Source organism: Pinus tabuliformis, chromosome 7, assembly GCF_031772625.1.
Source record: "Pinus tabuliformis cultivar Carrire ecotype Pingquan chromosome 7, CPIR1, whole genome shotgun sequence".
NCBI lineage: Eukaryota > Viridiplantae > Streptophyta > Pinopsida > Pinales > Pinaceae > Pinus > Pinus tabuliformis.
This window is the reverse complement of record NC_142293.1, coordinates 391,071,878-391,143,966: the sequence shown is the minus strand read 5'-3', so window position 1 is coordinate 391,143,966 and position 72,089 is coordinate 391,071,878. Positions and strand designations below refer to the sequence as shown.

Here is a 72,089-nt window from a genome sequence, read left to right as displayed (position 1 = left end):
GATTGGTTGTAATGAATATGGACTTATTCACATGATTCATCATAAAATTGATTTGTTGGAAGTCCAATTGTCGACAAATTAGACTCCTTGAATGATCATCTGATTAACGCAAACCTGCAAAAACTTGGCATTCACAAAACATAAATATATCCAAGCAAAAGTGATCAATTTCTACTTGGTTTTTTATGCAAAAATTAAACACCAATGAAACAGATTTAAATAAAATCAAATGTATAAGTTAGCCCAATTCCATGATTTTTTAGAAATCCATTTTCAAATATGAAATGAGTATAATTAATTCCCTTCTTATGTAATTTTTGTAAATAAAATTCAATTTTGTTGCAATTATGCAAATCCCAAACATAGTCGAAATTGTTTCATGATTTGCGTCGAGGATATCGAATTTCACATGTCGTCAATGATCTTGTATTTTCCAAAATTTGCATCATTTAAAAATTGCAAGATGTTAATACAGATGCGTCAAATAAAAATAAAAATAAAAATAAATTCAGAAAGAAAACTAATTGTTACTCCTTGTCGAAAGTTTCGCCGTGTCGTGATTTTCTGTGCTTTGCCCATATACCATAACATCACCAACCCACAACGTTACGTATGAACAAATATCAAATGCTTGAATGGAGCGCATATACAAAGTCAATGCATATGTATAAGACATATGAACCAAGTTACATTTAATATGTGAACCATTGTACGAAAGTGATTGTAAAGATAAATTTTCAACCGACAATAAAGTGACCATGAAAGAAGTTACCAATGGTATCATGTCATTGTCGGCCTTCAAAGACTTGTTAATGCACCAAAGAGAATGCATAAGCATATCATGTTAGAGAAAGTTTGCGCAATAGAAAAAGGAGTCAATTACAACAAAATTGGATTAGAAGATAATTCATCAACCCAATTGTGAAAAAGAAAAAAAATGCGTTGATGGCTCTGACAAATCAGAAGCACGGAGAAAAAAAATTGCGTTGCTGGAGCTGGCAGCTACTGCGTTGAAGGATGTGGCAGATCTGAAGGCTGATGCAAACACTGCGTTGATGAATTTTCTAGTTCTGGAACGTGTTGCAAAACTGAAACGAGTTGCAAAGAATGCGTGGAAGGCAGATCTGGAATGTGCTGCAAATCTGAAGCTTGCTGCAACAACTGCGTGGAAGGCAGATCTGGAAAATCTGGTAATTCTGGTCCACATGGAAGATCTTCAAAGGTTCTGCAATGGCCTCATTAGAAAGTACCACATCATCCTTGGCAACGTCTCCCTCTGTTGGAGGAGTTGCTTCACTAGTCTTCACCTCGTCACTATCCACGATGGGCGCTTTTCTTCACACTCATGTCAGCATCCTCCTTTGACCCATGCAATGCATTCTTCAAACTAACTAAGCATCATTGCAATGCAAATTTCAGAAATTTATTATCTTTCCATTCTTCATTGTAAGCGAAAGTTTTATTGTAGAAAGAGAAGGCTTCAACGTAAGCCCAAGCTTTTATATTCTGCAGATTTGAATGCAAGGCATTGTAACCCATTCATAAAACTTGTAACCCATTCGTAAAAACATTCTTCGGGGCAGATCGAATGGCGCGACTCCTCTCAAGTGAAGATGAACAGTCAGAATTTCGTTGGTAAAGTCGGCAAAGTCAAGTCCAGATGTAGTAGATGGCCTCAGCAACTCGCATATGCAGATGGCCTTTCTGTTTGGCTCTCCCACGTTTGCCCCTTCACGCAGTTTTCAAAAATGCAGTTGGAGACCCATTCTTTGTAGCTATAAAACAGGTTGCTCCAAACTCTCAATTAATACCAAACCCACTATTACAATGATGATTGCAAAATCTCGATTTTAGCATGAGGAATTGGCGCGATTTTTCCTATTTTACTAACAGAACCTTGATTTTCCTCATTGGTCACATCGACTTCATCTACATCACCGATTCTGAAGCTGGAGATTATTCATGCCCGAGATTTTCTTCATGATTGAGCCCACGATTTCCCTAAAAGAGGGGACCTTTCCAACTTCCATTGGCACTTTTAGATCAGAAGGAGCGTGGAAAATGCCTTCTTCTCATCGCTACACAAATAAAATGATGAATTATGCTTTCAATATTTTTTTCAAATGACATGGACAGGCGAGATCTTTTTGAGATGGTCATTGTTTCTGCCAAGAAGCCTGAGGTGTTTTTTTTTTTTAAATATCTCATCCCTTGTACAAGGTTGTCACAGAAGATGGATTGATGCACCCCTGTTTCAAGGTATGACCAGGTGTAGGCTACATGCAGGAGGCAGTGCAAACTTGTCCAAGATGGCCAAGTAACGAGGCATGCCTGGTGTCACCGAGTGGGTAGCTTACGAGGCAGAGCGGTTAATGGCATAAACTAGCATCCACTTCTTCATCGAAATGTTCATAATCCAGATCTAACAACAGTTTACCATCGGAGGGTCTCTAATCATGCCCAACAGTTTCTTGTGCCATCATAAGTTTTCTCAAAGAAAACTCTATTTGATTAAACTCTCCAGCAGCTCAGCCTTGTACATCTTCAGCATTCCACTATTCATCTTGCCCCCGTTCGGCACAGCGCTGATATCATCGATCATGGGCGAATGCTCCACCAAATGACCCTTCTTCACTTTCTTCTCAAAATCCACGTAGGAAAGATACTCATCAAAGAAATTATCAATAATGTCTTGATTGTGAATGGACTTAGCTTATATATATAAAACTACAAAAATTAAATCCTATACTTATTTTTAATTTTATGGTGTTTATTTTTATTTTTATTTTTATTTTTATTTTTAAATTAGCATCTTTAAAAATAAATTAATTTTTTTATTATTTTGTATGGTTATTTTTTTTAATTATTTTGTTTTTATGTTTTATAATAAGAGAAATCAAAAATCCTTTATTTAACAAATAAGTTGGAGATCATTTTTTTACAATCAATAGCAATTTTAGATCTTCTAGTCATTCTTTTTCAGATCTATGATTTTTATTGTAAAATTTCAAGGCTAACTTATTCAATTTTCTTTTCTGATCTTCCAGGTCGCAACAAGGCGCAAGAAGAGAGCATACTTGAGAATTTTGACAATTCTTTATACATTTGAAATTTTGAATTTGAAAAACATAGTAAGAATTGATCTCAAACCTCAAATTTTAGTGCTCTAAACTCCACTTGTTTTCCTTCTTCACAAATATCTCTTTGATTGTAGACCTTCCTGCCAATGGTTAGTGAATGAGGTAGCTCTTACTGCACCACCAAAATTTCCAAGAAATAAATGAAATCAAAATTTTAAATCAAAAACTTTAAAAAACTTTCCAAGCTTGGTTTTATTTTCCTATTCTATCCTACTCCCTTTTGAGAAAGAGATTTTTATTTTTATTTTCAAGTGTAGGAGTATTTCCAATGAAGCCATTTACGGATCAAAGCCTCTAGTATGCTCACATCCAAATTTGAAAAATATACATGAATGTTTACAAGGATATGAGATATCAATTGCACATTTGGATTAAATGTTAGGATTCGTTGAAGAATGGAAGAATGTTGTTGCCTAGTCACCTTTTGAAACCAATCTTCAATGTATTCCTCATTCTCTTGACTCTCCTCCAAATGCTTGAACATCATTCTAGATCTCCTATCCATAAATGGATTAGTTTGACACTTTTATAGTGACAAGATTTATTGAAATTTATGCATCCTATTTATCATGATTTATATATGCAGCTAAAAATGAGATTCAAGCTAACCCCTATGTATACTTCCCCATGTTACTAAGATCTTGCTGTCACCAAGTCATCCTTTCAACATGAGTTAGCTTTTCCAAAGAAAAATATTGGTATGAAATTAAATTCCTAATGCATAATCCCTTAGCACCATCCCCAGCAACGATGCCAAAATGTTGGGCAATTTAATTGCTTAAATTGCTTTCATTAAATTATCAACTCGGGAAAGTTGTAAGCTTGTGATGATGCCAACAAAATATATGCAGGAGTAGGCAACTAACTCTATGTCTAACTAAATGATTTATGATGCAATATAATATGCAAGGGAAGAGGCTTCTAATTGAGGAGGTCCTGGTTGTCCTTCCCTAAGGAACTATAGATTGAAAAGAAATCATTGACTACATAAAACTAGAAACTTGAAATAAAGACAAGAGAATGGATTCATTTCTTCTTTCTCGATGTGATCTTTCACTTCTTGCACCTTTTTCTTCTTGATATGTCCTTCTATCTTGAGAGTTTGAGGAGTGGTAATTCTTGCCAAGGCTTTACAAGATATGGTCTGATTCATTTCTTCTTTCTCTGGGGTGGTGTCCTGACGTATATCCTCTTCTTTTGATGTTTCTTGATCCTTTTCTTCCTCCTCTTCATATTCTATGTAAAATAATTTCTTCTCAGCACACCTATGACCTTTAGTGCATTTGCTATCACAATTGTAACAAAGCCCTTTTTCTCTTTTTTCTTCCAATTGTTGTGGTGTAACCCTTGTAGGTTGTGGAAGGCTGGGAGAAACAACACTTCCATCTTTATAGTTGTGAGGGGTATGCTTCCTGGTTTCCATAATTTTGCTTTCCATTATGTCACAAAGCCCTTTTACTCTTTCCAATTGTTGTGTTGTTGCTCTAAAGAAGGTGTTGCTCTTTATATCCTCATAATGTGCTATCATTTCCTCCATGAAAATTGACCACGTAACAAGTTTTTTACGAGAACAAAGCCCTTTGTACCATAAAAATTGATCTGGTTCTAAATATGAAGATGCAATACATACCTTTTGTAACAGTTGTACACCATGTATATCAAAATATTGCTCCATCTGAAGTATCCAATTTACCGGATCCTTGCCATCAAACTTCCTCATCTTGCTTTTTCTTGATTTTAGGAGCTCTACCTTGAAACAACTGTAACTCTGTACTTTTAGATCTTTAAGTTCTGCACTTGTGACCTGTAGTAGCCCTCTGTGTCCTCTTTCCAATGCCACAAGTCTGATCCAAATTGGATTCTCCAAGAAAAAGTTATGCACAATCTCCCGCAGTGACCTGATTATAGACTAGTTCAGTAGAGCGAACTTGTATGAAGTGCCACGTGTCAATGTTTCAACCTTTGACTGTGAAAAATATATAAACAGAAACTACAGTCCGTTCTCTTTTTGTACCTTCTTACGAAATTTCAATCCGATGCTCAGAAAGAAAGTTATGACGATTTTCCCCAGGTCACCTGTTTTGAGTGTAATTCAGGAGTCTGCAAAAAGACAAACTTCTGCAGATCATATCTCCGAAAATATCGCGCGAAAAGATCTGAAATTCGGACCCAAGGTTCAGCGCCAATTCTTCTCAAATGGGTTTTTTTTTTACGACTTCTGAAACGTCACAGAAAAAAAGTTATAGCGAAAATGCCACGATGACCTGTTTGGAGCAACGAAACCCTAGAATCCAAAGCTCTGATACCAAATGTTATGAAACCAACTCAAGAAAAGATAGAAAAGATAGATCAACACCTTAGAATTCAGCCTCTTCGAGGGGGCAACCTCCTTTACATTACATAAATGAACAATTCTTGGATGATACAAATGAAAATACCTCCTTTCTATATATAGGAGTCTAAGTGGTCCCAATACAATCAAAGCCTACATAACAATAATATTGTAGGGCACAACAGTAACAATGGTGGGCTTCTATGTGGCATAATAGTAACAATGTGGGCACTACATGGGTACATCAATATAATAAGTGGGTTATACTAATAACAATAAGGGGTTACACTAGTAGTATAGGGGCCTAACACTCTATGTCTAACTAAATGATTTATGATTCAATATAATATGCAAGGGAAGAGGCTTCTAATTGAGGAGGTCCTGGTTGTCCTTCCCTAAGGAACTATAGATTGAAAAGAAATCATTGACTACATAAAACTAGAAACTTGAAATAAAGACAAGAGAATGAATTTAATTGTTGTTCAGATTCAAATAGAGAGAGAGACTAACTTAGTCCCTTGATTGTCCCCTCATATACTGATCCAAACTAAACTAAGATTCATTCATAAGCATAAGAAATGAAATAACTTGAAACTTAAAAGCAAAAGAATGAATTTCAATGATCATGCAAATCAAATAGAGAGAGAGCCTAACTTAGACCCTTGGTTTTTCCCTCATATGCTGATAAGATTTTAATTTAAAACCCATTCATCAATCACAAACAAATCCTCAAAACATCTAGGCAATTAAATGAAATAAGATCTATGATGAAATAAAATGTTTCTTTGATCCTTTTAGATTGAGCTCAATTCTCTTAAGAACAAAGTGACAAATTATTCCATATACTACATTAAGACAACTTATATCTAGAACTATAGAATGGAAATTTATGTAAAAGGAAGCTTTATTCTATTCCATCATAAGTTGGATACATGCTCCAAGAGTCCTCCCCTTGGAATGGAGGAGGTGCTCCTATTTATACAAAAATTTAAGCAACTAACTCATTAATGGGGATCCACTAATCCCTCATATGGTTACAACCAATGTGAGACACATATTCCTTTATCCATGATTTTTCTCCATGAGATATGCTTGACCCCTATCCCAAATATCCTTCAAATCTTTAAGAGAATTCGAAGTTGAGTCTTGGAGGCCACATAAGAGTATCTTGGAACCTTCCAAATCACCTACACATGTCACCAAACTCATTCCACCTTTAGGTATAAGCAAATACATGTTATTTTTCTAACTTTTAATCATAAATTCACTTTAAATACTTGAAATTAATAACTTTGGAAAATTAAAATATAAACCCATATGGTAATGGAAATATAGGGTTATGTAATGATAATGTGATGAAATGAGGTGACAAAATGAGGATAAAGGTGAAAATGGAGTGAAAATGTATGCTAATTTGGCGGCCCAACAATCTGGAAACTCAAATATTCAAAATCTCCTCTATTATACTATTCTCAGCTCCGATACCATGTAGAAAATCCTGTAGATTCGCAAGCTAATGCAATTTGCTAAAGAAAGAGACAATAATCTACTTCTACTCTTTACAGCAGAAGCCCATCATTGAGCAAACAATAATTAATAGAGGAAGAGAATCAAAGGCACATAACACAATAAATATCCGGGGAAATCCACAGCTCAAAACCCCACTATCTATTTTGTATTAATCTAGAAAATCAAGATGAAATTACAATTCTTTTTCTCTCTAGAACAATCTAAGCACTTAGCAAATTCAATCTCCAATTCATAAGCAAGCTCAAGGCCAAAGCGTAGCCTCTTCACAAGCTCTCCAAGTCTCTATTTCAATGTGTAATTCCTATTGAGGATATCTTGTATTTAAAGGGAAATAAAGCCTCTAAAAACTGTGCAATCCCTCAAGGGTCAGTTCATGAATGCATGCACTGCCAGTGCAACTCAGAAAATCTAAAACAAATAGCACATTGTCCCTGCATTCTAGTCTCAACTAGGTCTTTCTCAGAATCGACAGGCATGAGTTTCTGATGAGTAAATATTCAGTTAACTAGAGTAGCACTAGTGGAGTTCATTAGTGACACCATTGGCTGTTAACTCAATATTAGTTCTCTCAATCAGTTTAAGAACTAATTTAACTTAACTGACTCATGAAACTGATTCTTATATTTTACAACTCACACTGGACTCCTACAAAGTAGGGACAACATACACATGATGACAAAAACACTTCCAACTTGAATTTTCAGAGTTAAGTAAGTTTAATAAACTTAATTAACTAATTTTAAGTTTCTATGAGAATAGAATTCAAACTTAATTCATAGTTTAATTCAAGGACAAATTAAACTGGAATTTCTTGTTTCCATTTCTCAACAGAGTTGTAGAAAGAACAAAATGAAAGGTGGGAGAATAAATGGAGTGTACACACACAAAGATAGTGAAAAACAGACTTTTTCTATCATATAAAATAACATAATGTTATAGAACACATGCTAGCTAGAATGGTGCTAAATTATCTTTGAAAGGGAGATATGTCAGCTATGCTCATTGGTGAGCCCTAACATTGCAACAATGATGGTGCAATTCCCAAGGCTACTAACTTAAATTATCATCTCGGGTTTTGCCACAACTCCCAAGGCTACCAACTCAAATTATCAACCTAGGGTTCATACAAACTTTAGAGGTGTCGACACTATATGTGCAGCATGAAATGTGTCCTTCCTCAGTTGATATAATGCAATGAAGTAAATATCATGAAATAAAAGCCTAAACTAATTGAAAAAATGGAAATGTTACTCTATTTGAAGAAATGGAAATGATGCTTGCTCAAATGTAAATGGTAACCCTAATTGCATAAATGTAAAGGCTATAATACTTGCAGAAATGTAAACATTAAGCTACTGGAAGAATGCAAATGTTGCATTGAAAGGAAACCTAGTCCATGGAATGGAAATAATAGTGCTTGAAATAGAAGCCCTAGCTTAAGAATAAAGAAAGCAAACTAATCCAACTTGCATGAAGGAAAGAACATGTAATCAATAACTGCATTCTAAAGAGGTTAGATCCATTGAAGGTTAGATCCATTGATAGAGTTCATTAGATACTTCATGTGGCAAACAAGAAAATCATTATTGTTCCAACCAAAGTGGTCTTAGAGCATTTATAGCTAAAATCTACTTCTACCATGAATTTGGATTGAATTTGGGAAAGGAAGATCTCAAAAACAATTTGCTACAAGATTGTTATAGGATGTTCTATACTACTACAAGATTGTGTATGAGGGAATTTTGAGGGTTCCAAAGGTTTCCAAATGGTGGAATAAAGAATCATGAGGTTTGGAAAGGATGTGTAAGACCTTGCCAAACCTAGAGCTCTCCAGGAGCCCATCTTGCACAAGGGGAAAAAGATAGACTAATGGTCTCTAGAAAAAATGTGATTTTTCTGTGCACAAACAATTTTGGAAAAATGAGTGAAAATGGAATGAAGGTGTTAAGGAAGAAGGTGTGAATGTAAGGGAGATGATGTCAATTTTCCCTACAATCCAACAAATTTCACCTGCAAAGAGAAAAGTTATGTCTTTCTGTTTGAAAAGACTGATTACTAATTTGAAGAAAACTAGGGCCATGAATGAAGTGCAGTTAGGTGACTAGGTTGCTCAAAGGATGAGAAACACTTTCAGTAGGAGGTATGATGGGCCTCCAAATTAGACAAAATTTAAGGTCCATCTAACCATCCTTCAACAAATTTAACTTCTCTCTTTGCATTTGATGACATATTTTTGTGCTATAATGTGTTCATTAGGTAATTTTAGAGATAATTGCATATTATGTGCCTAATATTATTTAGTTTTGTAGAATATGTAGATAATATTGAGTAAATTATGAATGAGATAATATAGGGACTCACTCCCTTCTATAGGATGGACCAAGATTCGATAGTAAATGAACATACTAGATCCACTTTTTGAGGGATTTTGGAGGGGAAAGCTACCTCCTTTCAAGGGTGATGTTTCCTCATCATTTTTTATAAGTACCAATTCGAATTAGCCTCTAGGGGCATGTATTTCTTAGTCTTCTTGTGGAGAAAACTTGTTATTTGGTAGCTTTACTTTCATTTTTCAATAGGGATGTACTTGGATTGATTCAAATAATGAAGTTTGGAAGTTTTAACTTCTAAAGCTTGGTTTCTTTCATAGGACACTCAATATAATTAGGCTTGGCCATCCTAGGAGCCTCAAAGCCCTGCTATACAATTTCTTTATCTTCTTTGGATGTTTTGTTCACTTGCATTTCTTATTCTTGCTTTTCCTATTTCTGCATTTAGTATTCATCCTTCATTTGTTGTAGATTAGAGTGGTTAAATGATTGAAGTAAGTTGTTTTGCAAGTTATTTATACATTTCCAAGCATGATGAGTCCTTTGAACTTTTAAAAGTCATATTCATCATTGGGGTACTTGGATTGGTTTATTAGTTCACAATTTTGGAATTTTTGGAAGAGTCTTGTAGCAAATAGTAGTATTTTCTATTAAATTTTAGCACATGTTAACGAATATATTTCAATTTTATTCCACTTGGATTGATTCCTAATAAAATTATTCTTAGTAACAAAATTTACCCCACAACATTTGCACTTGATTAGCATGGACATTTCAGTACCTAGATCATCTTACTAGTCCATTGCTATGAAATTTCTTATTTTTAGTAGTAATTTTATGTTGAATTTTAGCACATGTTAACGAAGCTATTTTTAGATGATTCTACTTATATTGAGTCATAATAAAATTCTTATTAATAACAAAATTCATCCCATAACATTTGCACTTGATCTAGTTAGGCATTTGGTAGGTTAACTAGCTCTTGGAGTCCAAATTTCTAGTTTTTAGAGTAGTAATTTTCTGTTATTTTTTAGCACATGTTAACAATGTATTTTTGAGTGGTTCCACTTGGATTGGAGTCCTAGGACATGCTAATTAATAAAAAATTTTACCACATCTCATTTTCATTTGATTTTCTTGAGAATTTGGCAAGTTAACTCAAGAGGCAGACCTCCTATAGCAATGATGTAAAAGTCTTGTAGCAATTCTATAGCAGTTTGTTTCCAAGATCTTCCTTACCCAGATTTGCTCCAAATTCATGGTAGAAGTATATTTATAGCATATTAATGCTCTAATACCACTTTGGTTGAGTTGACAATTGGTTAGGTTGTCATTTAGCTCTTACATTTCTTGTTGCTTGAATGTTGATTTTTGCAACTAGTCTAGATTTACTTTCCAACAAAAGTAGAATAGATTTGCTTATTGTTATTTACCTTTTTCAACTTAGGATTGGAGGCTTACCTAGATATTTTCTCATTTGAATTTGCTTCATTGCCTTCTTTCACTTGCATCAAAGGGAGTCAGACTAGGAAGAGAAAGGTGCTTAATCCATACAGTGCCAACCCCTCTTAAGTTTGTATGACCTCTGTGTTGATAATTTAAGCTAGTAGCCTTGGGAGTTACGCTAGACATCTTCCTCTTCCTAGTCTGAACCACTTTGATGCAAGTGAAAGAAGGTAATGAAACAACTTCAAATGAGAAAATATTTAGGTGAGACATTAATCCTAAGTTGCAAAAGGTAAATAAAAATAAATAAATCCATTTTATTTTTGCTGGAAAGTAAATCTAGACGAATTTCCTAAATCAACATCCAAGAGACAAAAAATATAAGAGCTAAATGGTGACCTAATAAATCCTCAACTCAACCAAAATGGTATCAGAGCATGCACAAGCTTTAAATCTACTTCTAACATGAATTTGGAGTGAATCTAGGTGAGGAAGATCTTGAAAACAAGCTACAAGATTGTTGTTTCTCAAGTTAACTTGTCAAATACTCAAGAAAATCAAATGCAAATGAGATGGGGTAATTTTTTTTATTAAGTAGGATGTCTTAGGACTCCAATTCAAGTTGAATCACTCAAAAATACCCTTGTTAACATGTGTTAAAAACTAGCAGAAAATTACTACTCTAAAAACTAAAAATTCCTAACTTCGAGAGCTAGTTAACCTACCAAATGGCTAACCATATCAAGTGAAAATGATATGGGGTAATTTTTTTATTAAGAAGAATTTTATTAGGACTCAATATAAGTGGAATCATCTAAAAAGATCTTTGTTAACATGTGCTAAAATTTAGCAGAAAATTACTACTAAAAACCATAAATTTCGTAGCAATGAACTAGTAAGTTGATCTAAGTACCCAAATGCCTAAGAAAATCAAGTAAAAGTACTATGGGGTAATTATTTTATTAAGAAAATTACTACTGTTTTGCTACAAGATTCTTCTAGAAATTCCAAAATTATGAACTAGTAAACCAATCTAAGTAGTTTAATGATGAGTATGACTTTTCAAAGTTGTTATAAGGATGAATCATGCATGTACTTGTATAAATGACCTGCAAAACAACTTACTTCAATCATTTAACCACTCTAACCTACAATAAATGAAGCATGAATAATAAATGCATAAAGAAGAAAAGCAAGTGAACAACACATTCAAAGAAGATAAATAAATTGTACAACAAAACTCTGAGGCTCTTGGGAATTCCAAAGCCTAAGGATACTCAGAGTCCTATGAATAAAACCATGCTTTAGAAGCTAAAAATGACACCAAACTTCATTATTTGAATCAATCCAAGTACATCCCTACTAAAAATGAAAGTAAAGTTGCTAAATAACAAGTTTTCTCCACAATAAGACTAAGAAATACATGCCCTAGAGGCTAATTCAAAATGGTAATCATAAAAACTTGATGAGGAAGCATCCTCCTTGTAAGGATGTAGCTTTCACCTCCAAAATCCCTCAAAAAGTGGATTTGGTTCCTAAAAATAGGAATCTTTATTAAATGACAAGGAGCACATTCATAGATTTTCTCAATCACTAGAGCTCCAGAATCTATTCAATAATTTCATAATATCATGTTCATTTATTATTCAATCAAGGTCCATCATGTAGAAAGGAGCAATTCCTTATATTATATCATTCATAATATACTCAATATTCTCTCCATATTCTGCAGAAATAAAGTATATTAGGCACATAATATGCAAGTATCTCCAAACCTTCCTAATGAACACATTATAGCTCAAAAACATGTCATCAAATGCAAAGAGAGAGGTTAAATGTACTAAACGATGGTCATATGAGCCTTAAATTATGTCTAATTTGGAGGCCCATCATTCATTCCAAAAAAGAAATAATATAAGACGTTGAAAGAACTACCTTTTAACATAAAACAAGAACCATAAAGGTCCAATAAACAAAGTTTATGAACTTAAGGTGGTTAGTTGATACATCAACTTCCCAATCATCCAACTTTTGCATCAAATCTTTGTTTTGGGTGAATAGTAATCCATTGTAAAGTTCTAACTAAGAACTAAAATATTACAAATGGCGTGAATGTGTCAATAATAAACTAGCCCCTTAATTAAAAAATGTTTAGGGCCACACAATGACCCCAAAAGTTTAAAAACCCAAAAGATCATAACAAAGCTACCAAGATGGAGGTCCATGTCTATTTAGTGGAAGAGGTGGATGGCCACTCATATCCACCTAGCACTTATGTGATTTTACACATTCATAGGGTTAGGTTAGTCTTGGATTCTATGTGATCCTCCTATTGACATATTAAATCACATTCATAGAGTTAGGTTAGTCTTGGATTTTTTGTGATCCTCCTATTCACATATTTTGCAAAGATTTGTGGAATGACATATAGCATTATCAAAATACACTTATTTATGATTGTCGTTTGGCATTCTTATATAAACTTATTGTATGTGAACAATGCCTAATGACATCTCTAAAATAATTATAGGTGTCAAAAAACATTAATGGTTTGGAGGAATATTCTACCTACATTGGGATCTATGGTGGCACATATGTACCTCACATATTTCTAGCCTGTGTCAAATAGGTTGATCATTCAAGAATTTATATACTAAACAACCATTTGATAAAGCAACAAAATAGTTATTCCCAACCTCTCCTTTATACAATCATGTGTGAGCTAGAAAATTCCACTTGGGCTAGTATGGAAGGAGGAAATATTGAAGCATACCATTTTGATTCAAGAAAATTCTAAGTGCATTACCCCTAGGAAATATTCCAAGTCACAAATTAGAGGTGATGCTATCATTTCCTTGACATTAAGAAAATGAGGCTAGAAAACGGGAGGAGTGTGTGGTCTAAAATGCGGATGCAAATAAGAGTTTAATTTAATGTCAACCCGGGAAGGTAAACTTAGAAGTGCTTATCTAAAATATATAGATCTAGAAAGATTCCTAATTTGTCCAAGATCTTAAAGTCCCCTTACAGGAACATATTCATTAAGATCTCTTTCAATAACTAATCAAGCCTAGATCTAATAATTGTTTGAGATCTATGATTCTCTTACAAGAACATATTCTACAAGATCTCTTCCAAAATTAGACCATCTAATTAGAACTTAAAAGCGGAAATGAAGTAAACCTAGATCTAATCATTGTATGAGATCTTATGGTTCTTTTACAAAAACACTTTCAAATAAGATCCTCCCAATATTAGAACATTTAATAAAACTTGAAAGCTGAAATCAAACAAAAACATAATGTAAATTATAAACAAATAAGCATGCAAGTGAGGCCATGGGGGCCCTCCATAACTCCACCAGCACACCACTTCAATGGAGACTCAGATGTAGAAGCAAAATTGAAGTATGATCCTTTATTTCAAAATCTTCATTACAAACCAACTCTAAGATTACAACTCTAAGCTTCTAAGATTACATACTCCAAAATTCTAAGATTACAAACACTTCCAGATTGCAAATGGAGGAGATTGTACTCCTATTTATACAATGGGATGAGTAACAAACTCATAATGATCATCCACTAATCTCTCTTTAGTTCCATAAATCTCGCAACCATTTTTAACTACTTTCCCATTATTACAAAATATGATCCCTTTGAATCCTCCACAAATCTCTCACATATCTTGGATAAGATATGCCAACCAAATCCTCCATGATCTTCTCCTTAGGAATTGGATAAGATATGCCAACCAAATCCTCCATGATTTTCTCCTTAGGAATAGGATAAGATATGCCAACCAAATTCTCCATGATTTTCTCCTTAGGAATAGGCTTGCATAATTACCTCCTTAATATAGTGGAGGAGATATGGATAAGTCTCTTGGAATTAATTCTTCACATATTTCCTACACATCACAAAAATCACATATTCTTGAGATATATAAAAATATGTATATTTTCTAATATTTAATCATAAATTCACTTGTAATACAAAAATGAATAAAATGGAAAATAAGAAGGTGAAACCCAAATGTATTTATGAAAATGATATGATAAAAGGTTAATGGGATGATGAAATGTAAGGAATAGTGAAGAAAAAGGAGGATGAAAATATGACATTTCTGAGTCCCAATATCCTCCCCAACTGAACTTGTTGCATGTCCTCATGCAACCATGCATGGGTTTCTTTAAGAACATTTGGCATCTTGAACAACTTTGGCTTTATATGATGATGTCTTTAATAATGAATGTTTCCAGGATATGTGAAAGACATGAGTAACAACTTACATTTTCTTGTGGTTGGTTCTTGTGTGACAACCATGAATACAAATAATGTTGGTTCTTGTGTTAACAACATTCATATCAGCCCCATGTTAATTAATATTATCAATATCAATTAATTTTAATATATGGATTATTATTATCATTATTAACTCTTTAAAACTTTAATATTTATACAATGTAATAATATTAATTATTATTAATATTAATTGATTAATAATTTAATATTAATACAATTTATTAATACATTAATTATTATTAATATTATTGAAAATTTAAAATAAATAAATAAATAAAATAAAAAATTAATTAATTAATTAATTAATAAACAAATATTTCTCTTCAAATCTAAAATTCTTAAAACATAGCCGACATTCATCTCATCCTACAATCCACTTTCCTCACAACTATTTATTTACCTCAATTAAGCTCTTCTTCTACCAGCATTCAAGAAAGTCCTGATGATGAATCCCAGTTGGGAATTGAAACGTTGACGAAAAATAGTTTTTACTGCGTTGACGAAAAATAGTTTTTACTGTGGATTCTTCGGTAACTATGTCTAAACATTCATTTCGTTTTCTGTTCTCTTTTCTGCAATAATAATGTAAACACTCACTGGAAATCATAAGCTATCTATGTGCATAAGAAAGCCCTTTTGTAATATTAATGAAACATGCCAATATTGCGTATGAAGCAAAGTGCAACAAAGTATCATTGGAAAATAAATGTTGGTGAATGGTAAATGAGAAAAAATGGAGTGATAGTGGTGAAGAAATGGAATCATGGAAGTGAATATGTAGTGTGGTGAAGAAATGGAATCATGGAAGTGAATATAGTTCTCCCCTCCCCTCAACTGAATTGGTTGCATGTCCTCATGCAACTTGACATGGCTCATGAAAGGAAATGTAGCATGGTGAGGGAATTTTCCAAAATATTCAAGTTAGCATATAAGGAATTGCATGATTAAAGATTAGAAAACAACATACCTCTACTTACCCAAGAATGATGAACTATGCAAGAGGAATGTAGCTGCTACTGCTGTTGTTGGATCAGGAAAATGTGACTGATGTTTTGTTACTGGATCCTGGGAAATGAAGGAATCTGAACTGCTGATGCTAAATCATGGAAAATATAAATGCTGAAAGTGGAACTGTGGTACTCTCATAGATCAGAATTCATGTTGCTGTAACTGCTGAGGGAGTTGTGAAAAAGTGTATAGTCTTCACTTGCTACTAAAATTCTTGGTACAATTCTAATCATGCGAAAGAATGTGTCAATGTCGAGCATGAATAGAAATCATTGGATTACCGGCCATTGATATATGTCGTTAACCAATGCGAGACAACTCACCATTGATGTCAATGAGTGCCAAGGTACCCGAGTACATCTTGCGAAGCGCGAATGGATGTGTTGAGGTTGAGCCACTTGCAAGGTCTGAAGATCAAGGGACATTGATGTATTCCCATGATCGTCAGCGAGAGAACTTGCCATTAAGGCATGCAAGCCTCTAGGTACTCAAAAGGAACTCTAGTCTATTTCCCAGATACAGTGCTGATGTTGATGGGGCAAGACTTGTTAAAAGGTGGGCCTTAAGGAATCCCACATCAATCAACGCGAGTTTGTACAAAAAGATTTGGTAGGACTATAAATGGAAAGAACTCACGGACAAGCAGTGTGGATCAGCATGGCGAGGAAAACAAGGCAATGTAATCATGGAAAGGGAATGAGTTTATTTAAAAGGAAAACTAGAAGGCAAAAATAAACTGAAAAGGATAAGGGAATGTATGCGATTCAGAAAAACAGGCATGCATGAAGTTGTGAAAGATAAGGTAATGGAAGATGGCTGCAACATAGGGATGGTCTAGGCGTTTGGAAGGAAAAAGGGAGTAATCATGACGCAAAAGGATCGTTGTGTAGTGGAAAATGTCATGATATGTGCAGTGAAGAATTAGCTCCTTCGAGCATCCAAAAATGGATGTAAGGAAATGCATGGTGTATGAAGATGAACTCTTGCTGTGAAAAATGGATATGGAAATGTCATGCTTTATGGATTTACAATTGGTGGAATTCAAAATTTGCTTCCAAAAAGGGAGGTGCAAGGTAGTGGTTGTGGAGTTGGATTTGTCTTTAGAATTTTCATGAATTGTAGTCTTTGGAAGACCAATTGTCGTCACAATGTAATCTCCTTATGATCACTTGATTATCCTGTAACCTGTAAAAAAAACTTAGCAGAAAGAAAACATAAGTGTGTACAAGAAGAAATGGCCATTTCCTTCATGATTCTTACGAAAAAAATTCATACCAAATAAAACATATTAAGGACAATCAAAGTGTTGAAATTGACTTAATCATGATATTAAAATCAATCCATTCTTAAAATAACCATGAAAAGTAATACTCCCTGTTTGGGTCAGATGAAATATGATCGACAAAAATATTGGCATTAGAAAGATCTGTTGTGGTCTGCATATTAGTATGTGATATAAAAGAATTCAACAGAAATATGTTATGCCAACTTGAAGCTATTGAAACAAGATAATCATCATTTATAGAATCCTCCAAATGTTTGATAAATCGATCCTCAAAATTTGTTTCCAAGTGTTCCATTTTTTTTTAATTTTAAAACCTGCATGAATATTGTGAAATTTTTTTATTTTTAATTTATTTATTTTTTAATAATAATATATATATATATATGTATATATATATATATATATATGTATATATATATGTATATATATATATATATATATATATATATATATATATATATATATATATATATATATAGATATAGATATAGATATAGATATAGATATATATATAGATATAGATATATATGTGGGAATTTTTTATTTTTTATTTTTTTATTATTTTTAAAAAACTAAAATTTAAAAAGACTAAGTTTTATCTAAAATTTTTTAAGATGATTTTTCACTCATTCACAAAATTCTTTATTGTTATATCGCAGATCAATTTTCCAGCAAAAGTATTTTTATTTGAAATAAATCAATAGATTTTCTGATCTTCCTGATCGCATGAAGCGCGGGAAGAGAGCATACTAATCTCTTGATTTTTTTATTTATGCATGCTAGCGTGGATGGATAAAACACAATTAAGATCTGCGACAAAACCTTGCATTATCTACACTCTTTCTGCAATGTCACGGGGGCATTTAGACTCTCGGAAGACAAAGGTTTCCGATAATCAAGCTCTTGGCTCATCCGTGATACAGAAACAAGACATAGAAATGCAAAGATGTGCCACTGAATTTATTCATGATGATTTATTTTTTGAAAACAAAACTAAAAACTTCTAATGATAACGACTTCTAATGACTTCTAATGAGATCTCATTTTTATTTTTCTAATCTATTCTATATTAACTTAAAAGATGTTTTATTTTCTAAGTAAAAGAATGCTTCCAATGAAGCCATCTACGGACTAAAAATTCGAACATGCTCACATCAAGATTTAAAAATTTTACATTATGTTTTGCAAGTATGTGAGAATCCTGTCTTAGAGTTGGCTCAAGGTTATTGTCCTTGCTCTCCAAGAAGTACCTGTTCAACATTGTCAAATTCATCATCCGTAGATGGATTAGTGAGAAATGGGGGGTTTAAAATAAAAACTAAATTTAAAATAACTACGTACAAAAATAAAAATGCTCCAAATTTTGAACTCCTTTACGAACCTGCTGTCACCAAGTTCCACAAATTAGTCCATAAAAACAAATGCATAAAAAAAATTACTAAATCCTTCTAGTTGCACTTCCCTGGCAACGACGCCAAAATGTGTGGTCTAAAATGCGGATGCAAATTAGAGTTTAATTTAATGTCAACCTGGGAAGGTAAACTTAGAAGTGCTTATCTAAAATATATAGATCTAGAAAGATTCCTAATTTGTCCAAGATCTTAAAGTCCCCTTACAGGAACATATTCATTAAGATCTCTTTCAATAACTAATCAAGCCTAGATCTAACAATTGTTTGAGATCTATGATTCTCTTACAAGAACATATTCTACAATATCTCTTCCAAAATTAGATCATCTAATTAGAACTTAAAATCGGAAATGAAGTAAACCTAGATCTAATCATTGTATGAGATCTTATGGTTCTTTTACAAAAACACTTCCAAATAAGATCCTTCCAATATTAGAACATTTAATAAAACTTGAAAGCTGAAATCAAACAAAAACATAATGTAAATTATAAACAAATAAGCATGCAAGTGAGGCCATTGGGGCCCTCCATAACTCCACCAGCACACCACTTCAATGGAGACTCAGATGTAGAAGCAAAATTGAAGTATGATCCTTTATTTCAAAATCTTCATTACAAACCAACTCTAAGATTACAACTCTAAGCTTCTAAGATTACATACTCCAAAATTCTAAGATTACAAAAACTTCCAGATTACAAATGGAGGAGATTGTACTCCTATTTATACAATGGGATGAGTAACAAACTCATAATGATCATCCACTAATCTCTCTTTAGTTCCATAAATCTCACAACCATTTTTAACTACTTTCCCATTATTACAAAATATGATCCCTGAATCCTCCACAAACATCTCACATATCTTGGATAAGATATGCCAACCAAATCCTCCATGATCTTCTCCTTAGGAATTGGATAAGATATGCCAACCAAATCCTCCATGATTTTCTCCTTAGGAATAGGATAAGATATGCCAACCAAATTCTCCATGATTTTCTCCTTAGGAATAGGCTTGCATAATTATCTCCTTAATATAGTGGAGGAGATATGGATAAGTCTCTTGGAATTAATTCTTCACATATTTCCTACACATCACAAAACTCACATATTCTTGAGATATATAAAAATATGTATATTTTCTAATATTTAATCATAAATTCACTTGTAATACAAAAATGAATAAAATGGAAAATAAGAAGGTGAAACCCAAATGTATTTATGAAAATGATATGATAAAAGGTTAATGGGATGATGAAATGTAAGGAATAGTGAAGAAAAAGGTGGATGAAAATATGACATTTCTGAGTCCCAACAAGGAGGAATAACCTTTGCATATTTGTTGAATAAATTACTGGTAATTGTAGAGAAGGAAAGAAAATAATAAGAAAAAGCTACAATGGTTTTTGTTGAAAGAAAATACCTTTAATAAAAAGGAAAAATGGTAAAAAATAAGAGTTGGAATCATTAGACAATATCAAGGAAAAAGCTAAATCTAAAAGGAAGGAGCAAGCATAGAAGAAACCCACTTTGAAAGAAAGAAGCAAAAGTCAAATTTAGATATGTTTTGGTAGACAAAAAGGAAGAAGAGGAGAGAAAATATAAATTTGATGCAAAAGCTAAGGAATGAACAAGAAAAGAAGCTAAGTCAAAACACAAATATCAATAAAAAAAATCATAGAGAAAACTAGGCATACTACAAAAGGAAAACATTTTCTAGTACTTTTGGTTCAATCATGGTTCTAAGAGGTCATAAAAATATTCCAACTGATGTGGTAGAAGTTGTTGACTTGATATATTTTCATTTGATTAAGAGAGAATGAAAATAATTAGATATAAACATAAAATGAGAAAAATCTAGTTGGATTCTAAAGTGATACTCAACCATGACATTATGGTGATGGATACAATAAAGGTGATGGATAGAATAAAGTTGCGTTTAACTTCCTCTACTTCTATTAGAATGATTATTACTTAAGCTAATGTAAATAAAGCCATAGAAATATAAAATAAAATGAATGAATATGAAAGAAAATCCACTAAAGCCATAGATGTAAAAAAAAATGAATGAATATGAAATAAAATTCACTTGGTGGGAAAATCAAGACAATTATTAAAACTTAAGACCATAAAATTTTGTTGATTATGCTTTTGGAATTCAAAAGTCCTAACATTTGCAAGCTTATGGTCACTATATTGTTGGTGTCATGACTCACATCTAAACTTGGAATCATGCATAGTAGGAATTTTTAAACTCGACAAGTTTAAAGATTAACAAAATTCTTCAATAAAAATCCTTTATAAAAATTAATGTTTTCACACTAAAAACATTTGAGTGAAATGGATTTTGAGATAAAATATTAGAAAAGATAACCAATAATGACCTTTTTAGAGTTTCTCATGAAGTAATAGATGATTCCTTGTTATGAAAAGCCATCCTTTGGGCCAAAGGAATTCTTCCCCCAATAACAAGTATCAAAAACCCCTTCAAGAAAACAAGCATGAGTAAGAGAAAAAAATATTGCAATCATTAGAAAAGATTATGGAAAAATTAAATCCCTTAAGGATAATAGAATAAAGCTAATAAGAAAAAATAATTAGAAAAGATGGAAGTAGAAGGCCAAGCTCAAGCATAATTGGTAGCAAAGAAGGAACAAGAGGATAGAAAAGTTAAAACTCAATGAATGAAAAAATCGGTTAAGATAAGAGTTGAAAAATAAAGAAAAAAGGATTAAATGAAATTAGATAAGAGGAGGAGGAGGAGGAGGAGGAGGAATTACTAAAAAAAATGAGAAAAACTAACTTAGATGCATAATCAACCAGAATAAAAATTAAACCACCAAGGATGAAGTTGCTAATTTGGACTTGTTTATGTTTGATAAAAAAAAAGCAAGCAATTACTAAAAAAAAATTGAGAAAATTTAACTTAGATGCATAATCAACTTGGATAAAAATTAAAACACGAAGCATTTTTCTAAAAGCGATGAATTAAAATTGAAAGAGAAAGAAGACAATAAAAAATGAAATTAAAATGAGAATTCATTCATCATGGTTGAAGCCATTGTAAAAATAAAGATTTACATTAAAAAAAGTGAAACCATTATAAATAAAACTATAGAAAAATCAACTTAGATGCATAAATGACTTGGATGAAAATTAAACCACCAAGCACTTTTAGAAAAAGATGAATTAAAATTGTAAAAAGCCATTTACTTGTATATCTTGTATATTTGTCTACAAAAAAATCCACTACCTACCCGGTGTTAGAAAAATCCATTACTCACCAAGGTTTGAGGGAACAAATTGATTTCTCCTCTAGTTCACTTTTCTGTAAAAGAAGATGAATTCAAATTGTAAAAGGCCTTGTATTTTAGTGTGTTGTTTATCAATATATTTTTTGATACTAAACAAGATGAATTCAAATTGATTTCTCCACTTTTCTAAACAAGATGAATTCAAATCGATTTCTCCTCTAGTTCACTTTTCTATAAAAAAAAAATAAAAATTCAAATTGTAAAAGGCCTTCTATTTTAGTATGTTTTTATACTTTTTGATAAAGTGTTACTAAAAAATCCACTATTCACCAAAGTTTTTTTACACTTTTCTAATCAAGATGAATTCAAATTGATTTTTCCACTTTTCTAAACAAACTGAATTTAAATTGATTTCTTTTCTAGTTCACTTTTCTATAAAAGAAGATGAATTCAAATTGATTTCTCCACTTTTCTAAACAAACTGAATTCAAATTGATTTCTCTTCTAGTTCACTTTTTTATAATAGAAGAATTCAAATTGTAAAAGGCCTTTTATTTCAGTATGTTGTTTATCCATATATTTTTTGATAAAGTGTTATTGAAATATCCACTATTCACTAAATTTTTTTTACACTTTTGTAAACAAGATGAATCCAAATTGATTTCTCTCTAGTTCCTTTTCTATAAAAGAAAATGAATTCAAATTGTAGAAGGCCACTATTCACCAAAAAAAAATTACACTTTTCTAAACAAGATAAATTCAAATTGATTTCTCCACTTTTCTAAACAAAATGAATTCAAATTGATTTCTCCTCTACTTCACTTTTCTATAAAAGAAGATGACTTCAAACTGTAAAAGGCCTTCTATTTCAGTATGTTGTTTATCAATATATTTTTTGATAAGATGAATTCAAATTGATTTCTCCTCTAGTTCCCTTTTCTATAAAAGAAAATGAATTCAAATTGTAAAAAACCTTCTATTTCACTATGTTGTTTATCAATATATTTTTTGATTTGATAAAGTGTTACTGAAAAATCCACTATTCAAGTTTTTTTTGGAAATAAAAATAATGATAAGATATTTCATAATGTGTTTATTCTATTAATTATTATTCTATTAATTTTGTTAATTCATCATTATTATTCTATTAATTTTGTTAATTCATCTTGATATCATTTTAAATTCTGAATAAAAAATTAGTTTCAGTACATTTTAATTGTAATAAAATTAAAATGAAAATGTAATAAAATATAGATAATACATGCAAATAACAAATTAATTACACATTGATTACACATATATTGATAATATGTCTGTCTAACAAATTAATAAAAAATATATTGATTACACATATGTTAACAAATTAATTATACATATATTGATTACACATATACTGATAATACATATGTTTAACAAATTAATTACATTACATTTTAACTAGCATTTGCACCTAATGTTGCAAAGGAAATGCCGTAAGGCATAGTGTGTGGAAGAATATTGAAATGTGAATGGGCTTTTTTGAAAGCAAGGGTCGATGATTTTGAGTTTTAATTTGAGGAAGCCATGCCGAAAACCTTATTTGGGGGTTAAAGTGGCTATGAAATGGAATAAAAGTAGTCATAAATATCCATTGAACTTGTTTAGACACCTTCGTATCTGGATAAAGATTGCATAGTTGAAGGTGAAGGTAAACGAATGAATTCACGCGAACAACAACTGGGTATCCATATCGATTTGGATAGGGTTATTTAAGAAATCATTATTCAAATGGGAAATTTAATTAATATCAAGATATATTTAAAACATGTATTATATTCATTAAAATAAATTGATTTTGTTAAAAAAATATGTTAAAACCCATTGATAATGAATTGGTTTTGAAGACATAAATGATCAAAATGGTATTTGATCTTGAAACATCCTTTTTCAAGTTTCAATTGGAAAATACAACTAGTGAATTGTAACAAAAGAGGTTAGAGAAGAAATATAATATTGTAAAGAACATTGTGGTTGTCATTCCATATTTGAAGTTGCATCAAAAATTGTTGGAGGATCAAAAATTGTTGGAGGCATCGAAGACTTGAAGAACCAGTAATGAACCTGCAAAATGTATATTTTGTTAGAATTTGTAATATGTAAATTAATTGTGGAAATTTATTAGTAATACTTTGCATGTGAGTTGTGTTAAAATGAATTTGGAATGAATGGAAATGAAGTTACCTTTGCCATGGGGATTTATATATTGTTAGTCGAAGATGCATGGTGAATGATGGCATACTGAACACCATTGGAGATTTATGCATAATTGGAGATGCATATTTCTTGCTTGCCATTCTGCTCGTATTTTTCGCATTTTGTCACGTTGATGAATGTGGTTTATGCGTTTCAGGGAAGATTTTATTTGTAGTAATAATTGTATAGTTGGACGGAGGCGATATAATGGTACTGTTGGATTTGGTACCAGAAGAAATTTGTTTTGTATATGTTGCAGTGTAAGTATTGATGCCTCAATTTCGTCCCAATAGTTATATAGTTGTGTTATTTCTGAGTCCATATGTCCTGTTGCAAAAGAAAGAAAATGTTAGAATGAAATGTATAGATAATATAAAGAAATTCTAATATTTGCATAATTATTAATAATGATTAAATTTGATTGTTGTTGAAAGATATGAAAGGTATGTTATGAAATAGAATGAGATAAATAAATAGAGGAAACCTTTTGGTGATGTTAAAGTATGGATTGGAGTAGATTATCTAGAGGTGGCATCAAACGGAGAATTTCTTCTGCATGTTTTCTGCAAGTAATGTTTTTGTTGTCCTTCATTTATTGTAACGATCGAAATTGAATGCCGGGCTAATCCGAAGATCTTGTAGAGAAGGTACTCTTGAAATTGTTATGAATGTGAGACCTTGATGTTTAGTTTTCCCAATGTCAATTGTTGCTTTTGGAAGTGTCATACCTTGAGATTTATGTATGGTTAAAGCCTAAGCCATCTTCAGTGGAATTTGTGTACGTCCATTTCTTTTTATTGCTGGAATAGGCAAGTGAGTGGGGTTTCTTTCATCCCAAGGAGGCCCGATGTATTTGGGAAAAGCTATGACAACAAATGTTGGAATTTGTGGTGGTGCAGTTGATTCTTTGTAAAAGATGGTTACAATTTCTCCGAGGGAACCATTAACAAGTCCGGCTGAAACCCAAATGTTGGAAGTTAACATAACTTTTTCACCATCGCATAGCAACACAATTCGCTCAAGTTGTTCGTCTTCTGAGGAAGTGTTGGAATATGTGTTGTCATCTTCAGCAATGGATCTTGCGATTGGAGTGTTTAGAGATTTTATCATTTGTTTATTATGGACCATTGTTTGAGAATTTGTTGGAAACAGATGCATGGAATCATGGAAGGAATGTATTTCATCTTCTGATAAAAAGGAATTTGTGCGCGACATGACTATGTTGTAGTCGTCGATTGTTGGATTTTCATCTCTAATGTTTTGGAGGATGTTCCTGAAAGTAACCTGGGTGATGTTCTCGCCTTGTTGACGAAATATTGTGTCTAATGTGATGACTATGTTGAAGGTGTTCCACAGTGCGCTTCCATGGTTCGTCCCTGCATATAGAGGTATGTCTTTAACGGGTGGTAATTGACCGAGATCACCAACCAATATAATGGAACAACCACTGAAAGGAGTGTTTCTTTGTTGTGGAAATGCCTCTCGAAGATGTTCATCAATATGGCTGAGAAGCTTTGGTCCAATGAAGCTCATTTCATCGATTAGTATGTACCTTATATGCCTGAGTTCTTCTTGGAATTTTGCAAGAGCATTACCTTCTAAGGGTGTAAGATCCTTTATAGGAAGGTGCAAAGCAGAATGGATTGTCGATGCTTGTATGTTGAAGGCAGCAACCCCTGTAGGGGCGAGGAGCATGATTGGTGAAGGTTTTGGGCTTGCAAGGGTTATGAGCATATCTTTGATGCAATTGATAAGGAGGGATTTTCCTGTACCAGCAGTGCCTTGTATTATCATTCTGAGAGCGGTTAAACAATCCTTCTTAGAAAAATGATCATAAATAATATTTAGAGCTTTTCTTTGCATTGGAGATAATGTAGTAAGGGTCGCTAGGATACGTTGATGTGTTTGAAGAATGCGTTGGATGGAGCGACTATTCTCAATGAATTGTATGACATTATTTTGTAGATCTAATGGGATAGTGGTATGATTCCAGTTATGGTTGTCATCAAAGCCACGAAGGCCAAGCATGTCAAGGTCATTTATGAGGAGCTCATTTGTAGGGTATAATTGGGAAAGTAATTCCTATTCGTTTATTTCCATGGTGTCTGGAGGATTGGTTTCATGTATAGTTGAGTTATCATTTGCGACATATTCAATATCAGGTAGTGGGCGGTGTTGATGCCAAGGTTTGTAGAATGGACGAAATGTTTGCCAATTTGTGATGAATTCTACAACAGTATCTCCTATATCTTGTACGATATGGCGAAAGGGTTTGTATAGCATAAGTTCAACTCTGCAAAAAGTCAGCATAGAAAGGTTCAGTTGTGGATGGTATGGAGGAGTAACGTGGTATGACCCAAATAATTGCTTTTGTAGGTCTTTGTTTCCATTTGTTTGTTTTGCGACGAGGATCATATGACCAGGATCTTGCTACTTCTATAAGTGATGTGGATTCTAGGGTAGAAGGGCACTAGATATATGTATCTATGATGTGTGGGGATGTAGTGGAGGTGGTGTTCATTTATGGAAGGCGCATAAGAATTTTTTGGTTTACGTTAAAGAAAAGAATGGTCGACTACATAATGTTAATGGTAATTTTTGTAGCATATGGCAGGTTTCTTGTGCTCCAATGTCACGATCAACAAGGGTTTCTGCATGAAATTTTTGAAATGCAGATGTTTTTGGGTCAGTAATGTTTGAAGCAAGGACAATTCTATGTAGCATGTGGTGGAAGCTTTCAGATTTTTATTTTTTATTTTTTTTATTATATATATATATATATATATATATATATATATATATATTTTTTTTTTTTTTTTTTTTAATTTTGTTTTATTTTTTTGCTTTGGATGCATATTTGGCGATATATTTTTGTACAACGGGGAGAGTACTGGTTGGCAATCAACATTTGCACGCCAAATAGATAGGATGGTAGGGTTATGGGTATTGAGTCGATCATCATTGCGAGCAGGGGTGTATGTTTTTTGGCCATTGGAGTCAATGAATAAGGCTAATTTTGGATGTAATTACCATGGTGCTTTATAACGACATTGGAATGAGGATCCATTCTTTCTTAGGCATGTGCTTTCGGTGCATTTTGTGTGATGTTCAACACAATTGATGAGTTGTTCATAATCATTGAAAGGATTGGTTCTGAAGATTTGTGGTGTGGACAATAGACAAGGGTCTTCGGGATTTGTCCAAGCAATTGGTTGGTTTGAAATCGAAGGAGTACAAGGGTTCCAAGCAGAAATATATTTGTCGAAGAACTGCCTAGTAATATCAACTGCTTCTGTGTCTTCCTAGTTGAGGCTTTCCATATCGGTTCATTTTCTATCCAAAGGAAACCATGGATGTGTGCAGATCCCCTATGTTGCCATTCATACCTGTCAAGTATGCATTTCTGTAAGATAATTTTGTAATAGGTGAGGTATGATGTTTAGAGTCTTTCGAAAAAAATGCGGTAGAATGCGTACCTGTACCAGTAGTCTTTTGTCTGCAAGTGTTTCTCTAAGATAACCTCATGAAATGTTGTGAATCTATGGTGCATATATAGTGATGTTAAATGTGGGTTAGAGATAATGTTATCATTTCTCCATTTTTGTTGTTTTGCAATATCAGAAGGTTGACATCCGGGCATGATTGCATGAAGATCAGGCCATTTTGTATCAGCTGCACTTAATGTGAAGAAGAACGTCGGGCAACCGAGTTGAGATATCATGTCTGTTAGTTCATTTTTAGCTTTGTGCCAAAATGATCTTGTTCCACGTAAAGAGCAACCGAATCGCATGACTTGCTTTGCCAATTGCTCATCTGGAAATTGTTCTAATCGGATGTTTAGATCTTGAATAGATATTGGAAAGTTATCTGCGATGTTCTTTTTCACAAAAATCGAGGTTGTTGCTTGACTGCGATGTCGCATCATGAGATTATATATGTAATAATGAAAGTGTGGGTGCTTTCCAAATCTGTTATCATAGTAATATATGAGATGAAGTGCATATTCATGTAACTGCATTGCTTTCATTCTTGGTTGATTTGGCATTGCAGCTCCTGTGGGGAAAAGGGTGGGGAAAGCCATAGAGAGTAGACCTTCTGTGTTGTATTCATTGATTGGGGATAAGCCAATTGTTGGCCATTCAATTGTAGTATCAGATTGGTGGTTGTAAGCATGTAAATAATGGCGGATTTCTTGGATTTCTGTATTTGTATTAGGAATAATGGGTACGAATGATGATGTTTGGTTTAGGGATGGGTTTGTGGAATCTTCGGTGGGCTCATGTGGTGGTTCAAGTGAAAGGTGGACAGTTGTTTCTGTAGTATTGGAATGGCGAAGGGAGGAGGAGACATTGGTGGGGATTGCTGGTAAGGATGCCAGTGCGTTGTTATCAATACAAGCATTCTTATAGTATGGGTCATTTGCCAATTTGTATTCTAATGCAGCGAGAACGCGATGTCTACTGAAAATGAAATCATAAGCCTTATGGTCATTACTATGATGAGTGACAATTAGAATGTCCAAGTTTTCAACACGTCGTGGCAACATGTTTGCGATTTTTGTAATGTCTTGAGGAAAACAAATTGTGTGGCCACTGTATTTATATTGGCCACCACATGCATGTGTTACTTGCAGTATAGGGTTAACCCTAGCAATGAGCATTTCTTTTATTTGTGAAAGAGATGTAAGGACAACTGGTTGAGGACCAGGGTCCATGTTGTTCGATAATGAGAAGCGATGACCCTTTGTTTCAGAGATGCATCTGGAGCAGCAATACATTTGGTTGGAATTGCGGATATGTATTCCAGGATATGATTCAAGACAAATGGAGCATGGGCATTTAGGTGGAAGTTTATCAATCTTTGCACGGAAATCTCGATGTGCTTCATTAGTATAAACGTTGTTGAAAGCATGTGTGAAGGAGGGGTTAGGGCAATGAGGTATGGATGTATTTGTTTGAGAGGTTTGCTGAGAAGATAAAGAGTTTGATAATTGCAAAGGAGGATTGTTTTTGGGGTGGGTCATTTCAGACGAAGAATGTTGGTTTTGCTTCTGTTTTTTGTGTTTTTTACATTCTTTGACGCCTTTTTTTGCCTGATAAATCTCACGGTGACGTGCATTTATTCATTCTTTATTTGTTGCATAGTATCTTTGAGCACGTTCATCATTACAAGAAGAAGGCATTCGCAAAAGTTATGGTACCTATAAGCAAGAGAGGGGAAAACAAGAATGTTATTTGAAGTGAACAACCATGTTATTGTATAAAAGCGAAAGAAGGGAAATAAATTTAAGTTTTGAATATTTTTATGTGAATTTTTTATTTGAATAATGTGTTTGAAAGAACATTTTAGTATTTTTCCTTTATACATTTAGATAGTTTCATGTGTAATGTAGCAAGTTACCTCATTTTTTAAAAGAAAAAAGATGATAAGAATGTGAATTTGTCTACTCACATAATGCTAGATACAATGGAGGATGAATACTTATTTCAATGCTAAATAAAAAAAATTTGTGAGAAGGCATGCAAGAGTATATGGTGTAAAATTGTATTTATAAAATATGATAATAGGAAATGTCAAAAAGCAAGGAATACATTTTGTGATATCTATCTACAATATCAAGATGTTTTGAATTTCTCGAAGGATGTTGTTGCATTCTGTCATGAAATGCAAGGTTTTTTCTTTTATGATAACGCATTTCAACCGTGGTATTCCTTTAAAAGTTTATGTCTTCACCAATAGCGTGAAGATATGATCTATCCATAGAGCTTTGGAGACAATTTCCTTGATTAGATTTGGATATGAGGATAATAAATAGAAGTCTTTGGCATTATTCACAAGAATTGTAGATCCCGTATCTTCGAAAGCAACAGTTGAAGCTAATTCACCAGTGTGATCTTGTATGTCGATTTTCAATAAGTATCTGTAATCACAGTCACTTACTTTAGCGTCGCATTGGAAAAACCACATCGCTGTATTTTGTGGAATAAGTATTTTCATGCATTTTTTCCCATCAATGATGGACGAGAAAGAAATGTAGTAAAAACTGTCCATCCCAATTTTTGTTATTGTGCCCTTTAATTGGAAGAATGTTGGTTTCTCTAAGGAATCCATACTGTAAATATCAACAATTGTTATTTTTTTTGTTGATGGCCAAAGGGAGATCTTGTTGTCAAAGATGTAGAAGCTGTAGTCGAACCTTCTTTTTTAAACCATGAGTTTAGCATGTGGGCCTCTTCAATGTCAGGATCTATAAGAATAATGGATCTCGTTGTAGTGCCGACATTTTTTCCATTAAATTCTCCAACACGGGCATACTTGATTGCAATGATGGGGTTATTTCCTGCAACACATAGGGAGGAGATTTCTTGTGATACGACATCAAAATTATCTCCCCAAAAGATTGCATCTATGTTATACCTAGACATGTCTTGAAGTTGTAGTGTTTGTTTAGTAACTTCAGAGCCGTCTTTTCTACATATAGTGCACACACTGGAAATGTCTATGACAATACCAAGAATATCAACAATGGAGTTGACGTTCGTTGTTCTGATATCGTTGATTGATTTTATATTAAATTGCACTGTTGGATTATGTTTTTTTCGCTAGCAACATGTTCTATGGTAGATGTTGCATTCAACAAAATTTCCCAGTCATTGTTCAAGTGGTTGTATTGCTTATTAGCCATTTTCACATTCCCTTTAGAGACAATGTAGACATTTCCATGTTGCATTTTGTTGAAAAAATAATCTGCGACTTTGTTGAAACATGTAATATTTATTTATCTACCCTCTGTATTGAACAAGTCAAAACCAAACACTTTACCGGGTCCGTATTGATTCTGAAATTGTTGAAGAGCTGATTTCCTTTGGATGTATCCTTTTATGCACCAATTTGAGTGCTAAGAGTTTAGCAATTTGATGGGAATTTGAACTGGTAGAACAGATGGGGTTGGAGTAGTTGGAAGAGGGCAGTGTCTTTTTGATAAAGGATTTGGGTTCGATGAGGAATGAGTGTTTTCATCAGATGTGATCAAGATACTCATAGTTTTTGGATTGCCAATTAAGGGTGCAAATGAAGTAGAAATTTAGAAGTCTATTAGCTTTATAGACCTACACGACAAATGAGAGTCATAGGAATAATTGTTAGAGGTGAAAGTGTTATTAATAAAAATGTTAAATTTAAAATAAGAAATTTATAACAAACTTACATTGATGGACCAATAGCTGAATTAGTCCAACTTTTAACATTTGTAACAAAACCCTTTTGTAGCAAGTTTGTTGCTGCGAGGTCATTGAAATCTTTTGGAAGCATAATGTGTTTCTTATGTGTACTGTCTGAGATTGCAGTACGATATTGTGGAGTTGAATTTTGCATTGATTGTATAAGTTCAAGTTCAACAACTTGTAGGTATGGTTGAATATGAGTTGATCCAAATAGAATTGAGAAAATTGCATTCACAGTAAGGTTTGTTGTCATTTTCTGGAAGTAGAGATGACAAAATAAGTATTGTACAAAACAAAACACAAAAATGTTGTTTTCTTCGCTTAAGATGTTTAACATTCATTACATTCCTATAACAATACATGAAAATATATGAACTAAAGGGCAAAAAGCATGTTTAATTTGTTTCTAAATGAGTGGTTATCTAAGCTTGTAAACATAATAATGAAGATATTTATTATAAAAACTTCTATATGATCATTCTTTTTGAAACATAGTTAAAATTGTAAATTAACAATTTCAGAAACCTACACATGTTAGAAACAATCAGATAGGCGTAACATACTTAATACTATAAACTATAAAATTGGAGAATGCACATGAGAAATATACCGTGGAGTATGCCACTGAATATCTCGATACTAGCTTTTGTAGGAGAAAATTTACAGAAGAAACAAAATTGATAGAAAATACTGTAAATATTGTTTAAATGACCCGCATAAAAAAACCCACAACTAAGAAATATAAAATGTGTTAGGTTCGAAATGAAACACACACCTGACTTCATGAGAAAATTGAGCGGAGAGTAACAAAAAGAAAAAAATGGTATTGGCTTTATTAGATTGGGGAGAGGGTAACAAACTGGGCTAATAGATGGAACATATATCAAGTTGGTCACGACAAGGTATGGAAATGAATATCCTGAATCCTTTATATCATTCAATGAACTATCTCATGTTTATGGAAATGAATATCCTGAATCCTTTATATCATTCAATGAACTATCTCATGTTTTTGTGCATTTTCCACTCTCAATAGAAGCTTGGTTGAAGGAATTGAAACTGAGAAACGGAAACAGTCAGTATCTTTTTAAATCATGATTAATGGTTTTGCCTCAAGATGATTAAGGGGTAAAACAGGGCATCAACTATCCCCCTTTTCGTTCATGTTGGTAGCTATAAGATTATAGTAGCGTTGCCTAAAAGGTATCAATGAGGAATTTTTCCATATCCTTTGTACATGACATAACTAACTTTATTTGGAGTATAAACAATAAGGAAAGTGCTGGTACTTTATACTATATAGCAAAGCTATAAGTATGGAAGTGAATGTAAATAGGTCTTTGATATTATTCAATGAATAGGTCTATAAACCCAGATGAAATCTAAACGATGAATGCACATCAGAAAGATACCGTACAATTCTAATTGTCATCCATGATACAAAATTATAATAGAAATTATAGCTAATAGACTAAAAAGGTCCATTTTCAAGATAATATCAAAAGAACAATTTGGCTTTCTTTCATAAAAAAGAAATCCAAAAGGCAATGAGAGCATCATAAGAAGGATTGCATACTATAATGGTAAAAGAAATTGCCAAAGTTTAGGATTTTATTTCAAGCCTGATGATTACAAATTATTAAAAAGAAAAAAGAATGGTTTTGACTTCATGAAAAAATTGAGGGGAGAGGGGAGAGTAACAAAAAGAAAAAATTGGTAAAGAAAAAATTGGTATTGGCTTTATTAGACTAGGGAGAGGGTAACAAACTAGGGTTTCAGATGGAACGGATATCAGGTCGCTCACCACAAGGTATAGAATGAATATCCTGAATCCTTTATATCATTCAATGGACTAACTCATGTTTTTCTGTATACCTTGGTATAGAATGAATATCCTGAATCCTTTATATCATTCAATGGACTAACTCATGTTTTTCTGTATTGTCTGTATTGTCCACTGTCAATAGAAGCTTGGTTGAAGGAATTGAAACTGAGAAACGGACACCGTCAGCATCTTTTTAAATCATGATTAATGGTTTTGCCTCCAGAATAGTGTATTCTCAAGTTACTTACATAAACTCATCCATGGAAAATATATGGGGGAGAAAAAGAGCATATATATACTACATATAATCAGTGAGACTAGTACAGGAGACCTATACCAGTATAGGTTGAGGTCATCTCTATAAGTTCCCATGCTTCAAAATACCTCCAATTGCAGACAAGGCAAAAAAAAGGTTCAAATAACCAGCACCTCCAATTGCAGACAAGGCAAACAAGGCAAAAAAAAGGTTCAAATAACCAGCATAAGTGAAGGCCCAAAAATAAAATACATTGTAATTATGTTACAATCTATAATCCCGCAGTTGAAAAATTGCAATCTTCAAAAGCAAAAATGGTTGTCCACAAGTCCACTATGCTTGTTAATTGTGAGAAACTCTTTTAGTTGAGAAAAATATCTTTGCAACAAAGTTCTGTCCATGGTATAAAAAATTGGAGACACATTTGCAACCTCTACCACCATAAAAAAAATTCCAACGTCCTTCTCACATTCTACCAAAACATACAAGCACATCGACAAACTGTATGGCATGTTTACATTTGCAATAGAAGGACATTCTACCAAAACATACAAGCACATCGACAAACTGTATGGCATGTTTACATTTGCAATAAATATGTTAGCAGAGCAGAGCTTTCTAAAAGCAAGACAGGGAGGAGGTCTAATAAACAACATTAACATTGAGATATTATATTTGATCATTGCCAAATTTGCAAATTCCTCAAAGAGATATGCCAAGGGGAATCAAGTGCCATATATTTCAACTCAAAATCTCTGATCAACAAACTTTGTATTTCAGAGCTTTTCAACTGCAACTGGGAAAAGCTGCTGTAGTAGAAAATATTTCCCCTCTTTATATTTGGTGACTCACTACAGCGTAAAGAGCAAACTCCATTGGTGTTGCAGGGCTTCAAATCTAAGGAAAAGAGTCAGACAAAGCAAATGATTTGGACAAGGAAAAGAGTCAGACAAAGCAAATGATTTGGACAACAGATCTGAGCAAACTCCATTGGTGTTGCAGGGCTTCAAATCTAAGGAAAAGAGTCAGACAAAGCAAATGATTTGGACAACAGATCTGAGGATCCCATGCTTTCATCCCTAATGATTTAATTTCTGCATCATTGAATTTGTAACGAAAGAAACTCAAATCTGTATCAGCATTATGGAGATAAGCCCATTTGATCTGCAAGTCATTCATTGTGCTCTCAAATGATTTGCAGTCACGAGAGAAGAGGAACTTTCATTCATTGTGCTCTCAAATGATTTGCAGTCACGAGAGAAGAGGAAGAGGAAACAACAGAGTGGTTGAAGGATTTAGGGGATCCTAACAGTGATCTGATGGATTGGGCGAGAGAAGAAGCAATGGTTGCCTTCACCTGCCCTCTTTTGGGAATGTTCCTCCTCGAATGAGTAGGAGTAGCGGTAGGCATCTTGGTATTTATGTTTTGGACTAAATTCAATGGATTAAGCGGTTAAGGAAGATAACAAGCAATGAATGCTTGAAATATTGAATGAACAGAGTGCAGAAGCAAGGGAGAGATGGTTTAGAGAAATGAGACGATAACGAGTATTTAAGCTTTACTTTCCATATCTGAATGGAATGTGAATGAATCTAAATTTAGCTCATTTAGTCAAACTACGCAAAATGTGCTGTTTATTCAAGGGGTGGGGGGCCGGCCAACCAATGAATTGACGAATAAGCGACTTGACTTGACTGTCCAATAACAACTACCTAAAGCCCATATTCCTTATGACGTAGAGAAGCTACAGGTGGTGGTAAATTCTTTGTTTTTAGCTGTAAAAGTTATAAGATTTAAATCTATTGAACATGTTACTAGTATCTATATCACTCAATGCTAGTATCTATTTCACTCAATGCAGAGTTAAGGTTTATAGCCACTCACCTATGGATCAAAAGCATGATGAATTAGTAAACTCTTAGCTGTTGGATGTAAAAAATAAGATTCAAAAAGCATGATGAATTAGTAAACTCTTAGCTGTTGGATGTAAAAAATAGGATTCAAGTCTATTCTACATGTTAATGGGCATTTCTATCAATCCAATAGATAGATGAAGCTTATAAACACCACTAATGGATCAAAAGCAGTTACACATTGTTCTATATTAGTTCCCAAAAACATGCTTCAAAATACCTCCAATTGCAGACAAGGCAAAAAAAAAAGTTCAAATAACCAGCATAAGCGAAGGCCCAAAAATAAAATACATTGTAATTATGTTACAATCTATAATCCCGCAGTTGAAAAATTGCAGTCTTCAAAAGCAAAAATGGTTGTCCACAAGTTAAGTCCACTATGCTTGTTAATTGTGAGAAACTCTTTCAGTTGAGAAAAATATCTTTGCAGCAAAGTTCTATCCATGGTATAAAAAATAGGAGACACATTTGCAACCTCTACCACCATAAAAAAATTCCAACATCCTTCTCACATTGACAACTTCTCACATTCTACCAAAACATACAAGCTCCCATAAATGTTACCAATCAAGATGCAAATTGTTGCTATTAAGAGCCTAAACTACCAGACTTTTTTTCCGGCTTTTTTTCCTTGGAATGATGATAGAAGAGAACTTATACTCAAAGGTGCAGTATGATGAACAAATCTCAACATTCACCACCTTTGAAAATAGGTAAAAAGAATATGAACATTAACCACCATTTTGAATATATAAAAAAAATATATAAAAGGGATACCCAAAGGCGCAGCTGATGAACAAATCTCAAATCTCAAGCAATAAGCAGAATATAAACATTCACCACCTTTTAAAATAGGTAAAAAAGATCACAACAATCACCATTTAAAAAAAAATTGGAGTGCAACGAGACAAAGAACAAAAACAACCATCACCATTTCAAAAAAAATCGAGTGCAACGAGACCCTCATCACCTAAATGGTAAAAAAATAGATTTATAATGTAAAAAAATGATTTATAAAAGCAAAAAATAAAGTAGATTTATAACTTGTTGATCATGAAGACAGGTGAACCCTATTTTTCCACGGGCAATTCTACAGTGAACCCTTCCCCATTTTCCCCATTTTGTTTCAAGTTTCAACTCACCCATTTTCAGTAAAAATTTCAAGTCACCCGATCTAACTCTACGCTGAACCCTTTCCCCATTTTCAATAACCCCATTTTCAGTAAAGCTTGAAGTCCTAGTAAGCTTCATAAAGATGTGTGAAGGGTTCACCCCCTCATTTTCTGAAGATTCTTCAAAGTTTGATAACGTATCAACTCTAATATTAGAGCACACAATCTTCAAATATTTCAACATCAACTTGACAAAATCAAAGGTTCACCTGAAACGTATCAACTCTAATATTAGAGTACACAACCTTCAAATGTTTCAACAACTACTTGACAAAATCAAAACAATAGCGAACTGTAAATGATACCATATTGCACTGTAGAATTAAAGTGCCCTTGTTTACAAGAAAAAGGTACATTTTATTGTATGTTCTCTTACACACATTATTACTATAAACCAAATAACAGACACATATCACTATAATCCTTCAAACATAGAGACGAACACAAAGACTTTAATGGTGGGCCTAATTATCTTCCTCTTCCCTTCTATTCCTTATCATGGTGTCCAGGAAGCTTGTCCTTGACTTTATCCACCAGTCCCTTCTTCTCCCCTTCATGCCTCTTCTTCCCTTCATATCCATGCCCATGGGCATCTGAAGAAGCCTGGTGCCCACCAGGGAGCTTTTCCTTGATCTTGTCCTTCAGACCTTTCTTCTTCCTGCCCCCTTCTTTTTTCTTCCCTCCCTCTTCATCGCTCGACTGCAATTATAATACACATTCACCACTACATTATCAACCAACCAAGCAAGGAATAAAAAGAGATCACACAGTAAGAAAGAGAGAAAGAGACTTACAGAGCTAGAGCTGGAGCTGGAGCTGTTTGTGCGGTGAAGCTTTCCTAGTAAGCCACTGTGCTGCTGTTTCTCAGCTTCCGCAGCTGTGACTTGCCCCGCGTGACCGTGGCCGTAACCCTGGGCATGCGGCTGGTTTACTGCAGCAGCGTGCGGGGGATTAGTTGGATAAAGATGAGCGTCCTGAGTCTGAGTGTGGGTGGAAACAGGCGGCTTAATGTGATCGCCCTGCTTTGCCTCCCCTTCCTTCTTCCCAAAGAGACCGAACAGACCGCGGTCCTGGTGCTCAGGCACAGTCTCTGCAGATGGTACTGGTTCCGCCATACTTCTTATACTAAAAGCAGATAGATCTCAAACTACAAATTGCAGAATGAATATAGAACTTTGATGAAAATTCTGAAGGGCCGATTGATGGATCGAATGAAATGGATAGCGATATTTATAGTTTGGGCTCGCATGGAAAACGCGACGTGACTGTACACGTGTCTTTCTCGCCACTGTAAAACGTCCATTATTCATTGGGCAGCCGAAACGTGCAGTCGGTGGGATAAAATAAAATATGCGGCGTGGGGGATACCTACTTTTTGTTTTCTCCATTATTTACGGATAGTGATATGGTTCGCTCGTTTCGAGACCGTTTGGAGCCAAGTGTTAAAATGAAGGTACAACGCATGTAGTGGAATGGGAGATTGAGTTTACGTAGGAGTGTTTTTATTTATTTTAAATCAAGAAATCTGTTTTTTGTAAGATTGATTCGCCACCTGGTTTTATCCTCATACCACACGTAGGACACAAATAACAATGTAGACGCTATACCACAAATCTCTGGATTACGATTTTCGATGAGAGTTCCAAATTTTTAATTGAGTAACAAGTCTAGACATTTTATATTTCAGAACTTTTCCCAATGCTTACCATTACATGAAAGCGTAGTCGAAAGAGCACATAAATTGCCCAGATTATGATAAAGTTTGGTTATAGTTGATGAATTTCTTTCGGAATAATCATATCATTAAGATTTGATTATAGCTGTTAAATTTTAGAATTTTGGGTACTTCAGTGTTTTTGATGGTGTTAATCCATTTTTACTATAAAAACGATTCAAACACTCTATCATTTTGATTTTTTGAATTTTTTTACAAGATTTTCCACCATGAAATCTAATATCTAGGTGAATTTGTAGCATCGAAATTCCACTTAATAATTTTTATTTAATTTTTTATTGGATTTTGAAAAGAAGAGGGTGAAAAACTATTTGTAAAATACCGATTTTTTTTTATTTTTTTGTAAATTTGGTAATACAATTATTATTTTTCATTGTTTTAAATAGAATTTTAAATGCAAAAATGAAGTGAACATTTAAACCATAAGTTAATATTAAAATTTTAAATTAATTAAAATAAATAAAATATTTGTTATTTAATTAAGTCCTACATAGCAATATGTTATTTCCCCCCCATTAATTCTAACTTCTATAAGAAGAAGAATCTGGATAAAACTAACCCTTACAATAGTCTAGAGAACGATATTTCTAGCCTAAAGAATGATGGTAATATCCTTTTAATAGGTGACTTCAATGCCCGAACTTCAAGCAACCAAGCTATTATTTTAAGCAATCATTCCAACCCTAATCCTCTTTGGTTAGACGAAGACCCTACCCTGGCTAGTAGGTACAAAAGGAGCTCTGAAGACCTCGGGGAAAATTTGTTTGGGTCAGAGCTTGTCAAGCTCTGTAGTGCTCAGGATCTCATAATTTGCAACGGTCTAAAAAAATGGCCCAATTCCAGCAAGATGACCTGCATCCATGGACTTGGTAGCAGCGTGGTAGACTACGTTATTTCCGATCTTCCTTTATACAACGGAATGATAAACTTTGACATCTTAAACGACCACGAGCCTGACTCCGATCATAGGCCTTTACTTATAACCCTCAATTTTGTCATGCATAGAGTTCCCATAGAAAACAATACTTACAACCAAAAGAACTTAATATTTGATAAAAATAAAAAGGACCTCTTTCTAAATGAATTAAAAACTAATTTGCCTCCTTTATCTAGTATAGATAACATAGAAGACCTATATCATAATTTTACTACAACCCTCTCATATTTTATTAAAAAGTTCTCAATTGAAGTCTCTAATAATAAAAGAAATAGCAAAACCAATCCTTGGTATGACAAAGATTGTAAAAATGCGAGGAGAGCAATTAAGGAAGCTGTTGATGATTCTCTTAAAATGGACAAGATAAGAATATACAAAGCCCTAATTAAAAGGAAAAAGAGGCAGTACATTCGTCAAAGACAGGAGAATCTCTTACACCTCTCTAAGGTAGCTCCTAAGAAATTTTGGAGGCAGATTCTGACTAGGAAGACTAAGGATAATAATAAAATTGCTCTTCATGATTGGAATTCTTATCTTAAAAAGCTTTATGAATCTCCTAATGTCACGGATAATTTGGAAACCCTGCTCACAACGAAAGAAGTCTTCTCTTTAGAAGACATTAAGTTTGGGGTTAATCGCCTCGCGAATGGGAAAGCTAAGGACATTGAAGGTTACCAGGCAGAAATCTTAAAAATTGGAGGCCCTGTCCTCATCCCCCACATCCACAAGTTTTTCAATCAAGCTGTTAAGCAAGGGTTCCCTAAACCTTGGACTGAGAGCCTCATTATCCCTATTTTTAAAAGTGGAGATACAAATAACCCCTCTAATTATCGAACAATTATGATCAGCCCTCTCTTAGCCAAATTATATGGTAGTATTCTGGAAAAAAAGTTAAGCATATGGCTTGAAAGTGAAGGTAAGTGGGCTAAGGGCCAAGCAGGTTTCAGAAGGCATCACTCAACAACAGACCACCTTGTTACGCTAAGGATCATTGCGGAGGAATGTCGTAATGATAAATCCAATTTATTCTGCTGCTTTGTAGACTTTAGAAAGGCTTTCGATACGGTTCCTAGATACAACCTTTGGAATAGGTTAGAAGAGCTAAAGGTTCCTCTTGAGTTAAGAGCTGCTGCTATAAGGCTATACGAGAATGTAATTGCCAAGCTAAAGAACAAGGAGGGGTGGTCAAAAGATATTAAGTGTAACATCGGAGTTAAACAAGGTTGCCCCCTCTCCCCTACCCTATTTGGCATTTACATCGATAAGCTCGAAGGTTATTTAGAAGAAGCAGGATGTGGTGGCACAATCTTAGCTGGGATAGTCATTATCCTTCTTCTCTATGCTGACGATATTGTTCTTCTAGCAAGGTGCCCTTCTGATCTTGATAAGCAACTCAAGCTTCTTAAGGATTTCTGCTCTACCATGGGTATGACTGTTAATACAGACAAAACTAAAGTTATGATTATCAAATCTAAGAAGGACACTTGCGCTAATTTTACGTATGACAATAATAACTTGGAGGAAGTGTATTCTTACAAGTACCTAAGAATTGATATCCATCACAAGCTCAACTGGAACCATAGCATTGAGAAAAGGATCAATGGGGGATGGAAAGCTTATTTTGGTCTTGAAAACAATTGTAAAACAGCAAACCTCGTAATGTGGGATAAAAAGAAGTTCCTCTTTGAAACTTTAGTCACTCCTGTTATCTTATATGGCTGTGAAGTTTGGGGCTGCAGCATCTCCAGAGAATCATGGAGGAAGATTGAGCAAATCCAGAAGCGTTTTATAACTTATAACCTGAAAATTAAAAGTAATACACCCTATCCTATTCTCCTTATAGAAGCAAGTCTTTCTTCTATTGAGAGCCTTGCTATGCTCAGGTTTCTGATGTACAAGCACAAGCTCAATAACATAGACAATCATAGACTTCCTAAGCTAGCTTTAAATTCCAGCCAAAATCACGTAAGGCTTAACCGAGGATGGCATAAGGACACAAGGGCCTGGTTAAACTATTGGGAGATCAATGAGAATGATGCTTTGCAAAACATAAATAACATTAAAGATATTGTTACTTCTAAGTTCAAAGAAAAATTGTGGTGTGAGAAAGATTTAGCGTCTAAAAGAAAATTAAGTTATTATAAGAAGGTCATCAACCCCACCCTTGAAGATCAAAAGTATCTCTCTATTCTAACTAGCTCAAAAAAGAAAATTAATATAGCAAAGATTAGAACGAATTCTCATGAGCTCCATAGCGAAACTGGCCGCTGGGTAGTTCCTAAAACGCCATGGATGGAAAGGATCTGCCATATTTGTGAGAATGGGAGCATCGAGGATGAAAACCACTTCCTCTTAGAGTGCCCTGCATACAACCACATTAGATCTCAATTTCACAACCTTTGTTACAATACTGACCTTCCTAGCCTTTTACAATGCCAAAATTATAGTGAACTCGGGAGGCTTCTCTCCAAACTTTTTGAGCATAGGAATAAAATCTTAAATCAAAATAAATAATTTGTCTTTTTAGGTCCGATAGATCATTATTTGGTCTCAGCGGACGTTAACCATCATCATCATCATCATCATAAAATAAGTTTTTTAAAATTTTAATTTAATGGTTAATAATTAATAGATATATGGTATAGATTTATTTTTTACGAAATAATTTTAGTTATAACTAAATAAAAAGTTGGAATTGTAGAATAATTTTAGTTATAATGAATATAAAAGATTGGAATTCTAGAAGATAGTTATGTTATTTTTGCTTTTCATTTTCATTAAAAAAATGTTATAAAATTAAATTAAAATAAAATATATGTAAAATATTTTGATTGTGAAATAAGTTATGATGTTCTAGAGATGTGGTGTTGATAAACCATGGTATTGTAACAAAAATTATTTGCTAATGAATTTTGAAAGTGGAGTAAGTCTTCATAATTAAGAATCATGTTTCATATTTTTTTAAATATATACATTTAACTCATATATTAATTATTTTTACAATTATAATAAAAATAAAATTATAATTTAGTTAATTGTAATGTGAACTGTCTCATAAGATAAGTCTCATAAGATAAATTTCTTAATGCTTATCCATATTTACCAGCCATTTAATTTCTATAACTACACTAGTTTTTATTTTTATTTAATAATATTTTTAATATTTTTTTATTTTAAATATTTTGAATTATCATATTAATTTTATATTCTATTATTTTATATCCTCTCTATAAAGCATTATTCACAACTATTTTACTTATTATTATATAATTTTATATTATATTTTAATCCCTAATTATTGAATTTTCGCTATCTTTTCTTTGTGCAATGTGCACCACTATTTCCCTAGTACGAACCTTTGTAATTAAGTACCAGTTATGTTATGGGTTTTTGACTCAATCCTCTTCCATACTAATAATTCCTCTTAATTACTAATTCTTGTTACCTTCATCATATTTGACCCAATCCTCCTAACGACTAGTTTCCTATTTCTTATTCTATTAATATTATTTTAATTAATAACCACTTTCTATTTTGGATTTTGACCCAATTTTCCTCTATCTTAATAATCTATTTTAATTATTAATTTATTAATTTTCATTATCTTTACTAAATTTGACTTAGTTCTCAATAATATTTAATATTTATTTTTGGTTACTATCCATTAACATTTAGTTTTTTTAATTTCCATTTTATTAATGAAAGTTGTATTTTTTTTTAATGGGCCAAGTGTGTACTTAAAACGTTGAGATATTTTTAAAATCTTATACATTATATTTTCAAAGAATATTTTTTCTCTTTTATATATAAACAAATCATTATATTAAAGGGAGTTGTTTTAGTATAACTTTTTGGATTTTTGAGTGCTAGAATCCCGCCGAAAAATTTGAGATAAAATCTTGATTTGTGTTATTCAAGCTGGTTCTTATCAGCACCTTGAAAAACCCCTAGGGCACATCGATTGTGTAGGGGTTACCCATCAAGCTTGTGATTTCAATAAATTCCTGCGGGATTTTAGAGAAAATAGACTGGAAAAGCCCACCAAAAAAGCTTCCAAAAAGTCTCACTAAAGAGAACTCGATATTAAAGGTTGATAGGGAGATAGAGCCCCTTTTTTTTTTTTAAATAATGAAAGATAGAAGGGGGAGTGATGCTAATGCGTTAAATATGGAAGGGGTAATGGTAATGAGTTAAATAGGCCAGCCATTGAATCTACTTTGTAAAAGAAGGAGAAGGATGAACTTAGGATCAATGATGGAGATATAAATCATGTAACCAAAGTTTCTTAGGGAAGTAGCCTCATTCAAAGGTGTACAATCAAGACAATATAGAAAATCAAAGGAAATGGGGGGTGTAAGAAAGGTAACCTTAGTTGGAGAAGAAGGTACAACAAGTAGAAGCCACGCTATCATTAAGGTTATGGTCGAATTCTCAAATCTAACCTCAGGACAAGAAGTGTTATAAGGGCTTCCTAGATCAAATAACAAAAATACAAGATATGAAGTTATCTCCTCCAAATTTAGTAGTTATATACAATACATGAAAGGTCATACATTGTTGCAAAGTTTATGTGAATTTAGTTCTTAAATAAAGCCTTAATTTGGTGGATTAAATCTATATTAAAACCAAAGGTATGGGTAGAACTCAAACTTCGACCCATAAGGCTTCTTTACAATGATCTTTATAAGCATTGAGGATATGGAGCACATCTTTGAAGATGGCCCATACTTTTTCAACCCAGTAGGCCTACTCCAATGTTTTTGGAAAAATATGTTTAACTTGAAAAATGAATACTTCACAATGGCATTGTTTTTTATCCACCTATACTCTCTTACGCAATAGTTTTGGGATGAAGAAACCATGGCTAAAGTAGGGAATATGCTCAACAACTATGTCAAAACCTCTAAAATCACAAGGACATGGAAGTATACTACTTATGCTAGAATCTATGTTTACATGAATGTTCTAATGTCTTTCTCAAATCCATTTGGAATAGCTCTCAAAATTTGTAATCGAGTTAGAATTTGGAGTATGAACACATACCCTTAAGATATAGAAAATGCCATGAACATGGATACATGTTAAAAGACGTTATGATTAATGCTATACTCAATACCAATGCATAGGAAGGCAAAGAAAATATGGAGGTTTTTTTCAAAATACCTACTAAAATAAAATTAGATAAGAAGCAAATCACTTAGGCAACCACATTTTCTACCATGGTGTTTAATAGTTTCTAGTCGCTATCATATAAATAGTGGAACCAAGGTTGAAACTAGGAAATGCAATAAAAGAGGCTCAACCCCAACCTAAATACTTTCAAGAGGAACCCAAATGAAGAAAAAATGACCTAAAAATCTAGATAGTAGAGAAGGAATCTAAGAACCATGGAAAACAACATATTGTCCCTGATGATCTAGAAATTGATTTCGATGAAGGAGATAAAACCAACTTGAACAAAGAAGATTGGGACTAGATAGAAGACATTAACATGCAAGAAATTGATTTACCCATTCTCATAGAAATCTATGGTTAACAACACCTCACCAATATTCTAGAAGAAAAATTGCACCTACTATCAAAGGAGCTAATGTAAACCAAGACCAAAGTGAGCTCGTATTTCCCACAATAAAAGGAAAACATCATGACTAGAAATGAAAACTAATCCATTGAAATCCACAAAGAAAATGGGAGGAGATGAAAAAAAAAGTGGAAGGAAACCCATAAAATAGAAGCTACAAGAGGAGGGAGCACAATTGTTAGAATTAGGTATATCATTCCACTCTATGACAAATAACTCCTCAACCACCCAAATATTAACTCTTAAGATCACATCACCAAACATTAGAGGGATCAATGGTAAAATTAAGCAAAGCTTCCTTAAAAATAGAATCCCTAAATAAAATCTTGATATAGCTATGATTTAGGAAACAAAATGTGTTGGAGACACTATAAAATAAATGGTTTGTGAAGTAGTAACTACAAGTGAAAAAAGTTTTTCTAAAGGCATATCCATTCTATACATCCATATATTGGTAACCATGGATAATTTTATAGAAGTATGAAGCAATGTCATAGCCCACTTTAAGGAAATTGGTACAACAAGAGAGGATACCATTACCATGTTTATGGTCCCAACATCTTAACAAACATGCTTGAAAGTATGGATCATGTTCAAAATATAGGATCAACAATCAAATAAGTACCATGGATCATTGGCAAAAACTTTAATATGATCACTTCTCTCATAGAGAAAATCGTAAGCATAAGGTCCCTAGAAGAAGAAATATTAAGATTCAAAGATATCATTTCCAAGTTGAGAATGGTAGACATGAAAACCATCAATGACCACCATACATAGAACACTAAAAGAGGAGGCATAATTTATCAAATTTCAAGAGGACTGGATTATTTACTATTCTCCAAATCTCTAATAAATATGGATGTATTCATGAAAGAAATATTTTTACTTGGTGGATGCTCAAATCACTAGCCAATTTATCACTCACAGAATAGCATGACCCCTCCTAGATCCACACCCTTCATATTTGATAAATTTTGGTTGGAGCACCTAATTTTAAAGAAAATATTAAATAGTAGTGGATGGAGAATGGGCCAACAAGAGGCCCACCTAATTTATTATTTCCAACTAAGACTAAAATGTTGAAATATCAAGCTAAAAACCTATAACAAAGAAGTATTTGGGAATATAATTGAAGCATAAAGGACTTTAAAATATCAATGAAGTACAATGTACTATTTCAAGGAAGGAATAAATTAATACTTAGCACAGAAGGAGGAAATCCTTAAAGATCAAATAGAAACTAGACAAAAGAAAGAAGATATATTTTGCAAATAAAATTGAGAATAAGATAACTCAATGAGAGAGACAACAACCCCATATTATTTCATAAGTCTATGAAAAATAGAAGGCATATAAACAAAACCACCTCTCTAAAAATGCTTAAGGGGGTAAATGGGATACTTAAGGGGACATAAGAAAAGAACTTGAAATGTACTACAATGAGATCCTCTTGGAATTGGACTTAGAAAAATAAGAGGCCATAAGATATATCCTAAAATAGATCCCCAAGTTGGTAATTCTAAATTAGAATGCAATTTTTATGAGAAAAATATCAAGAGAGGAAGCTAAGACAATAGTAATGGAGATGGTGTCAAGAAAATTACCAAGGTCAAATTGTTTGATAATAGATTTGTTTCAAAATTATTGGTCGATGGTTGGCACTAATATATGGATGGCAGTTGGGGAATCCAAAGCAAGATAAGGAATTATATAAATGCTTAACTAAACCTTTATCATGCTCATTCCTAAGGAATAAATAGCTAGCACTCTAGAAAAATTTGGGCCTATCTCTTTTAGTTATGTGATCATTTCTAAGTTTAGAATGGTAGACATGAAAACCATCAATGACTACCATACAAGAACACTAAAAGAGGAGGCATAATTTATCAAATTTCAAGAGGACTTGATTATTTACTATTCTCCAAATCTCTAATAAATGAGGAAGTATTCATGAAGGTGTTATGAAACCAGCTCACAAAAAGATAGAAAAGATAGATGAACGCCTTAGAAATAAGCCTCTTTGAGGGGGAAACCTCCTTTACATTACACAAATGAACAATTCTTGGATGATTCAAATGAAAAACCTCCTTTCTATATATAGGAGTCTAAGGGGTCACAATATAACCAAGCCGACCTAACAATAATAATATAAAGGCACAAATATAACAATAGTGGGATTCTATGGGGCACAATAATAACAATATGGGGACAATAGGGGCACAACAATAACAATAAGGGATACAATGACAATAGTAATGAGGGAATCACTAGTATTATAGGGCCATAACATGCCCCTCTCCTTCAAAAAAGTGTTGTCCTCAACGCTTGAGTAGTTCTGGGTGCTTCTGTATAAAATTCTCATCCTCCCATGTGGAATCTTCAACGGGTAAGTTCTTCCACTTGATGAGATACTCTGAAATTAATCGATTTCCTAGCTATCAGTTCTTGTTTCTTTGACTGCTTCAGGTTCCAATATGATTTTCCTTCCTCATCAAGTTCTGGCAATATTGTTTGAACTGGAAACTTGTCATCTATAACCTTCTTTAAGCATGAAACATGGAAAACTGGGTGCACTCAGGAAGCTGCAGGAAGCTCCAATTTGTATGCCATAGTACCTATCTTTTGCAACACCTTGTACAGACCATAATACTTTGGTGATAATTTATTATCCTTCTTAGCTTGCTTGAGGGACATTTGTTTATATGGTTGTAGTTGTAGGAATACCCAATCACCTACATCAAAACTTCTTTCGCTGTGATGTTGATCTGCCTGTTGTTTCATTCTATTCTACGCCAAGGTGAGGTTATCCTTTAAGAGTTGGAGAACTTGTTGCTGATGCTCAATGTGATCTTCCACTGCTTGAACCTTAGAATTTTCTCTTAAATATGATGTGATGGATGGTGGATGATATCCATAAAATGCCATAAATGGGGTCATTTTTGTTGCAATATGGAAGGAAGTGTTATACCACCATTCAGCCAGAGGCAACCATTTGACCCGTTGTGTCTATTTATCAAATACAAAGCAATGAAGATATCCTTCCAAACATTTGTTTACTATCTCAGTTTTCCCATCAGATTGAGGATGATAAGATGAGCTATGAGCTAACTAAGTACCAAGACAAGAAAATAATTCTGTCCAAAAATTTCCAGTGAAATGGGATCTCTGTCTCTTGCAATAATCTTTGGGTTTCCATGTAGCTTTTGAATTGTTTCGATAAATGCAGTAGAAATTGTACTCTCTTTAAATGGATGAGATAATGCACAAAAGTGTGCATACTTGGTAAGTATGTCAACTACCACCATGATAACACTCTTTCCTTCAGACTTGGTTAAACTTGTGATAAAATCCATTGAAACCTCCTCCCAACGTTGGCTTGGAATGGATAAAGGTTGTAATAGTCCTGGGGTCTTAATTGTTTCAACTTTATTTTGTTGGCAAACCAAACATTCCCGGACAAACTTTTGAATATATGATTTAAGGCCATCCCAAAAAAAAAATCCTTCTTAACCCTATGGTAGGTTTTTAGAAATCCTGAGTGCCCTCCTAAGGGAGAGGTGTGCAATTCCCTAAGAATCTTTTGTTTGAGTTGGGAATTCTTACATAGGTATAACCAATCCTTGTACCACAACAAATCATTTTTCCAGCTAAATGTATTAGATGCACTGGGATCTTGTTGTATCTTTTGAATGAGTGCCCACACTTCCTCGTCATTCTTCCATTCATCCCTTGCTTCGTTTATCCAATCTAGTTGGATAATAGAAATGGCGCAAAGAAATGCTTCCACATCCTCATCTTTTCTTGAGAGTGCATCTGCCACAACATTTTGCTTCCCTTTTTTGTAGATGATTTCAAAGTCATAGCCCAACATCTTTGTGACCCATTTTTGCTGCTCTTCTGAAGATAATATTTGTTCTAAAAAGTATTTAAGACTATCATGATTTGTTTTTACCTTGAAGTGTCTTCCCATTAGGTAGGGTCGTCATTTTTTAAGTGCATGTAATATTTCCAGCATTTCCTTCTCATATATCGCTTTGTGTAAATACTTTCCTTTGATTGGATGACTTTCGAAAGCAATGGGTCTTTCTTCTTGCATTAAAACCACACCAATTCCATTTCCTAAGGCATCACATTCCACAATAAAGGTTTTTGTGAAGTCCGGTGTAGCTAAGATTGGTGCTTGGCACATTGCCTCTTTAAGATGTTCAAAGGCCTTCGTTGCTTCTGGAGTCCATGAGAATGCATCTTTCTTCAATACTATTGTTAGAGGTGCTGTTATTCTCCCATAATTCTTAACAAACTTGCAATAATACCCTGTCAACTCGAGAAATCCTCGTAGATGCTTTATGGATGTGGGGATTTTCCATTCCTTAATGGTTTTAATTTTGCTAGGGTCTAGCTTAACACCTTCATGAGATACAATATGACCCAGATATTCCACCTCTTGTACTCCAAAGAAACATTTGGATATTTTTGCATATAATTGTTTCTCCTCCAATAGTTTGAGCACCATGTCAACATGTTGAACATGATCCTTCCAAGGCTTGTTGTAGTTTAGTATATCATCAAAAAATACTAACACAAATTTTCTAAGGAAGGGTTTGAAAATGGAATTCATCAAACCTTGAAACATAGAAGGTGCATTAGTAAGGCCAAAAGGCATGACCAAAAATTCATAATGACCCTCATGAGTTCTAAATGTTGTTTTTGGAATGTCTTCAGTATTCATTCTGATTTGATGATATCCTAAACGAAGATCCAACTTGGTGAAGTAAATTGATCCATGCAATTCATCCAATAATTCATCAATGACAGGAATGGGAAATTTATCTTTAATAGTGAGCTTGTTGAGCTCCCTGTAATCTGGATACATGCACCATGATCGATCCTTCTTTTGAACCAATACTACTGGAGCAGAGAAAGAACTTTAACTAGGTTGAATTATACCAGCCTCTAGCATTTCTGCAACCATACGTTCAATTTCACTCTTTTGGACATAGGGATATCTATAAGGCCTGATGTTTGGAGGAACACTTCCTGGAATCAAATTGATAGCATGATCATGATCATGAATAGGTGGGAGGCCTTTGGGAGTCTCAAATACCTTGGAATGATTGTCCAATACTTTTTAGAGATCTGGAGAAATGGATGATTTCGATGTGGGAACCTCTAGTGAACATAATTGTGCAATTATACCTCGTTGTTGTTTCTTTAGAAGCTTTGTCATTCCATTAGAGCTAATTATCTTTCCCGGTTTCCCTGCGATAACCCTTAATTCAACTTCCTTTCCTTCTGAAGAGAATTTCATGAAAAGTTCTTGAAAATTAAAAGCTATTGTACCCAAGTATTGTAGCCATTAGACTCCTGGTACAACATCAGCACCACCCATTGGAATGGAAAGCATTAGGCTATTCAATACATATTCTCCCATGGATAGCTTGATATTATGGCACTTTCCTAAGCAATTTATGGTTCCTCCACTTGCAACCATCACTTGACACTCTGGTACTTCCCGAATCAATCAACACTATTACCTTTTTCTTCTTGATATGCCCTTCTATCTTGATAGTTTGAGTGGTAATTCCGGCCAATGCATTACAAAATATGGTCGGATTCATTTCTTATTTTTCTAGGGTTTTTTCCTAGTGTATATCCTCTTCTTTTGACATTTCTTGTTCCTTTTCTTCCTCCTCTTCACAATATATGTAAAACAATTTCTTCCAGGCACACTTATGACCTTTAGTGTATTTGCTATCACAACTGTAACAAAACCCTTTTGCTCCTTTTTCTTACAATTGTTGTGGTGTTAACCTTGTAGGTTTTGGATGGCTAGGGGCAGCAACACTTCCATCTTTATGATTGTGAGTGGTAGGCTTCCTTGTTGCCATAATTTTGCTTTCCATTTTTCTTGCCAACCTGAATGCCTTCTCCAATGAATCTGGTTCCCAAAGGCGAACCTCATGTTGGATGTTATCTTTTAAAGTCCCTATGAACACATCAATCCTATGCTCCTCTAGAATATCTTTTACCCTTATATTCAATTTTTGGAAGTCCTCAATGTGCTCCATCATTGAACCCTTTTGTTTGAGATTTATCAATTGGCTAAAAAAAGTGTTGCTTTTTGTATCCTCATAATGTGCTATCATTTCATCTGTAAAAATAGCCCAAGTGACAATTTGTTTACGAGAGCAAAGCCATCGATACCATACAAACTGATTTGGTTCCAAATATAAAGTTGCAATGCATACCTTTTGTGTGTTTTGCACATTATGGAGATCGAAAAATTGCTCCATCTGTAGTATCCATGTTCCGGGATCCTTACCATCAAACTTCCTCATATCGATCTTTGGAACATGGTGGTTCTTCGATCCAACATTAGAGTCTATGAAATCATGATTAACATTTATTTTGTTCTCATCATGAGTTTCCTTTACTACCGTTTTGCCATTACTAAGCATTTCTTGTAGAAACTTTTTCAAATTTGTCTTCAAATATTCCATGTCTGTCTTCTAAATCTGTCTTCAAATCATCCATCTTAGCTTCCACAACGCCCATCTTAGATTCCACGCTGTCCATCTTAGCTTCCGCGTCGTCCATCTTAGCTTCCACATCATTCATCTTAGCTTCTACGCCTTTCTTTAAACCATCCATCTTAGCTTCCACGCCTTTCTTTAAACCACCCATCTTAGCTTCCATGCCATACATCTTAGCTTCTACGTCTTTCTTTAATCCATCCATCTTAGATTCTGTTACTTTTTGTGCGAGTGACATTTGTTCCACTTGGTCTCGTAATTTTGATATATCATGTTGCATTTCTTCCTCTTCTTCATGAGTCATGCTAGAGCTTTCAGGTTGCTTACTACGTGTTTCCATTTTCTTTCTTCGGGGCATCAATTACTGATAATAATTCTTCACTGTACCCTTTGAATTCCTTCAAACTAATTTTTCAAACCAAGCTTATGCAAAAATTTAAAAAAAAACTACACACCTTTTTTTTTTTCCAATTTGTAGGAGCTTGATGTTGAGTATGATGTATTTCGATAATTTGGATCTCCAAGGTCTGAAATTTCTTCCTGCGGTAACCCTTTGAGTAATATTTCTAACTCTGTAAGTATGATCAAGATTGGATTCTCCAATGAATAGTTATGCCAAATCTCCCATGATGACCTGAGTATAGACTTGTTCAATAGATCGAACTTGTACAATGTGCTGCGGGTCCCTGTTTCAACCTTAGGTTCTAAAAATGGTACCCCAAAAACTACAGTCCATCCTCTTTCTGTAACTTCTTACGGAAATTCAATCCGATGCTCTGAGAGAAATTTATGACGATTTTCCCAAGGTGGCCTGTTTGGCATGTAATTCGAGGGTCTACAAAAACCCTAACTTCCTCATATTATATCTCCTAAAATATAGCGACATAGGATCTGAAATTCGAAGACGAGGTTCAAAATGATTTCTTCTCAAATGGGTTTTTTCTTAGCTTCTGGAACTTCGTAGCGAAATAGTTATAGCGAAACTTCCACAATGATTTGTTTTAGATAAAATTCTGGAGCTTGCAAAAACCCTAACTTACTCAAATCATATCTCCGAAAATATAGTGAGACACGATATGAAATTCAGACCCGAGATTTAGCAAGATTTCCTCTCAAATGGGTTTTTTTTCATATCTGAAACATTGCAAAAAAAAGATATAGCAAAAATGCCACGATGACCTGTTTGGAGCAGCGAAACCCTAGAATCCAAAGCTCTGATACCAAATGTTATGAAACTAGCTCACAAAAAGATAGAAAAGATAGATGAACGCCTTAGAAATAAGCCTCTTCAAGGGGGGAACCTCCTTTACATTACACAAATGAACAATTCTTGGATGATTCAAATGACAAAACCTCCTTTCTATATATAGGAGTCTAAGGGGTCACAATATAACCAAGCAAACCTAACAATAATAATATAAAGGCACAAATATAACAATAGTGGGATTCTATGGGGCACAATAATAACAATATGGAGACAATAGGGGCACAACAATAACAATAAGGGATACAATGACAATAGTAATGGGGGAATCACTAGTATTATAGGGCCCTAACAGAAAGATATATTTTTACTTGGTGGATGCTCAGATCACTAGCCAATTTATCACTCACAGAATAACATGACCCCTCCTAGATCCACACCCTTCATATTTGAGAAATTTTGGTTGGAGCACCTAATTTTAAAGAAAATATTAAATAGTGGTGGATGGAGAATGGGCCAACAAGAGGCCCACCTAATTTATTATTTCCAACTAAGACTAAAATGTTGAAATATCAAGCTCAAAACCTATAACAAAGAAGTATTTGGGAATATAATTGAAGCATAAAGGACTTTAAAATATCAATGAGGTACAATGTACTATTTCAAGGAAGGAATAAATTAATACTTAGCACAGAAGGAGTAAATCCTTAAAGATAAAATAGAAACTAGACAAAAGAAAGAAGATATATTTTGCAAATAAAATTGAGAATAAGATAACTCAATGAGAGAGACAGAAACCCCATATTATTTCATAAGTCTATGAAAAATAGAAGGCATATAAACAAAACCACCTCTCTACAAAATGCTTAAAATGCTTAGGGGGTAAATTGGATACTTAAGGGGACATAAGAAAAGAACTTAAAATGTACTACAATGAGATCCTCTTGGAATTGGACTTAGAAAAATAAGAGGCCATAAGATATATCCTAAAATAGATCCCCAAGTTGGTAACTCTAAATTAGAATGCAATTTTTATGAGAAAAATATCAAGAGAGGAAGTTGAGACAATAGTAATGAAGATGACGTCAAGAAAATTACCAAGGTCAAATGGTTTGATAATAGAGTTGTTTCAAAATTATTGGTCATTGGTTGGCACTAATATATGGAGGGTAGTTGGGGAATCCAAAGCAAGCTAAGGAACTATAAAAAAGCTTAACTAAACCTTTATCATGCTCATTCCTAAGGAGGAAATAGCTAGCACTCTAGAAAAAATTGAGCCTATCTCTTTTGGTTATGTGATCTATAAAATCATTTCCAAAGTCATCATCAACAAACTAAATCACATCAAGAGCCACAAAATAAACTAATACTTATTTATGGTTACTATCCCTTAACATTCAATTTTTTTAATTTCTATTTTATTAATTAAAGTTGTACTTTTTTTTAATTTTGAATTTTTTATGGGTAAAGTGTGTACTTAAAATGTTGGGATATTTTTAAAATCTTACACAATATATTTTCAAAAATTCTTTTTTCTCTCTTTATATATAAACAAATCACTACATTAAAGGTTGATATGGAGATAGAACCTTTTTTATTGTTTGGAAATAATGAAAGATAGAAGGGGGAGTGATGCCAATGAGTTAAATATGGAAGGGGGTAATGATAATGAGTTAAATAGGTTCAACCATTGAATACACTTTGTAAAAGAAGGATGATCTTAGGAATTTTGTTTTAATCTTTAAAAAAATTTACTTTGTTGTAACGACTACAACCACCCTCCAAAATTTTGGCTCGCATGCAAATTTCGGAGCCTACCATGGATCATGTGATCGATCGTTCCTTGGTCACTTATTGGTAAGATGATGATCTCAATACCCCCTCCTTGATCTTAAGTGTTGTTCATGTTCTCATCTTTATGTAGCAGGTGTCATCTTGGGCCTAAGGATTATCATTTGTCATGTAAAGGAAAGTTTGTTCTGCTTCAAGGGAAAATCTTTGTGCATATGAGTTGTGTTCATTACATAGACATGTTTTGTAGAAAATGGCAACAAGAAATGCTATAAATAGCATTGCTACAAATAGCATCTCAGGTACCAGTGTTGGATATAGCAACAAGGAATGAAAAAATGGAAATGCTAAAAATAACATTGCTATAAATAGTATTTTGGGATAGATTCCAATTTTAGTTAGTCCCTGAACTAAAATTGTGAAGTAAATTTGATCTTAGAAGCTGTTTGTAAAATAATTAATTAATTCATCTTGAGTTAATTAGTTGGAGAAAATCAAACATGAATTCTATGTGAAGACATGCAACAATTTCTCCATTGATTGAGGAATTTATCCCTTAGTTAAAGAGATAAGGATGAGTTGTAATTTGAGTTGTAATTAGTTAGCTCAGTTAACTGAGTTAAGTCCAATTAGATTAGTTCAAATAGTTTGTTGAAATAATTGTGAGTTCAGTTAGGTAATGCATGCATGCATGTAACTGCTGCACTTCAGATAATTGAATATTCTGTCATAAATAACTCATTCATGTCAGTTCAGTCAGAGACCCAGTTGAGATCAGAAGAAGGGACAATGTACTATCAGTTGGAGGATTTTTCCTATATAGGAAACTCATCCATGCAGAAGGAATTATCTCCTTCAGGATTGCGCAGTTACTACTGAGCCAAGTGAGCAGTGTGAGGTGGGAATTCACACAAGTGGAAGAACTGGACCCCAGGAAAAATTGCGCAAGGAAATAGGAGGCTTGGAGGGCAAAGGAGAAGGTTTGTGAGAAGCCTTTGACTATCTATGAGTAGTAGAGGGATTGTACTAAGAGCTGGATAGCTTGTGAGCTAAAGCTTTGTGTAATCCAGACATATTTCCACTTGTATGATAATACAGAGATCGGGGTTTTTAGCTGAGGCTTTCCCAGAGTATTCTTCTGTGTTCATGTGTGATTGATTTCTCATTCTTAGTTATATGTGTTCTATTTGATCTTGCTCGTATTCAATTAAGCTTCCACAAGTTTGTTGTAGAAGTAGATCTTGTATTTTTCTTTAGTATATTGCATAATATGTTGATCTACAGTGGGAATTTCTACATGGTATCGGAGCAAAGGTGATCAAAGCGAAGAATGGTATACAAAGAAGGGAGAAGTTCGAAGTTTCAAGTTCCTGAATATAGAAATTGAGTTCTTATCACATCTCAATTTCACCAATGGCGTTCAACAATTTAAGACTCGAGTATGCCCTTTATGGCAACTCAAATTATATAGCCTGGAAGGATTGCATGGAAGTAGTATTAGAGGATAACGGTCTAAAGGACTTCATTGATCAAGAAGTCCCCAAGCCGGCAACAGCTAATGCTACAGAATTGGCGGAATGGAAGAAATGTGTGGCTAGAGCAAGGAAAATCCTTCTAGAGGGAGTTCGAGACCACATAGTCTCGAGTCTCCATGGGAAGGAGAAACCATTTTCGATGTGGAAAACATTGAAAGATCTATATCAGAACAGCAACGATCAGAGGAAACTGGTGCTGAAAGACAAGCTTCAGAAAATCATGTGTGAAAAGGGCGACATGATCTCTACATATCTGAACAAGCTCACCACTTGCAGGGATGAGCTTGGAAGTGTAGGGATCATGATAGCCGATGATGAAATGGTGAGTCTTGCACTCCTCGGTCTTCCTATGAGATGGCATAACTACCAAAACTTGGTAAATGGAAGAGAAAAATTGCCAGATTAGGAACGACTTTGGTCGGATCTGATGCAGGAGGAGATAAGAAGAAGCACCAGAGATGGTTCTTCATCCAAGGAGGATGAGGAAAATTGTGCCTTAGTGAGTAAGGTGAAGAAAGGGAAGGAGAAGGATTCTCATCCCAAATCGAGTTCTTCCCATGGTGGGAAGAAGTTTGACAAATCGAAAGTGCGATGCTTTCATTGTCATGAGGTGGGCCATTTTGCTACAAATTTTCCACTGAAGAAATCCAAGATGGGATCCAAGGAAGGATCTGAAGGTGAGGCATTGGCCTCACAGTTTGAGTTGGATTTCACCCTCTTTGCATGCATGGTTTCATCCATGGTGGGATGTTGTTAGTTTCTTGACAATGGATCTTCCTTCCACATGACCGACGATAAGAGTTTTTTCAGTACCTTGGAGGAGAAAGATCTCCAGATACTCATAGCGATGGGTAATGATGAAAAGTATAGTGTCTCAGGTATAGGCATGGTTGTTTTTCAGAGGGAGCATGGAGCTCGCATTACCTTGATTGATGTCAAGTATGTACTAGGACTGAGGAAAAATTTGGTGTCGATCGCAATGCTAGAAGACAAAGGCTATGATGTAGTCTTCAGTAAGGGAAAGGTTTTCCTTCGACACATCACCACGAGATAGATGAAGCAGATCGGTTCATGAGTCAAGAACCTATATGCTCTTGAGGTTCAAGATGCATGCAAAGTCTTGAGGAGCAAGACAATTGATGGAGACTTGGTGGTTGAGAGGGAGAGTAAATTACCTCTCAACATGCAGTGCCAAAAGAAGTCTTAGACAATTGTGGAGGAGCTACAATTGGTGAAGCAACTTCAGGAGGTTGTGGAGTAGACACAACTAGAGAAGCCAAAAGGAGACCGAGTGGAGGCATACACTCATGCAGAGACCTCTAGTAGAGGGAAATTTTGAGCCAAGTGGGTAGAGGGATCACATGCATCCATACCTCCAGGTTGTAGGTGGGGTGATGTGGAGTGACAGTCCCAAGAAGGCTGGAATAGGGGCTGGATCATTGAAGTACCCAACCTCTTTGATTAGACCTTGCTATGAGAGCCCTAATGAGGAGTATCAGGACTAGCTAAGTGGGTAGAGACAGATGCGGATGGAGCGGCAGAGAGAGCTACAGTGCAGGAATCCCAAGACAATGCAGAGCTAGCAGGCTGCAACAATGCGAGAGGCACAGGAGTGTTGCACTAGTGCAGGATGGCATAGAGAGGTGTGCAATGATGTGAGATGCATGGAGTGTTGCAGCAGCTCAGAGGTCACAGAGGGAGCACTTGTCAGTGGCAGAGGGAGCTTCAGCATCAGAGGGTGTTTCTAGCCCAACAGGGAGGTCAGTTGGGAGATTTTTTTGTTTCTAGAGTTGTTGGAGCAACAACACTTGGGAGAAGTGTTGCATGCAGAACATTCCAAAGGTTCAGGATCAGGTTCAAGTTGAATTACTTTCTTGTTGAGAGGGAGTGTTGAAAATGGCAACAATAAATGCTAAAAATAGAAATGCTATAAATAGCTAAAGATAGAAATGCTATAAATAACATTGCTATAAATAGAATCTCAGGTACCAATGTTGGATATAGCAGCAAGGAATGAAAAAATGGAAATGCTAAAAATAGCATTGCTATAAATAGTATTTCGGGATAGATTCCAATTTTAGTTAGTCCCTGAACTAAAATTGAGAAGTAAAATTTGAATTTGATCTTAGCAATTGTTTGTAAAATAATTAATTAATTCATCTTGAGTTAATTAGTTGGACAAAATAAAACATGAAGTCTATGTGAAGACATGCAACAATTTCTCCATTAATTGAGGAATTTATCCCTTAGTTAAAGAGATAAGGATGAGTTGTAATTTGAGTTGTAATTAGTTAGCTCAGTTAACTGAGTTAAGTCCAGTTAGATTAGTTCAAATAGTTTGTTGAAATAATTGTGAGTTCAGTTAGTTAATGCATGCATGCATGTAACTGCTGCACTTTAGATAACTGAATATTCTCTCATAAATAACTCATGCATGTCAGTTTAGTCTAAGACCCAATTTAGATCAGAGGAAGCGACAATGTACTATCAGTTGGAGGATTTTTTCCTATATAGGAAACTCATCCATGCAGAAGGAATTATCTCCTTCAGGATTACGCAGTTACTACTAATCCAAGTGAGTAGTCTGAGGTGGAAATTCACACAAGTGGAAGCACTAGACCCCAAGAGAAACTGCGCAAGGAAATAGGAGGCTTGGAGGGAAAAGGAGAAGGTTTGTGAGAAGCCTTTGACTGTCTATGAGCAGCAGAGGGATTGTACTGAGAGCTGGATAGCTTGTGAGCTAAAGCTTTATGTAATCTGAACATATTTCCACTTGTATGATAAGAAAGAGATCAAGGTTTTTCGCTGAAGATTTCCCCAGAGTATTCTTCTGTGTTCATGTGTGATTTATTTCTCATTCTTAGTTTATGTGTTCTATTTGATCTTGCTCATATTCGATTAAGCTTCCGCAAGTTTGTTGTAGAAGTAGATCTTGTATTTTGCTTTAGTATATTGCATAACCTGTTGATCTACAGTGGGAATTTCTACATGTTTCACACTCATTTCACTCACTCTTGTCACAAATATTGTTGCATCAAACAGAGTATGTTTTATATCTTTTGGATTGTCTATGTTGTATCGCTAAGTGTTCGAGTGTGTGATTGTAGTCAAATTTCTATCACTGTTCACACCAGTTTCAGTTCCATAGCGACTTAGCCTCATCTAGATTTCCATAACTACACACTTCGCTTCTGCAACCCTCAAGATTTTTCCCTTGCCTGCTAGAATTGCACAATGTGTAGAGACCCCAGCCTCCCTTCACATCCAAAACTACGCATGGTTTCCTCTAGTGTCCTTCCCTCAGCCGAAACCCATTGTCTCTAGAAACTGCGCAGTATTGTCCCTCAGCTGCCTAGTCTGTCTTACATCTAGAAACTGCACAGAGGTGTCCTCCCAGGACCCCATCCCGCAACAATGTCTTGCATTCAGAAACTATGCAACGTTGTCCTCTGTTGTCCAGTCTTCCTTGCATCCAAAAATTGTGCAGAGGTGTCAATGACTGCCTGCTGAAACTACACAAATGTATCTCTCAGTGATGAAAAGGAAGAATGACATGCTAGATGAATCTCAAGGAGTTGAGGAGAAGGACCAAAGAACCCAAGTTATGATAGAAGATCGGGACCGCATGAAAACTTTGTCGAATGCATAACCATCTGGAGTGTAAGTATGGTAAGAAAGGCTCATCTTTTGAAATACATCTCTTAGTGTAGCTTGAAGTACATATATCAATTTGTCTTCAGTGACATGCATGGTTGCAAGCAGTGAAAGTCATTCCATGTGTTTCCTCTATGTGTCTAGCTCCCTATCGTTTGTTGGACCAACAATCATCTTTTAGCATATTGATTTCTTTGTCATGCTTGCGATCTTGTTCTGGTGATTTTGAAGGTTTTCCTTTATGTGCATGAGTTGGCTCCGCTCTGTGAACATCGGTCACACTCACACACTAAGTTGTAAGCATAGTCACACAAGTGTCGTCACGGGCGTTCAAAGGTCTATCTCAAGTGTCCCACTTATCACTCTTTACTTTAAGACAGTCTCATTGAGCACATGTTTTGCCTTGTTGTTCTATGTTGTCTTATCGTCAAAATATGCTAAGCATATGATCACATTGTCAGTCTGCACAAATTCACTTACCTCCAACACTTAGCCATTTTCCTGAAAATATCTCCGACTAGAAAACCTCCTTCAACCGGACCCCGACTAAGCTGCATTGTGCAGTCTCATCCCTCACTGGCCCTACTCTACTACCCAAAACTATGTGCTTGAGGTTTTCCTCCAGGTCAATTTCACTGCACAATCCCGAAAGTGAGCAGCATGTCTACCTCCCATAATTGCGCAGAAATTGCCTCCATGCCCAAACCGAACTGCGCATTTCTCATGCATAATTATTCAGCCTCCCTCTGTTCTATCGGAAACCTACACTGCACTAAGACCCAGAGCTACACTTCTCTACAAAACTGCGCAGACACGCCCAACTGATTTCCTTGCTTCCTACCCTACACTAACTTTAGAAACTGTGCAGTCATGATCAACAAGGCCTCTGTTGCCTTGCTCTGCACTGTCTCCAGAAATTGTGTAGTCCTATCCGGCAGGTCCCCTGCTGGCTTGCTCTGCATTGCTCCAGGAAACCTCGCAGAATTCCTAGTTGGTCTCCTGAGTGGCCTGCCTTGTCTTCCCCTTGAAAACTACGTAGCAATGCCCCTGCACCCTGCCTTGTCTTCCTCCCAGAAACTATGTAGCACTGACCAGTAGTCCCTCTGCAGCCTTGTTTTGTCCTCCCTGTGGAAACTGCGCAAAACTGCCCAGTAACCCTGCTATGTATTCCCTCTTGAAACTGCGCATAACTTCCCAGTAGTCCCTCTGCAACCTTACTCAGTCCTCCCTCTGGAAACTGCACAAAAGTTGTCCCTCTCAAGGTCTCATCTTGCAGCTGACATTGGTGACTGTCATTGCCCAATTCTGCTTCCCAGTGATCACTGCGCAATTTTTTTTGATAGTGCAAACCGAGCTCTGGAATCCCTCATCCCGGCCTGATCTGTGCTCTGCGCAGTTTCAGTGTCATGTCCTCCCTCCCAGTCACTTGGACCCGAACACAGAAAATAATGCATCATGCTAGACTAGGAGATTTTCAAATTTGATGTTGTCCCATCATGAGTGAATTGTAGGAACAGGTACATCGATGGAACATGGAGAGACGACGAACGGGATGAAGGAGTGCATGCTAGAATACTTTCTTGTAGCTGGACGGACATACAAATCACATCGAGTAGCAAGTGAAAGGAGTACATGCACGGAACCATCTTGCAGAGACCAAGACCATTGGAGACCCCACAACACCAAGTTATGCAAAGGTGAAGACAAAGCACATCCAAGAACACATCTATCACTCAGCAACACAACAGCTTGACATGGACACCACAGTTAGCCAGTACATGTCAGCAGTGTCATGTCGAGTTGTGTCATGAGTTGTCTCAGCCACCTCACTACTATGAGTCGTATATGTTGTAATCAAATGTAATGTAAAGTGAAATTCCAAGTTTCATTAGTGGAATACAAACAATCATATGTAATGTAAAGAGTTATATGTAATGAAGTTGAAGAGTCATGAGGGTAGTCCAAGAGTCAAAGGGGAATGTCAAGGGTCACCCCACCCTTTGCTATATATAGAAACTCATAACTCATAGAACGGGCTTTCGGGAGCTAAGCTTTTGCTAGGCATTGCTTAGTGCAGAGAAAGTATATCTCTTTGGAGGAGTAGGGGGTGTTGACTGTAATGTTCCACTATTGGGGCTAGTGGTTGTCATGGTTGTATGCATGAATGGAACTTTCACTTTATATATATATATATATATATATATATATATATATATATATATATATATATATATATATATATATATATATAGATATATATATATATAGATAGATAGATAGAAATATATCTATCTATCTATCTATATATATATATATATATATATATATATATATATATATATATATATATATATATATATATATATAACAGAGCCAACACATTTTCATGCATATGTTGTTATTATAGTTGGACTATTCTGGTTGCTTTAGCAATGTATGTTATTTAACTTATGCATTCATGTATGAACTACTTTGTATATGATTGTATGAATCTTGTTGGAATCGTGTTGTTTGTTTAACCTGTCACTGTGGATTGTGGACTATTCCACTTCCAGCTCGTGATGTCATTTTTCTCGTGTGTTCCTTTTAGGCTGCGTACTATTAGAGGCTTCTAAGGACCACACTTCCTTTTCCCATTCATGTGTTAGAACCCCCATGCATCTCTCTTGACTCGCCGAAAGGTCACACACGCTTCCGACAAATATATCTTGCTTACCTCTGTGCGCTACCATAGTCAAGGCACTACTATACTACCCATTGTTTGGAATCCTACTCCAAACAGTCTGAAGTTTGGTTGGGAATTCTTACCAAGGAGATCCCTTAACATGTTGGTGGGTCCAGCACCGCCAACACACTCTTAAGAAATTTATCCTTCTCCACACATGATACATCCATACTTAAGATGTATATGATTTAGTTCTTTATATACACATACACATATTCCATGTGTCAAGTCCATGTCAAGCATGGAAGGGATTACATATTTCCCTCATATTGAGAAACACAAGACTAAAATGTTTTAACCAATATCCGTCTTAATTCCTTATCTATAATGCATTTTGAAAGGTCAATAAAACCATTTTTAAATTAAAAATACTCAAGGAAAAGTTTGCACGGTATTTAATCCCTCTTGGTGCATCAGAGCTAAGATGCATCTACATTAGTTTAATTTTTATAAGTTTGAAGTGTTTTGACATTATGTTTATCATATTTCTATTTGTATTTTATTCTTTGTTATTTGATATCAATATGTCACCCCAACTTTAATATACTAACATGTGTTTCCTCCTATGTCACCCCATCTTTAACATACTAACATGTGTTTCCTTTTATGAGGGCATAGGTTCAAATTGAGATTGGGGTAGAGTATGTACACTTTCATATACTTTCACAGTCAAATCATTGTACAAAAGATGGTCACTTGTCCCATAGACAAGGAGATCTCATATATCAATTTGGTGTCTATCGTGGTCATGATCATGACTTTAAAATTACATTATTATTATTGTTGTTGTTGTTGATGATGATGATGATTTCTTCACCAAATAGTTTCTTAAATATATGCAACTTGTTAGTGTATTATCAATGAATTCAATACACTAAAGGTTTTTGGACCATACCATTCAAGATTATTGCATTATTTTATTTATCAATATAAATTTAAAATCAATGTGCCATCTCATTTGATCAATTTGTAAATATTTTGGTATTTTATATAAAGTTGATATTAAAATATTTTATTTAAAATAGATATCTAATTATTATATTTATTATGGATATTAAAATATTTTATTATTATTATTATTAGTTTTTTTTAAAGGTAAATCCCATATTTAGCCCAAAAAAAAAAAAAATTGACTACAAATCTCCTCCATATGGAATAGTACACTACATAAATCTTTTGAATATGAGAAATTTTTTTACTTTCTTTTTTATATATATGAATATGGTAATAATAATAATAATAATTAAAAGTTGATATAAAATATTTAATTATGCCTCATATTAAAATATTTTATATATATCAACATTAAAATAGTTTGTTGTTAATAATCCTTCTATGTTTTTATTTTTTTAAATTAATTCTAGTAATAATATATGTTGCATTTATATAAATTTTTTCCTATAAGATTTTGGAGGAAAATTCTAATTTGTTAAACTAAAGAAAATAATTTGATTCCCTTGAAGAACTAGAATTATTACAATAGAAAATCTTTGTGAATCCTCTGACACCATGAACATCACTTTGAATGCCCCTATAGAGGATGATATATTTTCGCTAGAAGACATTGTGTTTGACATTAGGCAGTTTGCTAAAGGGAAAGTTGAGGATATTGAATGTCACCAAGATAAATTTTTTGAAATGGGAGGACCTATTATCATCCCTCACATATCTTCAATTTAGTAGTGAAGGAAGGATTTCCTAAGCCTTGGATGCCAAGCCTCATTGTGCCTATTTTTAAAATTCGAGATAAATGCATTCCCTCTAAGTATAAGACCAATTGGTTATGAATAGATGCATTTTAGACAAGCTATACAAAATTGTTTTGGAAAAGAAGATTAGCATATGGATAGAAAGCCATGGTAAAAGAACTAAAGGCCAATAAGCGTTTAGGTGATATCATTCAACTGTGGACCACCTTATTACTCTGAGGATCATTACTTAAGAATGTCAAAATAATAAAATTGATCTCTTGTATTGTTTGGTTGACTTTAGAAAAACTTTTGCCACCATTCCTAAGACGAAACTATGGAAGAAGAGTGAAGAGATAATTGTTCCTCTCGAGTTGAGGGTTGTTATGACGTGGTTATACAAAAATGTCATTTCCAAGTTTAGGACCACTAAGGGTTGGTTAGAAGAAATTTAAAGCAATATCAAAGTTAAGCAAGATTTTTTGTTATCCCCCACCCCTTTTGGCATATACATTGGTCAACTAGAAGAGTGATTGGAAGATGCGAGTTGTGTTGACTCCACACCCATTGGTATAGTCGTAAATCTTCTCCTTTATGCCAACAATATTGTTCTTTTTGCCAAGACTCATTATGATCTTGGCAAGAAACTAAGAATCCTCCAATATTTCTACTCGAAGAGTGGTATCACTGTTAATGATGACAAAACTAAAGTTATGATAATTAAATGTAGAAAAATTACATATAATACTTTCATATATGACAACAACTAATTGGAGGAAGTTTCTTCATACAATATCCTAGAATCAATACTCATCACATGCTCAATTGAAATTATATTATCGATAGAAGAATAAATGGAGGATGGAAATGTTATTATGGGCTTGGAAACTATTGTATTTTAGTAGATCTTTAGATACGGGATTAAAAAATAACCTCCTCTTTGAGACTCTCGTCACTTCTATTATTTTATATGGATATGATGTTTGGGGATATAATGTATCCAGAGAGTCATGAAGGAAATAAAACATATCAAAAAGTAACTTATAACCTACAATCTCAATATTAAAGGAAATAATCTCTATCATATCCTCTTGATTGAAGCAAACCTTTCCCCATTGAAAGCATGGCTACAACTAGGTATCTTAAGTATAAGAAGAAGTTAAACAACATGGAAGTCAAAAGGTTTCCTAAAATTGCTTCTAACTATAACTAAAACATCCACCTTTGGCTCAAGAAAGGATGGAATAAGGATGCCAACATTAGCTAAAACATTTGGGGATAAAGGAGGAGATCATTTTGCAAAATAAGGATAACATTAAAAATATTTTTCCTTCAAAATTTTGAGAGAAATTGTGGGTGATAAAGAGTTAGAGGGAAAGAGGGAACTAAGATATTATAAGGAGACGATCAACCCCAATCTTGAAAAATAAAAAAAATATCTCTCTATCTTGACTAATGTTAAGATGAAAATGAACATTGCTAAAATTATAACAAATTCTTATGAGCTTCATAGTGAATTTGGATGTTGGTCAATTCACAAAAGGCCATGAGATGAATGAGTCTATCTCAAAAGATTACGTGATGAAAGAGTGTCACATTTCAGACACTAAAACGATTGAAGATGAAAAACACTTTCTCTTAAATTTTCCATCTTATACACACATTCTATTTTATTTTCAAAATATTGGTTGCCACTCCCAACCTTAGTTATCTTTTAAATGAGTGAAACTGTGACGACATTCAAACACTTGTCTTAATGCTTTTTGAGTGTAAAAATAAATTGATATACAATTACCAGTAATCTCTTACTTGTCTAGGACAATAAACCATATCGATCTTAGTGGATGTTAATAATCAACATCATAAAAAAAATTATGTAAAATAACTTTGTACTTAGAGGCACTCTGTAGTCCACTATGAGAGAGACTATAAACCATATCGACCTTAGTGGAAGTTAATAATCAACATCATAAGAATTTGTATAAAATTACTTTTGTGTTTTCTATATAGATGGGAGAGAAATTGCCCCATAACATTACAGACAAAAAAATAATACCTACCTAAAAAATTTATGTTAATTTTATGTTATATATATATATAATACAAATTTTATGATATATATATTCCATATGTCAATTTTATGTTATATAAATTGATATGGATATATCCTCACAAAAAGAAATCTAAACAACCGTAAACTGTAATTATGAACACAGATGATTCAAATGAAATGAATAGAGATATCTATACCTTCGTTTGGGTGGAGTAGACACTGTAAATGTACACGCGTCTTGCCCGCCACGATCGACGCCCTGTCGCTCACTGAACGGCTGACACGTGGAGTCAGTTGCGTAAAGATTATTGTGTGGATAAGTGTTTGAACATAACACAGCACATGCAGTGTGATGGGATATATTTGAGAAGATGGAAATTGTGTTTTTTTTTCAAGTTAGCCACGTGGAATTTTGAAAAGATTACACGTTGACACATTCATGCACAATAAACAATAGCTATGAGTCATGACATGAACTTTTCTCAAGACACCTGCCTATATTATGTTCTCAGCTAGTGGGGAAATCATATCCTGGGTTATTATTTTAAATTTTATTTTAGTTTTTGTCGAAAGTGTAGAGTGTTGTGGAGTTTTATGGAATTTAATAAATTTGTGATTGCAAAATTTGAAAAATTGGAATAGAAGAAGATTGTGAAAAAAAAAAAAGATTGAGTTTCTATTCATTAAAGTATTCCAATTTCAAATTTAACAGTTTTTTAAGTATGTTTTGATTCAAATTAATTTAATTATTTTTAATTATAAGATTTTATTTTAATATTCAATGAATTTAAATTATTTTTTTAACTAAATAATATGTTTTAATATAAAATTTATTTCTAAGAAGTTAAAATAAAATATAATAAAAATTTGAATAATTTAAAAATGTTGCATAACAATTTGTAATGAATGTGTATTTATAATGTTGATTATGGAAAAAAAAGTCAAGATATGGGACATTTGATGTGATAGATGTGTTGTATTATCATAGTGTGCGAGGTTCTATTCTCATCATAGTTTTCTCTGTACTTTTTTTTAATGAGTGGTTTGTTTGATTTTTATGTCATATTATGGAGTCCATCAACACTCATTGTGTGTGGAGAATTGCTAATGCGAATTAGTACATGGTAATTAATATTACTCTCAATTCAATATACATATTTTCTTATTCCAAAATTTAATTGTATAAAAAAGATTAAATATCTAACTTGGTTCCACACACTTGTATTGTGTGGAAATTCAATCTGAATTTTAAGTTTTATAAATAGAAGATAAGACAACTCTTTTATTTATCAGTTACATGACAAAGCTTGCTTCTGGGTTTATTTATTGATTTATGGACTACTACAATAATTGACATCAATTCCAATCTTACTAGTTCACCATGTACTTCTCTAGAGATTGTGTTAAACTTGAAAAACATCCCTCAGATTCAAGACCCTTAATATCAACTCCTAAAGTGGGTTCAATTGTGTCATGCCCTTCATAATCTTTGGAGTGATGTGCCCCATGTCACACCTCAAAAATATTTGGAGTGATACTATGACATATTGAACCTCTTAAGCATCATTAAGAGGGTGAAGTAATCAAAATTTTCCCTCTTTACCATATTTCTAAAGCCAATTTTGAGCTCACAATCTTATTCCACCCGTGGAGAGATTTCCAATGACTATAATTTTGTCAAAATCTGAGTTCAAGACACAAAGTCCCTATGACGATTCAAGTTTTTTTTTTCCCTTCTCTCCCCTCACCACATGAATATTTGCACCATGCCCACATGTTAATTGGGCCATGTGGCACCCTTACTAAGCCACGCCATACCTTATATGGGGTCTTCCTTTGCCTTAGACTTATTGGGACATCAATCTTTTGTATTCACATATCACTACTCCCATACACATTTTTCCACGCTACCAATCTACCTTTTTCCACTCCATTGATGCACCAGTTCCATCATCATTGTTTCCAAGAATCTTCCTTATCAACAATTTCCTCAATTTTTTTCCTTAACAATAGTTTTCGAGATTTTCTCTAAGTGTTGATGATTGTTATAGGTATGTTGAAAAGTGAAATGGGGAAAAATTTTCCCTAAGCATCAAGCAACATTTTCTCCTGGATGTTGATAACCTTAAGAGGTTTGTTGAAAAGTACTACTTTCTCTTGTGCACCAATACCTTGATATTTTCAAATTCACCAATAGAAAATTTTACAAATCACCAATGGATGATTTTCCAAGGTGTCAGCAGACAATTATCCAAAGCACACAGTAAAATCTTAGTTGTCCATCCCATGAAGAGGATTATATTTGAGTGATTGATCATTTGTGGATTCTTCCATGTGGACCTACACCATCCTACATATAGTCCAAGACATCAACTATACACTCCATGCCATTGTTTGTACATAGAATTCACCATTGTCAACCTTGCCATATGGACGTTTCCATGTCAGAACTTTCACACTTGTCAAGGTTTTCTTGTCTCCTATTTTCGCATCACACCTCATTGGGCTTCTTTTATCACACTCATCACCTTTTCTTAGTGGCAACATACATATCATTTTTCTATCAATATCTTATTTCTTTGTCGTTGAGATATATCTCTTTATTACCAATATTTATTTTCTTTCTTGATGATGTTAGTTCTCTCATCAATGAATTTTATTTTTTTATAAAATTGCACCCTCCTCCATTCTTCTTCTCGCCAATATATGTATCAATGTGACTTTCTTTTCTTTCTCTATTGAAACATATTTATTTGGTCTATAAACTACGATGGATATTCCACTAAACAATTCATCAAAATGGATTTGATAAAACAATCTAAACTAAATCTAAAATCTATACTACGAGGGTTAATTTTCCTTAGATTTCTAGATTTATCAATTTATTGTTTTATTTTCTTATGCATGCAATAGATAAAACTATGGAAAATAAATAAAAGTGAAAAAAAAACACACCCCAAATAGAATGAACACCAGATATGACTTGGGAAACCATTTCAAGAGAAAACATAGCTATAAGTTTAGGCTACTATCTCTTTCTCTGAATGGAAGTGGTGCAAATATAGATGAATGAGACCTAGGGCCCATGGGATGCTATAAAACACAAATCCTCATTCATAACCTATCATGGATATTCCACTAGACATGTAACAACCCCAATGAAATTCCATGTAATAAAAGTTAATAAAGGAAAAATAATAACCATGGTTATGGGAAACTTATTCCAAGTTGAATGTTGGGCAAAACATCCTAGTGTGGGTGTTCATTTCGGTTATTATGGCTAAGGAAATTTGCAAAGGCAATGGAAAAGACTTTGGAAAGGAAAAATGGTATTTTTGGGCAATTTATTTATGAAAATAATGGAAATTAGGAGAAAAGAAAAGTGAAAGGTCACATGTTGCATGTGAGGAGGAAAACAAAGGAAAATAATGGAAAATGGAGAAAATAGAGGCCGCATTGATAAAAAAGCTTATGACGATCAGTTCATACCTTTTGTCAGTTCGTTTTTGGAGCTCTCTCTCTATTCCCTCTCTCACACACTCTTAGAAACTTAGTTTTTTCTTGGATCACTTCAGCATTGGATCAAGAAAGGAAAAAAGGAAGAAAAGATCAAGCAAGGATGAGAAGGATCAAGCAGCTACAACAGAATCACTTTCAAGTATCAATTTGCATGTGTGATTTCCTTGATAGATGTGGCACACATGGTTATGCATGTCTGTTCTTGGTTCTCTTGTTGTCATTGGTGTAAAACCCTCCTCCCACATTTACCCAAGTAATCAGCCAATTGGGTTAAACATCCGACAAGAGGCTACTATGATCATATTCAACCTCCTATGTGACCTTAAGGAAATGGAATCGACGAAAACACAACATTCATACCTTTCACATCAACTTCAGGACCCCTGAGAACCATCCCAACACTTCAAGTAGATTTCCCCTGGGTCCCACTGAAGTTTTTAATCACATGACCTCTGGACACTCTCATGACATAGGCCTACCATCATCCAGGAGGCTCTAGACGATCTCATGCTATAGGCATGCCAGTGTCTAGGGATTGTTTTGTCCAGTTTTGTGCCAACGTCCCTAGAATTTAAGCCACTTTTTCAGACAGAGAGCCCAAGTCACTGCCCAGAATTGCATGACATCTTCAAAACAATAAATTAACAGGGAAACAATGATGCTAAAGGAAATACTTGAACAAGCCTTTAACCAGACCCCTACTAGCCATGATGGGCATTTCTTCAAACATTTCATAAACATGTAATCTATAGGTGTAAACAACAGAAATAAGCATGGGGATCTCATACTTATTTGAGAATCGCTAAGAACCATTTCTCCCTCATACCATTTGATGCATTGTAATATATTAGGTCATAGATACATTTCCCATTCATTTACAAGCAAAAACATGATGAGAGCCATACATAGCCACTATCATAAAACACATATATAACCAACATAATAGCAGCAGAAATACCAATGAAATCACAACCATATGGTCCACATGTAAATCTGTTTACTACTCATATAAATACAAGGATAAAAAACCTCTCATTAATGATGCAAAATCCAAACCTGGGATGGGACTACCACATTCCACTTGACCATAGTATGGTTGAGCCAAATCTCTCTTCAGTCATTCACCCCTGTGCCATATTTCAAGCATGAATGTGGGACTCAAACCAAAAGAACCAAACAAGGAAACCCAAGGTTAAACCACCTCACCCTCATCAATAGAAATCGAGCTTTACTGTAATCCATCTCAGATCACTAGGCCAACATAATAAACATGTCATAACAAGCTTTACCATGATCTCCACTAGATCACTAGGCCAAAAAAAGCATGGATTCCACCATATTTCTCCACCTACACCAAGAGGAATTTTCCTATCTCCTAGTCTCTCAGGCTTTACTGCAATCCAAACCAAGATCACTAGGCCCTAAACTGAGACCCGCTCTCCAGGCTTTACCACATATCCCAAACCCGGGATTACTAGGTCCAACAGAGAGAAAACTACCTCTTGGATTTACCATATATCCTGCCATTCACCAATAAGGATTCCTAGGCCCACCAAGGCAACACAATCCTAGCTTTACCACAACCCACAGTTTGGCTCAGGGGTCACTGTTAGGCCTATGTTTTGTCTTGTTTTATATCCATTTTTATTCGTAAATCCCTCATGCTTTTGTTTATATTGTATGGTTATTGTCGACATTTCGTGCATTCTTAGAAACGATAAAGTAAATATTTATTGTGTAACACATCTCCCTTGTTTTAACAAGATTTGACATTTAAGCCATTATTAATGATGGTTTTTGTGTTTGCAGGTTTAAACATGGTCAATTACCTTCTTACCTATATGAAAATGAACCTTGATCATGTGCTCACCTCTCTGTACTATAAATTAGGTTCCTGCACCATGCATCAAATTCCTGCACCAATTCAGTTTTTACAACATTCCTGCACCAATTTGGGGCTTTCATACATTGACACATTTCTGGGAAAATATGGAAGAGGTTTTTGTTCAAAATGTTGTTTGAACACTTCCACATGAGTCAAGATACACCCAGGTTGTATGGATTTATATTTAGGGAATAATTAATGCTTTAGCCCCAAATTTGCAGCAGTTTCCAAACTACCGATTTCCTCCTTGATTTTCATGTCGATTATAGTGAATCTTAAAATTTCGAAACATGGGTTTTTTCCCCAAAATAGGAAATTAAGTAATGTAAGGGCTGTTTTCCAAAATTCATAATGGTTAAGAAGATACGAAGTGTTCTTTGGAGGAAATTTGTTAAAAATACCAATTTTTCTAGAATTCCAGAATATGCCCAGATTTGGAAAATTCATATCAAATCTGCATTCTTTCAATGGGGCAATGATTGTACTGATATTCTATTGATGAGAATTAGTTGGGATTCAATCCCCATATTATTTTCAAAGGAATGTCTTGTCTAAAGCCAAATTTGTCATGTAAAAATATTATAAAAG

General features: G+C 34.2%; 1 protein-coding gene across 1 annotated transcript; it reads right to left on the bottom strand.

Moving 5' to 3' along the window:
- Nucleotides 1–36,925: 36,925 nt before the first annotated feature.
- On the bottom strand, nucleotides 36,926–37,853 carry LOC149247643 (uncharacterized). Its single transcript, XM_089458260.1, has 2 exons — nucleotides 37,453–37,853; nucleotides 36,926–37,357 (listed from the first exon to the last, which is right to left on the bottom strand). Exons 1-2 carry the CDS (start codon nucleotides 37,771–37,773, stop codon nucleotides 37,145–37,147), a joined length of 534 nt encoding a protein of 177 aa, XP_089314386.1. The 5' UTR covers nucleotides 37,774–37,853; the 3' UTR covers nucleotides 36,926–37,144.
- Nucleotides 37,854–72,089: the final 34,236 nt, after the last annotated feature.

Excerpts from the sequence above, each read along its gene's own strand:
- LOC149247643 (XM_089458260.1), bottom strand. The coding sequence starts at position 37,773 with ATGGCGGAACCAGTACCATCTGCAGAGACTGTGCCTGAGCACCAGGAC. Across the intron at positions 37,358-37,452 it reads CCAGCTCCAGCTCTAGCTCT|TCGAGCGATGAAGAGGGAGG; the intron begins GTAAGTCTCTTT and ends TTATAATTGCAG.